This window comes from Bubalus kerabau, chromosome 11, assembly GCF_029407905.1.
Source record: "Bubalus kerabau isolate K-KA32 ecotype Philippines breed swamp buffalo chromosome 11, PCC_UOA_SB_1v2, whole genome shotgun sequence".
In the NCBI taxonomy this organism is placed as follows: Eukaryota; Metazoa; Chordata; class Mammalia; order Artiodactyla; family Bovidae; genus Bubalus; species Bubalus kerabau.
In genome coordinates, this window is record NC_073634.1 from 55,609,061 (window position 1) to 55,681,149 (window position 72,089).

A 72,089-nucleotide genomic window follows, 5' to 3' on the forward strand; every position below is an offset into this window, starting at 1 on the left:
CTTCACTGCAGGCCAATTCTTTACCAGCTGAGCCATCAGGGAAGCCCTTCAAATACTATAAGAACCTTCAAGAAGTGAGTTTCCATTTCACTCCTTCAACAGTTTTCATAATTTTGTCATATGTTTTACTTTTACAAATATTATAAACTCCACACTACATTGTTTCAATTATTTACTTATCATTTTTTCTTTAAGAATATTTAAACAAAATATTGTGTGCGTGTAGAAGAACAGATAGACTTTGGTGAGGGTAAAGGAGGAGAGTGAAAAAGCCAGCTTAAAGCTCAATATTAAAAAATAATAATAATATTAACTAAGATCATGACATCTAGTCCCATCACTTCATGGCAAATAGAAGGGTAAAATGTGTAAGCAGTGACAGATTTCCTCTTCTTTGGCTCTAAAATCACTGGAGGTGGTGACTGCAGCCATGAAATTAGAAGATGATTGTGCCTTGATAAGAAAGCTATGACAAACCTAGACAGTGTGTTAAAATTCAAAGACATCACTTTGCTGACAAAGATCCATATAGTCAAGACTATGGTCTTTCCCATAGTCATGTGCTGAGGTGAAATTTGGGCAATAAAGAAGGCAGAACTTCGAAGAATTGATGCTTTTTAACTGCAGTGCTGGAGAAGACTCTTGAGAGTCACTTGGTCAGCAAGGATATCAAACCAGTCGATCTTAAAGGAAATCAACCCTGAATACTCTTTAGAAGAAGTGATGCTGAAGCTGAAGCTCCATTACTTTGGTCACCTGATACGAACAACTGATTGATTGGAAAAGACCCTGATCCTGGGAAAGATTGAAGGCATTTGGCAAAACTAATACAATTAGGTAAAGTTTAAAAAAAAAAAAAAAAAGATTGAAGGCAGATGGAGTAGAGGGTGACAGAGGATGAGATGGTTGGATGGCATAACTGATACAGTGGACATGAACTTGGGCAAACTCTGGGAGATGGTGAAGGGACTGGGAAACCTGGTGTGCTGCAGTTCATGGGATCCCAAAGAGTCGGACATAACTTGACAACTGAACAACAAGAAAAAGAATGCATGTATGTTTTTAGCAGTATAATTTCCAGGTCACTTCACTGAGTTTCCTATCGAGAATGGCTTAGTTTCTGTCTGACTGATATCATTGAGCATTTCTTATAGTGAAAGGCTGCTGCTGCTGCTGCTGCTAAGTCGCTTCAGTCATGTCTGACTCTGTGTGACACTATAGACAGCAGTCCACCAGGCTCCCCCGTCCCTGAGATTCTCAAGGCAAGAACACTGGAGTGGGCTGTCATTTCCTTCTCCATGCGTGAAAGTGAAAAGTGTTAAGTGAAGTCCCTCAGTCGTGTCCAAGTTTTAGTGACCCCATGGACTGTAGCCCACCAGGCTCCTCCATCCATGAGATTTTCCAGGCAAGAGTACTGGAGTGGGGTGCCATTGCCTTCTCTGAGTGGAAGGCTATTAGAGGTTAAATCCTTCAACTTTTCTGAAAGAATTTTTTAATTTAAATTTATTTATTTTAATTAGAGGCTAATTACAATATTTTTTTAATTTTATTTTATTTTTAAACTTTACATAACTGTATTAGTTTTGCCAAATATACAATATTGTAAAGTATACATGGGGAACACATGTATACTTTACAACATTGTATTGATTTTGCCATGCATCAACATGAATCTGCCACAGGTGTACACGTGTTCCCAATCCTGAACACCTCTCCCACCTCCCTCCCCATAACATCCCTCTGGATCATCCCAGGGCACTAGCCCCAAGCATCCTGTATCCTGTATCGAACATGGATTGGTGATTCATTTCTTATATGATATTATACATGTTTCAATGCCATTCTCTCAAATCATCCCCCCACTCCCTCTCCCACAGAGTCCAAAAGACTGTTCTATATATCTGTGTCTCTTTTGCTGTCTCGCATACAGGGTTATCATTACCATCTTTCTAAATTCCATATATATGCGTTAGTATACTTACTTTCCATTTTGAAAAATACTTTGCTATATATAAAATTCTAAATTAACAGGTCAACCTCCTCATTGCTCACTTGAGTGGCTGTGCTGTTGTTCTTATCTTTGTTTCTGTACTACTGTGTTGGTTTACTCTGGCTAATTTTTACTTTTCTCTTTTTTGTTTGTTTAGAGGAATTTGATTATGATATACCTTGCTTTAATTTCCTTTATGTTTCTTATGCATCAAGGCTCTTGAGGTTCTTGGTACCTGGATTTATAATACTGAGGATGAAAACATACCATCTCATAATATGCCATTTCAGCATAAGACTTAATTAAGTTGAAGGCAATTGATAATAAGATTCAGAAAGCAGGGATACTAAAGTTTCCTTTATCCAACTGTTACTGAAAGCAGACATTTATGAGAAATGAAGCCTAGCATAAACCCTCTCTCCCAAAGGGAAGTTTTATGGCCATAAATATGATGGAAACTTTGCTCTGTGAAGAATCTGCAAACAAACCTCTTAAATTAACACTTACCTTCCATTGGTGTTGTTCTTGTTCAGATGCTAAGTCATGTCCAACTCTTTGAGACCCCATGGACTGTAGCATGACAGGGTCCTTTGTCCTTCACTATCTCCCAGAGTTTGCTCAAATTCATGTCCATTGATATGGTGATGCTATCTAACCATCTCATCCTCTACTGAACCTTTATCCTTTTACCTTCGATTTTTCCCAGCATCAGGGTCCTTCCCAGTGAGTCAGTTCGTTGCATCAGGTGGCCAAAGTATTGGAGCTTCATCTTCATCATCAGTCCTTTCAGTGAATATTCAAGGTTGATTTCCATTAGGATTGACTTATTTGGTTTTCTTGCAATCCAAGGGAGTCTTCTCCAGAACTACAATTTGAAATAATCAATTCTTTGGTCCTCAGCCTTCTTTTAAGTCCAGCTCTCACATCTGTACATGACTATTGGAAAAACCATAGCTTTGACTATATGGATCTTTGTTGGCAAAGTGATATTTCTGATTTCTAATATATTGTCTAGGTTTATCATAGCTTTCTTCCAAGTAGTTAGTATCTTTTTATTTCATGACTGCTGTCACAAGCACAGTGATTTTGGAGCCCAAGAAAAGAAAATCTACCACTGCTTCCAATTTTCCCCCTTCTGTTCGCCAAGAAGGGATGGGACTGGATGCCATGATCTTAGTTTTTTGAATGTTGGGTTTTAAGTCAGTTTTTTCATACTCCTTTCACCCTCATCAAAACACTCTTGCTCCTCTTCAGTTTCTGCCATTAGAGTGGTAACATCTTCATATATAAGGTTGTTGATATTTCTTCCATAAATCTTAATTCCAGCTTGTGATTCATCCTGCCTGGAGTTTGGCTTGATGTGCTCTGTTTATAAGTTAAATAAGCAAGGTTACAATATACAGCCTTGTCATACTCCTTTCCCAGTTTTGAACCAGTCCTTTGTTCCATGTCTGCTTCTAACTGTTGCCCCTTGACCTGCATATAGTTTTCTCAGGAGACAGGTAAAATGGTCTGGTATTCCCATCTCTTTAAGAATTATCCATAGTTTTCTGTGATCCACACAGTCCAATACTTTACTGTAATCAATGAAGGAGGAGTAGATGTCTTTCTGGAACTCCCTTGCTTTCTCCATGATTTGACAAATGTTGGCAAATTGATCTCTAATTCTGCTGCTGCTTCAAAATTCAGCTTATACATCTGTAAGTTCACATACTGATAAAGCTTAGCTTGAAGTATTTTGAACATAACCTTGCTAGCATGTGAAATGAGCAAAATTGTATGTCAATTAGCTCAGATTGTAAAGAATCTGCCTGAAATTCAGGAGACCCAGGTTTGATCCCTTGGTGGCATAGATCCCCTTTAGAAGGGAATGGCAACCCACTCCAGTATTCTTGCCTAGAGAATTCCATGGGCAGACCATGGGGTCACAAAATGTCAGACACAACTGAACGACTAACACTTGCATTTATACTTTAGCATTTTTGTATTGTCCTTCTTTGAGACTGGAATGAAAACTGACCTATCCCAGTACTGTTGAGTTTTCCAAACTTGCTGACACATTGAATGCAACACTTTAACAACATCATCTTCTAGGATTTGGAATAGATCAACTGGAATTCCATCACTTCCACTATCTTTGTTCACAGTATTGCTTCTTAAGTCCCACTTGACTTCACATTCCATGATGTCTGGCACCAAAGTGAGTGAACACACCATGATGGTTATCCAGGTCATTAAGATCATTTTTGTACAGTTCTTCAGTGTATTCTTGCCACTTCTTATTAATCTCTTCTGCTTGTGCTTTTTTTTTTTAATTTTATTTTATTTTTAAAGTTTACATAACTGTATTAGTTTTGCCAAATATCAAAATGAATCCACCACAGGTATACATGTGTTCCCCATCCTGAACCCTCCTCCCTCCTCCCTCCCCATTCCATCCCCCTGGGTCTGCTTGTGCTTTTTAAGTGCTTATCCTCTCTGTCCTTTATCGTGCCCATCCTTGCATGAAATATTCTCTTGATATCTCCAATTTTCTTGAAGATATCTCTAGTCTTTCCCATTATATTGTTTCCTTCTCTTTCTTTACATTGTTCATTTAAGAAGACCTTCTAATCTCTCCTTGCTATTCTCAGGAAATCTGCATTCAGTTGGGTATATATTTCCCCTTCTCCCCTGCCAAGTTTTTTTTTTATTTCTTCAGCTATATTTAAAGCCTCCTCAGACAACCACTTTGCCTTCTTACATTTCTTTTTCTTTGGGATGATTTTGTCACTGCCTCCTGTACAATGTTACAAATCTCTATCTACAGTTCTTCAGGTACTCTGTCTACCAGATAGAATTCCTTGAATTTATTTGTTGCATCCACTGCATAATTATTATAAAGGATTTGATTTAGGTCACCTACTTTCTTCAACTTAAGCCTGAAATTTATACTAAGGAGTTCATGATCTAAGCCACAGTCAGCTCCAGATCTTGTTTTTGCTTACTGTATAGAGCTTCTCTATCTTTGGCAGCAAAGAACATAATTAGTCTGATTTCATTATTGACCATCTGGTGATGTCCATGCCTTAAGTCATCTCTTGGGTTGTTGGAAATGGGTGTTTGCTATGACCCGTATGTTCTCTTCACAAAATCTGGATGCATCTTGATTTCCTACCTTTATATTCCTCTATGATTAAAAGGGGTGTCCCAGGTGGTGTTAGTGGTAAGGAACCTGCCTGTCAATGTAGGAGTCCTGGGAAACGTGGGTTCAATTGCTGGGCAAGGTAGATTCTCTTGGAGGAGGGCATGGCCAGCCACTCCAGTATCCTTGCCTGGAGAATCCCATGGACAGAGGAGCCTGGCAGGCTACTGTCCATAGCGTTGGACAGAGTCAGATGAGACTGAAGGGACTTTAGCACACACACAAGATAAAAAGAACTTTTTTTTTTTTTTTTTTTCAGCATTAGTTCCAGAAGGTTTTGTAGGTCTTCACAGAACTGGTCAACTTCAGCTTCTTTAGCATTCATAGTTGGGGCACAGATTTGGATTACTGTGATGCTGAATGCTCTGACTTGGAAATAAACCTAGATTATTCTGTCATTGTTGAGGCTGCGCTCGAGTACTGCATTTTGGACTGTTTTGTTGACTACGAGGACTACTCCATTTCTTTTACCCTTTTTTTGTCCACAGTAATAGATATAATGCTCATCTGAATTAAGTTTACCCATTCTCATCCATTTTAATTCACTGATTTCTAAAATATTGATGTTCACTCTTGACATCTTCTGCTTGTCCTCAACCAATTCAATGTGATTCATGGACCTAAAACTTAAGATTCCTACACAATATGGATCTTTACACCATAGGACTTTACTTTCACCACTAGACATCCATAACTGAGTGCAATTTCCACTTTGGCCCAGCCACTTCATTCTTTCTGGAGATATTATTAAGAGTAATCACCATCTGCTCTTCCACAATGGCATATTGGAAACCTTCAAATCTCATTTTCCAGTGTCATATCTTTTTGCATTTTCATACAGTTCATGGGGTTCTCATTGCAAACTTACTGGAGTAGTTTGTCATCCCCTCCTCTGCTGGACCATGTTTTTTTTTCAGATCTCTTCACTATGACACATCTGTCTTGGGTGGCTTTGCATGGATTGGCTTATAGCTTCATGAGTTATGAAAGCACTTTCACCACAACAAGTCTGTGATCAGTGAAAGGGTTTTCCTTCCATTCAGTTCAGTTCAGTTCAGTTGCTCAGTTGTGTCCAACTCCTTGTGACCCCATGAACTGCAGCACGCCAGCCTCCCTGTCCATCACCAACTGCCAGAGTTCACCCAAACTCATGTCCATCGAGTCGGTGATACAATCCAGCCATCTCATACTCTGTCGTCCCCTTCTCCTCCTGCCCCCAGTCCCTCCCAGCATCAGAGTCTTTTGCAATGAGTCAACTATTTGCATGATGTGGCCAAAGTATTGGAGTTTCAGCTTTAACATCAGTCCTTGCAAAGAACACCCAGGACTGATGTCCTTTAGGATGGCTGGTTGGATTTCCTTGCAGTCCAAGGGACTCTCAAGAGTCTTCTCCAACAACACAGTTCAAAAGCATCAATTCTTTGGCGCTCAGCCTTCTTCACAGTCCAACTCTCAAATCCATACATGACCACTGGAAAAACCATAGACTTGACTAGACGGACCTTTGTTGGCAGAGTAATGTTTATGCTTTTGAATATGCTATCTAGGTTGGTCATAACTTTCCTTCCCAGGAGTAAGTGTCTTTGAATTTCATGGCTGCAATCACCATATGCAGTGATTTTTGGAGCCCCCAAAAATAAAGTCTGACACTGTTTCCACAGTTTCCCAATCTATTTCCCATGAAGTGATGGGACCAGATGCCATGATCTTCGTTTTCTGAATGTGGAGCTTTAAGCCAACTTTTTCACTCTCCTCTTTCACTTTCATTAACAGGCTTTTTAGTTCCTCTTCACTTTCTGCCATAAGGGTGGTGTCATCTGCATATCTGAGATTATTGACATTCCTCCTGGCAATCTTGCTTCCAGCCTGTGCTTCTTCCAGCCCAGCATTTCTCATGATGAACTCTGCATAGAAGTTAAAAAGGCAGGGTGACAATATACAGCCTTGATGTACTCCTTTTCCTATTTGGAACCAGTCTGTTGTTCCATGTCCAGTTCTAACTGTTGCTTCCTGACCTGCATACAGGTTTCTCAAGAGGCAGGTCAGGTGGTCTGGTATCCCCATTTCTTTCAGAATTTTCCACAGTTTATTGTGGTCCACACAGTCAAAGGCTTTGGCATAGTCAATAATAGTTTTCTCTATTTATCTGCCTTCCAATAGTTTGCTTCCCTTAAAAATACAAACTCTTTTATTTTGTCATTTCTCTACAAATTTCTTGTTCTTTGTTAAAATGCTACATATGCTTGAGGGCTAACTGCCAATTTTCAGTTATGCATCACTCTTTGCCCTACATGATTAGACACCAGACACTGCACTTGATCATGAGCTCTTTTTTTTTTTTCTCTTGTTAATCTGTCTTTTTTAAGTTTTAATTTCCAGAATATGAGCTGTAGGACCTAAGAATGCAAAGAAAGAATGCTTCGCTGTCTCCCCTAGAATAATATTTATTAACTTTGAAGAAAATTAGGTATTATGTCTTCAAATATTCCTTTCTGCCTTTGCAGCTTCAGGAATGTGTATGTTTGAATATGTGATATAATTTTGTAGATTTTTAATGCCACATTTAATTTTAAAAATAGTTTTGTGTGTGTACTTTTCATTTGGATAAGATTCGTTATCATGTCTTCATTTTCACTAATGTTTTCTTCTGCAATATCTAACATACCATTAAGCCTATTAATGTAATTTTAATCTCACACACTGTAGTTTTCATCATAAAGTATTTCATTTATGCATTATATAGCTTTACCATCTCTACTTAACTATTTGTATATGTGGAATATAGTTTTAATAAATTTAATATCTTTGTTGATTCTAGCAATTGATTTAGTTCTAATTCAATTTCAGTTTTGGTTTTGCTTCTTGTTTTGGTTTATATTTTTTCCTATTTTGTTCTAAGGCAGAATGTTTGGTTGTCATATAATGTGAATCTTAACTCATTGGATTATAAATGCATTAGAAGAATAATTCTCTAATTGTTCCTGAGATTTGTACTGGGACAAACTTAAATTATGTGAAATAAATTTTATCATCAAACCTATTGGCTTGTTAGTTTGGTTCTAGAGCAGAGTTTAGTCTAGGACCAATTATCTCCCATTACTAAAGCAGGAATTTCCTTGTACTTTTCCTAATGACCTATGAACCATGATTTTTTCTAATTGTAAATAGGCATTATTCCTTGTCCTCCTCCTGTGTGATTTCTGGAAATTGTCATCCCTAATACTTTCAGGTGGTTCTTTCTCAAATTCTAATAATACATGCATTCCCTTATCAATAGTCAGCTGAATAATCAAATGGGACCTTCCTTAAAGTTCCAGATGTCTGTTTCTGTGCTACTCTCTCCTCTGGTGTTCTTTTTGTTAACAATAGTCACCTTGATTTCACCATGCAATTAGTTTATTTTCCTCATCACAAGGACTCTATCTGCCTCTACCCTTCCTGAATAGCAGCCTAGAAATTGTCTCAAGACAATGTGGTAAATCCTTAGATCTGATCTCATTTGTTTCCCATCTCTCAGAGATTACTTTTCTTTATAATCTGATGTCCAGTGTCATTGGATACCACACCTTACTTTTTGGTTACAAGAGACATAGTAAATGCCATTACTGCTTTTCTGTCTTTACCCCTGAATATTAATCAATGTAGTAATCTGGTAGGGATGGAAGTTTTTGGAATATATACTTGTACTTTCCTGGGTTAATATCCTTCATACTTCTACTTTGTATATAAGTAACAGTGGTTAATTAACTCTCATATTAAATAAACTAAAATTTTATAGTAGGCATTTCTTCTGATCATCCTAAACTGACTGCTTTCCCCTACAAAGTGATTCAAAGCGCACTCATTAGTTCAGTTCAGTTCTATCAGTGTCTGACTCTTTGCGACTCCATGGACAGCAGCATGTCAGGCTTCCCTATCACCAACTCCTGGAGCTTGCTCAAACTCATGTTCATCAAGTTGGTGATACCATCTAATCCTCTGTCATCCCCTTCTCCTACTGCCTTCAATCTTTCCAAACATCATGGTCTTTTCTAATGAGTCAGTTCTTCACATAAGGTGGCCAAAGTATTGGAGCTTCAGCATCAGTCCTTCCAATGAATATTTGACTAACTCTGAATATTAGCCCGTAGGTTTTTTTTTTTTTTTTTTTTTTCCCTCATGTATGTTTTGTTCATTTAGTTATTTTCTTTCTTTCTCCTTAACAAACATTTTTTTATTGCCTTTTATGTGTCAGGCTGTTCTACAACTAGAATAGAACTGTTCTAGTGCTTTTATTTTCAGAGATGAACAAGATCATTTGAGCTCTATTTTTGTGACACAGATAAAAGAAATTTAGCTCACCTAGACTAATTAATTTTATGAAACTATTCTGTGATAGATTCTGATATATGGTATAACAATTGCTATATTTGTTTTATGCTTCCCTACCAGAATATCATCTCCTTAAAGACAAGTGGTGTGTCATCATCTCTACTCTAAAGTTGTCCTGCATAAGAAAGGCAGGCACATAGTAGATGCTTGCTGCTGCTGCTAAGTCACTTCAGTCATATCCGACTCTGTGATGCTTAATTAAATACAATTGATTGATTTTACTTTCTGGATTTCCTGGCTTCCCTGGAAACACTACATTTTCCTAATATAATTCAGCACTGAACACACACACACACACATGCACACACACACCTCTGCCCAATTATCCACCTGGGAAAACGCATTCAGATGATAAGAAGTGATTTTCCCCAATAAGGATGAGAGAATATTCCATTGCTGGAAAACAACTTAAATATTACAATTTCAGACTTTCAATCCTGTATTTAAGATAAAATTCACTTTCAAACTATATGTAAATGATTTCACAATCAGATATTATTTGTGTGTGTATATATATATATATATATATATATATAGTAGCTAAGCTAAAATATATATATTAAAATCCTCAAAGCCAAAATAATTTTAAAGTACTATACTATTTGAGTGGTTTTGTAGATGATTTACCATTTTCATAGCTGATTTCATTAGTAATTTCCTCTTCTAATGACTATATAATTAAACCATTATGGGAAATACACAATTATGCATATTCATTGAGAATTAGTTACCACAAATAAACCATAATTAACTATAAACCCAAAACGTTTTTTAGTCTATATGGAGGTTTCTCTTATACAACTTATTTCTGTTTGTTTGAAAAAAGAGCATAGTAATAAATACTAACTTCTTGATATAATGGGTTGCATAATGAAAATCTTTTTTCTTTGTTTCTTTTTCACATTACAGTTGTTTAGTTGAAATATTTTAGTTATTCTAATTAAGTGAATATAATTGTTTCCTATTACTATTATTTTTTTTAGGGAAAACTACACACAGTCACATACAGGGCAAATAAATATTGCTTTTTTCTTAAGTGAAAATATGTTGTATTTACACACACATCTATGTATAGTTTTGTGACTGATATAATAGAGTTTAGATTCTAAATCTAAAGTATTTTCTATCACCTTACACTGTTAACCAGTATTGTTTGCAATTAACATTGCATTTCTTTGGTACCACAGAGCTTTAATTACAGTGATATACACACAATATACACATTTAATATGTAAGCTATATAATTGAATAAATAAACAGTTGGGTCATATCATCAATTTGTCAAATTGCATATGCTTATTTGCAACTAGTTTATTATTCAAACAAAAGCAAATAAACATGAGAATATCATCTCATCTCCTTAAAAATTTTTGTAAAAATGGAAAATACACATGTTTGAAAACCAGGTGTCATTTTATCAATCCATACACTAAGAATTATAAATCACATGTTTTCAGACCAGTATGTAAATGTCCTGAAAATTCTGTAATATTAACAACCTGGAAATTAGACACTGTATCTAATTTTTGTGGATTTTCTAAACTCAAAGGTAATGCAAATATGCAATATTTGAAGTTAATCTGACTTCCCTGGTGGCTCAGATGGTAAAGCATCTGTCTACAATGTGGAAGACCCAGGTTCAATCCCTGGTTTGGGAAGATCCCCTGGAGAAGGAAATGGCAATCCACTCCTGTACTATTGCTTGGAAAATCCCATGGACAGAGGAGCCTGGTAGGCTACAGCCCACGGGGTCGCAAAGAGACACAACTGAGCGACTTAGAGTAAATGATGCATATGCATGAACACACACACACACAATCAAACTCTGTATGACGATTTGAAACACTCCATGACTTCAAATATCTGAAATGCCTATCAAATTCCAATGGTGTGGCTGAGAAGGAAAGTAAGTTTAAATATTTGTGATCTTTGTATTTTTATTCAATTTATTTTAGTCAATATTTCTAGAGCATATATGTTCTTATTGGAAGAAATTGAAAAGTTAAAAAGGAAAAATATCACAAGGAAGATGAACCCTTCCAGTTACACATTTCCAAAATTATCATATTTTTCATGCATTTCATTATTCATTTAACAAATATATTATATAAGATATTTTGGCTCAAGGAAAAGTTTTCCAACAGTGAGCTAAAATAAAACCGAGCAACTCTTAATTAGAAGAATGATTTTCTCTGTTTGAACTTGGGATATTATTTCTATTACAAAATCCTGAATAAAAGCTGAGTTGGCTATCATAGACTCCTGGGTTAAAGAAGCAGTATGACTAGGAGACAGCTTGATTTCCCAAGTTTCTATGAACATTTAAGGATTAAGTGCCAGACATAGACATATTTTGTTAATATCACCATTCAGACTCACAGTTCCTTTGAGACAGGCTGATAATTAATGACTGCTAATTAGACTTTAACTGTGTCAGTTCTAGGAAGCTGCTTAGCATTATAGTCTAGGGACATAATTGATCCAGAGGAGGAGACAAAAATCTGTAGAAATATTAGTAAAATAAATTAAATTAATTTTTTTTAAAGAAGGAAAATCTTATCCTTAGGGGAATCAACTGATAAGAGCAATAGTATTTCCAGATGTGACTGGTGATAGAAGCAAGGTCCGATGCTGTAAAGAGCAATATTGCATAGGCATCTGGAATGTTAGGTCCATGAATCAAGGCAAATTGGAAGTGCTCAAACAAGAGATGGCAAGAGTGAATGTTACATTTTAGCAATCAGTGAACTAAAATGGACTGGAATGGGTGAATTTAACTCAGATGACCATTATATCTACTACTGTGGGAAGGAATCCTTTAGAAGAAATGGAGTAGCCTTTATGGTCAACAAAATAGTCCAAAATGTGGTACTTGGATATAATCCAAAAAAGACGGAATGATCTCTGTTCGTTTCTAAGGCAAACCATTCAATATCACAGTAATTCAAGCCTATGCCCTAACCAGTAATGCTGAAGAAGCTGAAGTTGAATGGTTCTATGAAGACCTACAAGACCTTTTAAAACTAACACCCAAAAAAGATGTCCTTTTAATTCTGGGGAATAGAATGCAAAAGTAGGAAGTCAAGAAACACTTGGGGTAACAGGCAAATTGGGCCTTGAAATATGGAATGAGGCAGGGCAAAGCCTAATAGAGTTTTGCCAGGAGAATGCACTGGTCATAGCAAACACCCTCTTCCAATAACACAAGAGAGACTCTACACATGGACATCACCAGATGGTCAACACTGAAATCAGATTGATTATATTCTTTGCAGCCAAAGATGGAGAAGCTCTATACAGTCAGCAAAAACAAGACCAGGAGCTGATTGTGGCTCAGATCATGAATTCCTTATTGTCAAATTCAGAGTTAATTGAAGAAAGTAGAGAAAACCATTAGACCATTCAGGTATGACCTAAATCAAATTACTTATGATTATACAGTGGAAGTGAGAAATAGATTTAAGGGACTAGTTCTGATAGATAGGGTGCCTGATGAACTATGGACGGAGGTTCATGCTATTGTACAGGAGACATGGATCAAGAACATCCCCATGGAAAAGAAATGCTAAAAAGTAAAATGGCTGTCTGAGCAGGCCTTACAAATAGCTGTGAAAAGAAGAGAAGCAAAAGCAAATGAGAAAAGGAAAGATATAAGCATCTGAATGCAGAGTTTCAAAGAAAAACAAGGAGAGATAAGAAAGCAGTCCTCAGCAATCAATGCAAAGAAATAGAGGAAAACAACAGAATGGGAAAGACTAGAGATTTCTTCATGAAAATTAGAGATACCAAGGGAGCATTTCATGCAAAGATGGGCTCAATAAAGGACATAAATAGTATGGACCTAACAGAAGGAGAAGATAATAAGAAGAGGTGGCAAGAATACACAGAAGAACTGTACAAAAAATATCCTCACGACTAAGATAATCATGATGGTTTGATGACTCACCTAGAGCCAGACATCCTGGAATGTGAAGTCAAGTGGGCCTTAGAAAGCATCACTATGGATAAAGCTAATGGAGGTGATGTAATTCCAGTTGCGCTATTTCAAATCCTGACAGATGATGCTGCGAAAGTGCTTCACTCAATATGCCAGCAAATTTGAAAAACTCAACAGTGGCCACGGGACTGAAAAAGGTCAGTTTTCATTCCAATCCCAAAGAAAGGCAATGCCAAAGAATGCTCAAACTACTGCACAGTTGCACTCATCTCACATGCTAGTGAAGTAACGCTCAAAATTCTTCAAGCCAGGCTTCTGCAATACATGAACTCTGAACTTCCATATGTTCAAACTGGTTTTAGAAAAGGCAGAGGAACCAGAAGTCAAATTGCCAACATCCGCTGGATAATGGAAAAACCAAGAGAGTTCTAGAAAAACATATATTTCTGTTTTATTGACTATGCCAAAGCCTTTGACTGTGTGGATCACAATAAACTGTGGAAAATTCTGAAAGAGATGGGAATACCAGACCACCTGATCTGCCTCTTGAGAAACCTGTATGCAGGTGAGGAAGCAACAGTTAGAACTGGACTTGGAACAACAGACTGATTCCAAATAGGAAAAGGAGTGCTTCAAGTCTGTATATTGTCACCCTGCTTATTTAACTTATATGCAGAGTACATCATGAGAAACGCTGGGCTGGAAAAAGCACAAGCTGGAATGAAAATTGCAGGGAGAAATATCAATAATCGTAGATATGCAGATGACACCACCCTTATGGCAGAAAGTGAAGAGGAACTAAAAAGCCTCTTTTTTTATTTTTTTATTTTTTTGACTCATTTACCAGTTTTATTTTTATTTTTTTTTAATTTTATTTAAAAAGCCTCTTGATGAGAGTGAAAGAGGAGAGTGAAAAAGTTGGCTTAGAACTCAATATTCAGAAAATGAAGATCATGGCATCTGGTCCCATAACTTCATGGGAAATAGATGAGGAAACTGGAAACAGTGTCAGACTTTATTTTTGGGGGCTCCAAAATCACTGCAGATGGTGATTGCAGCCATGAAATTAAAAGATGCTTACTCCTTGGAAGGAAAGTTATAACCAACCTAGATAGACTATTAAAATCAGAGACATTACTTTGCCAACAAAGGTCCATCTAGTCAAGGCTATGATTTTTCCAGTGGTCATGTATGGATATGAGGGTTGGACTATAAGGAAAGCTGAGTGCCGAAGAGTTGATGCTTTTGAACTGTGGTGTTGTGAAAACTCTTGAGGGTGCCTTGGACTGCAAGGAGATCCAACCTGTCCGTTCTAAAGGAGATCAGTCCTGGATGTTCATTGGAAGGACTGTTGCTAAAGCTGAAACTCCAGTACTTTGGCCACCTCATGCGAAGAGTTGACTCATTGGAAAATACTCTGATGCTGGGAGGGATTGGAGGCAGAAGGAGAAGGGAACAAGAGAGGATGAAACGGCTGGATGGCATCACCGACTCAATGGACATGAATTTGAGTTAACTCCAGGAGTTGTTGATGGACAGGGAGACCTGGCATGCTTCCATTCATGGGGTGGCAAAGAGTCGGACACGACTGACCCACTGAATTTAACTGAGGAGAAGGGTGTTGTTTCCCTGGTAGCTCAAATGGTAAAATATCTGCCTGCAATGTGGATTAGATCCCTGAGTTAAGGAAATCCCAATAGAAGGGAATGACTACTGGAGAATTCCGTGAACAGAGGCTACAGTCCATTGGGCTTTAAAGTGTCAGACAACAGCAAGCAAGTAGCACTTCAGTTTCAAGTAGGTGGGTGTATCAGGATTCATAATAGACACATCCTAAAACATTGAGTCTAGCAGTTGGAATCATTTACCCATGTGTGTGTTGTTATCAATAAAAAGTACAGAAAATACTGGGATTAGAGAAGCAATTCTATGACAGTCACAGAGGTAAATGGGATTATATTGAAGTGGGGGAATTAAAATGTGTAGTTAGCTATATATATATATTGATACATAGATATAAATAGAGATATCTTAAGGAAGTGATAATCAATGATTATCTACAATTATCTAGAGTAATCAACTGATTATTCTACAAAGAGGAGTAGCTCTCCAGCAGGTGAAACATATTTAAGTTTATTACAAAGAGAACTAAAACAATGTGCTTCATAAATTTGGGAATTCTTAATGAAGCCTATAATAGTTGATCTATAGGTTTTTTTTGAACACAACAGGCTAAAGATGACAAAATTGAGTCATCATGTGAAATGACTTCAATATGAAGCAATGTATTTGGGGCATTATTATTTTGGATTTTTGTCAAGTTTATTTAGGTATAATTTACATAGAGGAAAATCTACCCCATTTAGGTAGTTTGATGATATATGGCAAACATGTGCAGTTATGTAACATCCATCAAGATATAGAAGATTTTCCTAAACCTAAAAAATTCCTTTGTGTCCTTTTGTTTTCAGTTTCAAGCTCTCCAGGTGGCAGTAGTGGTAAAGACCCCATCTGCCAATGCAGAAGACATAAGATGCGGGTTCAATTCTTGGGACAAGAAGATTCCCTTAAGTAAGAAATGACAATACACTCCAGTACTCTTGCCTGGAAACTTCCATGATAGAGGAGCCTGGTGGGCTACAGTCCATGGAACCCACAAAGAGTCAGATACGACTGAGTGACTATGTTATTTTCATGTCCTGATTCCTAGAAGCTAGCAACAACGAATCTGCTTTTTATCTCCATAGTTTTACACTTTAGAAAATGTCTTATAAATGAAATTATATAGAATATAAATATTTGTGTCTGGCTTTTCAATATCTCCTAATACTTCTTTTTCTCCTCCTTAACTTTTCAAGCCCCAATCCCCAGTACAGAGAAGGAGATGTAGAAAAGAATCACCATCACTCATATGATAAAGATTTGAAGGGAAGAAAAGATTAGGCAATTATATTGACAGGTGAATGGAAATAAATTACAAAGGGAAAATTCATCTAATTGCTCTGGAAAATATATAGTCACTAAAACAATGACTAGAAACTAATTGAAATTCAATAAATACTGAAATAGAATGTAAATATGGAAGTAGCACATACAAAAGGACTTTTGGAGGTGAGTCACTCATGGCATATTGGGAAAAACTAATAGGTATTCATATTTGGAGGTTCAGGAGAATTCAGGAATAACCTCAAAGGGAGACATTTTAAGACTAGAATAAGTAACATTATTTTAAAGAAGACTTGACTAACTGAATAGTTTTTTGTTTTTTGTTTTTTCCAATTTTGACTGGGGATAAAATGAGGAAAGTGTGACTGGAAGAGTACATTAGTTAACATTTTGGATAAAAGTGCTAGAATTATGGCCAATTTTTGGCTTATCTAAGCATAAATGGAAAGTATTTGGAATGGTTCACAGAATTTAAACAGTAGTTTATGAATCTGACTTGGACACCACAGTAACTATGGGAAGTTCCATCTAGGATGCAGGTTTATTTTCAAGACACATTGGAGAACCTCTACAGGTAGAAGTGCATGTACATGAGACAGTGATCAATATCTTTTTCCAGCTTCTTTGCCAATTAGCTAGATTACTATCTGAAGTCTCCATGGCAGTTATATATGGTATGTAACCAAGTCCTGATTAAAACAATATGACATAAATAATGGCCACCATTTCCAGGTCTAGACGCTCTAAACTTCCCATGCATTTTCCCATTTATTTTCCCTATGACTAAATGATGTAGAAGCCTTCCCAGGGTAAACCTTGAAGCTCCAGATTAAAATGGATAGAGTCACAATATGGAAAGAGTTTGAATATCTAATTTATAACCCAGAGGAAAGGCAACCACAAGAATTATTCATGTTGAATAGATACATGAGAAGTTTTTTTGGTTTGTTTGTTTGTTTTTTGCATTATGCTATTCAAACCTTGTGGTTTGGCTCTTACGGAAGTCACAATTACCTTCACTAATAGAGTACTGTCCATTTAATTATAAGTCAATACCACAATTTTGCATTTTTGTTCTGAAAAATCATTCAACCAATTTTGGGGGGAAAATTGGTTTTCCAAAAATCAGGGGTGGGAGAGAGTATAATTCACATGTAAAGGATAAATTATAGTGGAGAAATTTGCAAAAGCGAGTTGACCACTTTACAGTCAGTTAAATAATTGAGTATCGAATGGTGAACTGGATTATTAAGGTAGTTACAAAATAAGAGTGGATAGAATTTATTAAGAGGGATCTTAATTTAGAAAAAAAAAGTTATTATGATTCTTCATTTTTTCACTTTTACTAGTGATAAATTTTACTTATAAAGCATAGAGATATGTGGTGGATCAAAAATTTCAAATGAAACATAAGCATCTGTTAAGACTTGAAGGTAAGATTTATTCTGGCAGAAGTTTTAAGACATAAAAATGTAACAGATGTCTATTTTAATAGTACTTTTATACAATCAATGGTTTTTGGTGCTGTGAATTTTACAAAATATACAGGATTTCTTTCTCCATGTGGCTCTCCCTTTATTCGTCATTCACTAATTCATTATTTTGTTCATTTCTTCAACATTGAAATTTGACTAAGCAATTTTCACAGTTTCGAGTGAGTGTGATGAGATAAAAAAGGATTTTAAAGGAGAAGAATACTAGTTTTTTAATTCCTGTCCTCAATTTGGGCATATCTTGTTAGTTTGGGAAGTTTGGAAAGAAATTCATTAAACAGAATAATTTTTTTTAATTTTATTTTATTTTTAAACTTTACATAATTGTATTAGTTTTGCCAAATATCAAAATGAATCTGCCACAGGTATACATGTGTTCCCCATCCTGAACCCTCCTCCCTCCTCCCTCCTGATACCATCCCTCTGGGTCGTCCCACTGCACTAGCCCCAAGCATCCAGTATCGTGCATCGAACCTGGACTGGCAACTCGTTTCATACATGATGTTTTACATGTTTCAATGCCATTCTCCCAAATCTTCCCACCCTCTCCCTCTCCCACAGAGTCCACAAGACTGTTCTATATATCATGTCTCTTTTGCTGTCTCGTACACAGGGTTACTGTTACCATATTTCTAAATTCCATATATATGCATTAGTATACTGTATTGGTGTTTTTCTTTCTGGCTTACTTCACTCTGTATAATAGGCTCCAGTTTCATCCACCTCATTAGAACTGAATCAAATGTATTCTTTTTAATGACTGAATAATACTCCATTGTGTATATGTACCACTGCTTTCTTATCCATTCATCTGCTGATGGACATCTAGGTTGCTTCCATGTCCTGGCTATTATAAACAGTGCTGCGATGAACACTGGGGTACACGTGTCTCTTTCCCTTCTGGTTTCCTCAGTGTGTATGCCCAGCAGTGGGATTGCTGGATCATAAGGCAGTTCTATTTCCAGCTTTTTAAGGAATCTCCACACTGTTCTCCATAGTGGCTGTACTAGCCTGCATTCCCACCAACAGTGTAAGAGGGTTCCCTTTTCTCCACACCCTCTCCAGCATTTATTACTTGTAGACTTTTGGATCGCAGCCATTCTGACTGGTGTGAAATGGTACCTCATAGTGGTTTTGGTTTGCATTTCTCTGATAATGAGTGATGTTGAGCATCTTTTCATGTGTTTGTTAGCTATCTGTATGTATTCTTTGGAGAAATGTCTATTTAGTTCTTTGGCCCATTGTTTGATGGGGCCATTTATTTTTCTGGAGTTGAGCTGTAGGAGTTGCTTGTATATTCTCGAGATTAGTTGTTTGTCAGTTGCTTCATTTGCTATTATCTTCTCCCATTCTGAAGGCTGTCTTTTCACCTTGCTAATAGTTTCCTTTGATGTGCAGAAGCTTTTAAGTTTAATTAGGTCCCATTTGTTTATTTTTGCTTTTATTTCCAATATTCTGGGAGGTGGGTCATAGAGGATCCTGCTGTGATGTATGTCAGAGAGTGTTTTGCCTATGTTCTCCTCTAGGAGTTTTATAGTTTCTGGTCTTACGTTTAGATCTTTAATCCATTTTGAGTTTATTTTTGTGTTTGGTGTTAGAGAGTGTTCTAGTTTCATTCTTTTACAAGTGGTTGACCAGATTTCCCAGCACCACTTGTTAAAGAGATTGTTTTTAATCCATTGTATATTCTTGCCTCCTTTGTCAAAGATAAGGTGTCCATATGTGCGTGGATTTATCTCTGGGCTTTCTATTTTGTTCCATTGATCAATATTTCTGTCTTTGTGCCAGTACCATACTGTCTTGATAACTGTGGCTTTGTAGTAGAGCCTGAAGTCAGGTAGGTTGATTCCTCCAGTTCCATTCTTCTTTCTCAAGATTGCTTTGGCTATTCGAGGTTTTTTGTATTTCCATACAAACTGTGAAATTATTTGTTCTAGCTCTGTGAAGAATACAGTTGGTAGCTTGATAGGGATTGCATTGAATCTATAAATTGCTTTGGGTAGTATACTCATTTTCACTATATTGATTCTTCCAATCCATGAACATGGTATATTTCTCCATCTGTTAGTGTCCTCTTTGATTTCTTCCACCAGTGTTTTATAGTTTTCTATATATAGGTCTTTAGATTCTTTAGGTAGATATATTCCTAAGTATTTTATTCTTTCCGTTGCAATGGTGAATTGAATTGTTTCCTTAATTTCTCTTTCTGTTTTCTCATTATTAGTGTATAGGAATGCAAGGGATTTCTGGGTGTTGATTTTATATCCTGCAACTTTACTATAGTCATTGATTAGTTCTAGTAATTTTCTGGTGGAGTCTTTAGGGTTTTCTATGTAGAGGATCATGTCATCTGCAAATAGTGAGAGTTTTACTTCTTCTTTTCCAATTTGGATTCCTTTTATTTCTTTTTCTGCTCTGATTGCTGTGGCCAAAACTTCCAAAACTATGTTGAATAGTAATGATGAAAGTGGGCACCCTTGTCTTGTTCCTGACTTGAGAGGAAATGCTTTCAATTTTTCACCATTGAGGATAATGTTTACTATGGGTTTGTCATATGTAGCTTTTATTATGTTGAGGTATGTTCCTTCTATTCCTGCTTTCTGGAGAGTTTTTATCATAAATGGATGTTGGATTTTGTCAAAGGCTTTCTCTGCATCTATTGAGATAATCATATGGTTTTTATTTTTCAATTTGCTAATGTGGTGTATTACATTGATTGATTTGTGGATATTGAAGAATAATGCTATAAATCATCAGAGTGTGAATTCTTTCCTACAAGCTACTGCACAGCTGTGAAAGTTCTAGGGCTAGAGAGAAAGGTGTTCATTTTACTTTACTTTTCACAAATTACTTTGTGAGAGCAATTGGAATCCTTAGTGTATCCAGAAACTAATTTATAAAATTCAAGAAAATGGGACTAATAAAATGTCAAAAAAGCAACTAAATGTACTCCTTATAATCATCAGAGTATACTAAATAAAAAGTCTCAAAATGTAAATCTTTCATTCAGGATTAAAAGCAAGCAAGAGTCTAAATGTATCTTTATTTACAAACATGGGAATTTGTCAATTTTTTAAAAATTCAATAAGTATTAATTAACCTTTTGCAGTTACTACTGTGGATGCAGATAAAGTTATTGCTGTTTAGTTATTCAATCATGTCCAATTCTTTGCAACCCATTGGACTGCAGCACACCAGGCTTCCCTGTCCTTTACCACCTCCTGGAGCTTGCTCAAATCCATGACCATTGAGTCGGTGATGCCATCCAACCATCTCATCCTCTGTTGTCCCCTCCTCCTCCAGCCCTCAATCTTTCCCAGAATCAGGGTCTTTTCTAATGAGTCTGCTCATCACATCAGGTGGCCAAAGTATAGGAGCTGAAGCTTCAGCATCAGTTCTTCCAATGAATATTCAGGACTGATTGCCTTTAGGATTGACTGTTTTGATCTCCTTGTAGTCTAAGGGACTCTCAAGAGTCTTCTCCAACACCATAATGCAAAAAAATATCAGTTCTTTGGTGCTCAGCTTATTCATGGTTCTGTTCTCACATCCATGCATGACTACTGGAAAAACCATAGCAGTGACTATACAGATCTTTGTTGGCAAAGTAATGTCTCTGCTTTTTAATATGCTCCTCCGTTTGTAATAGCTTTTCTTCCAAGGAGCAAGCACCTTATAATTTTATAGCTGCAGTCGCTAGCTGCAGTGATTTTGGACCCCAAGAAAATAAAGTCCTTCACTGTTTCCATTGTTTCCTCATCTATTTGCCATGAAGAGATGGGAACGGATGCCATGATTTCTGGTTTTTGAATGAATTTTAAGCCAGTTTTTCACTCTCTCCTTTCACCTTCATCAAGAGGCTCTTTAGTTTCTCTTCAATTTCTGCCATAAGGGTGGTGTCATCTGCATACCTGAGGTTATTGATATTTCTCCTGGCAATCTTGATTCCCACTTTGTGCTTCATACACCTGGTATTTCTCATGATGTACTCTATAAGTTAAGTTAGCCTATAAGTTAAGTAAGTAATAACCTATAAGTTAAGTAAGCAGAGTGACAATATACAGGTGATGTACTCTTTTCCAAATTTTGACCAGTCCTTTGTCCCATGTCCAGCTCTAACAATTGCTTCTTAGCCTGCATACAGGTTTCTCAGGAGTCAAGTAAGGTGGTCTACAATTTCTATCTCATGAAGAATTTTCCACTGTTTTTTGTGATCCACACAGTCAAAGGCTTTATAGTAGTTGATGAAGCAGAAGTAGATTTTGGGGGGTGGTGTATTCTCTTGCTTTTCCTGTGATCCATTGGATGTTGGGAATTTGATCTCTGGTTTCTCTGCCATTTCTAAATCCGGTTTGTACATCTGGAAGTTCTCAGTTCATATAACATTGAAACCTAGCATGGATATTTTGAACATTTCTTTGCAAAGGTGTAAGATGAGTGCAAAGATGTGGTAGTTTGAACATTGTATGGCATTGCCTTTCTTTGGGTTTGGAATGAAAACTGAGCATTTCCAGTCTTGTGGCTACTGGTGAAGTTTCACAAGTATAAATTCTTCAGCTCTCAGCTTTCTTTATAGTCCAGCTCTCACATCCATACATGACTACTGGAAAAACCATAGCCTTGACTAAACGGAACTTGTTGACAAAGTAATGTCTCTGCTTTTTAATATGCTGTCCAGGTTGGTCATAATTTTCCTTCCAAGGAGTAAGTGTCTTTTAATTTCATGGCTGCAATCACCATCTGCAGTGATTTTGGAGCCCCCAAAAATAAAGTGAACCACTGTTTCCCCATCTATTTGCCATGAAGTGATGGGACCGGATGTCATGATCTTAGTTTTCTGAATATTGAGCTTTAAGCCAACCTGTTCATTCTCTTCTTTCACTTTCATCAAGAGGCCCTTTAGCTCTTCTTGACTTTCTGCCATAAGGGTGGTATCATCTGCATATCTGAGGTGATTGATATTTCTCCCGGGAATCTTGATTCCAGCTTGTGCTACTTCCATCCCAGTGTTTCTCATGATGTACTCTGCATAGAAGTTAAATAAGCAGGGTGGGTGACAATATCCAGCCTTGATGTAATCCTTTTCCTATTTGGAACCAGTCTGTTGTTCCATGTCCAGTTCTAACTGTTGCTTCCTGACCTGCATACAGGTTTCTCAAGAGGCAGGTCAGGTGGTCTGGTATTCCCATCTCTTTCAGAATTTTCCACAGTTCATTGTAATCCACACAGTCAAAGGCTTTGGCATAGTCAATAAAGCAGAAGTAGATGTTTTTTTCTGGAACTCTCTTGCTTTTTTGATGATCCAGCAGATGTTGGCAATTTGATCTCTGGTTCTACTGCCTTGTCTAAATCCAGATTGAACATCAAGGAGTTCATGGTTCATGTATTGCTGATTCCTGGTTTGGAGAACTTTGAGCATTACATTTCTAGCGAGTGAGATGCGTGCAATTGTGAGGTAGTTTGAACATTCTTTGGCATTGTCTTTCTTAGGGATTGGAATGAAAACTGACCTTTTCCAGTCCTGTGGCCACTGCTGAGTTTTCCAAATTTGCTGGCATATTGAGTGAAGCACTTTCACAGCATCATCTTTCAGGATTTGAAATAGCTCAACTGGAATTCCATCACCTCCACTAGCTTTGTTCATAATCATGCTTCCTAAGGCCCAATTGACTTCACATTCCAGGATGTCTTGCTCTATGTGAGTGATCACACCATCATGATTATCTAGGTTGTGAAGATCTGTTTTGTACAGTTCTGTGTATTCTTGCCACCTCTTCTTAGTGTCTTCTGCTGCTGTTAGGTCCATACTATTTCTGTCCTTTATTGAGCCCATCTTTGCATGAAATGTTCCATTGGTATCTCTAATTTTCTTGAAGAAATCTCTAGTCTTTCCCATTCTATCGTTTTCCTCTATTTCTTTGCACTGATCGCTGAGGAAGGCTTTCTTATCTCTCCTTGCTATTCTTTGGAACTCTGCAGTCAGGTGTTTATATCTTTCCTTTTCTCCTTTGATTTTGGCTTCCCTTCTTTTCACTGCTATTTGTAAGACCTCCTTAGACAGAAATTTTGCTATTTTGCATTTCTTTTTCTTGGGGATGGTCTTGATCCCTGTTTATTATACAATGTCACGAATCTCCATTCATAGTTCATCAGGCACTCTATCAGTTCTAGTCCCTTACATCTGTTTCGCATATCCACTGTATAGTTATAAGGGATTTGATTTAGGTCATACCTGAATGGTCCAGTGGTTTCCCCCACTTTCTTCAATTTCAGTCTGTATTTGGCAATAAGGAGTTCATGATCTGAGCCACAGTCAGCTCCTGGTCTTGTTTTTGCTGACTGTATAGAGCTTCTCTATCCTTGGCTGCAAAGAATATAATCAATCTGATATTGGTGTTGGCCATCTGGTGATGTCCATGTGTAGAGTCTTCTCTTGTGTTGTTGGAAGAGGGTGTTTGCTATGACCAGTGTGTTCTCTTGGCAAAACTCTGTTAGGCTTTGCCCTGCTTCATTCTGTACTTAGGCCAAATATTCTTCTAGTACCTCTAATTTTATTGACGAAATCTTTAGTCTTGTCCATTCTATTGTTTCCTTCTGTTTCTTTGCATTTTTCACTTATAAATTGTTTCTTATCTTTCATTGCTGTTCTTTGGAACTCTGCATTCAGATGGGTATAGCTTTCCTTTTCACCCTTGCCTTTTCCTCCTCTTCTTTTCTCAGATATTTGTAACACCTCCTCAGACAACCATTTTTACTTTTTGCATTTATTTTGCTTGGGGATGGTTTTGATTACTGCCTCCTGTACAATGTCATGAATCTCCATCCATAGTTCTTCAGGGACAAGGACGTAGTTCTTCAGATCTAATCCCTTGAATCAATTTGTCACTTTTACTGTATAATGATAAGGGATTTGATTTAAGTAATATCTGAATGGCCTAGTGGTTTTCCTTACTTTCTTAAATTTATTTAATTTTTTTAAATTTTATTTTATTTTTAAACTTTACATAATTGTATTAGTTTTGCCAAATATTTAAGTCTGAATGCAATAATGAGTTCATGATCTGTGCCACAGTCAGTTCCCAGTCTTTTTTTTTTTTTTTTCCTGACTGTACAGAGCTTTTCCATCTTCAGCTGCAGGAATTATAATCAATCTGATTTTTATATTGACCATCTGGTGATGTCCATGTATAGAGCCATCTCTTGTGTTGGTGAAAGGTGTTTGCTATGACCAGTGCATTCACTTGGCAAAACTCTGTTAGTGTTTGCCATGCTACATATTGTACTCCAAGGCCAAACTTGCCTGTTACTCCCAGTATCTCTTGACTTACTTTCTTTGTACTCCAGTCCCCTATGATGAAAAAGACAATTTTTTTTTTTTTTTTTGGTGTTAGTTCTAGAAGGTCTTCATAGAACCATTCAGCTTCAGCTGCTTTGGCATTAGTGGATAGGGCATAATAGCTGTTATTTACTATAATATTGAATGGCTTGCCTTGGAAGTGAGCAGAGATCATTCTGTCATTTTTGAGACTGCACTCAAGTACTGCATGGAAATGGCAACTCCTGTATTCTTGCCTGGAGAATCCCCATGACAGAGGAACCTGGTGGGCTACAGTCCTTTGGGTAACAAATAGTCGGACACAACTTAACAACTACACACTGCATTCCAGACTCTCTTGTTGACTATGAGGGCTACTCCATTTCTTCTAAAGATTTTTGCTCGCAGTAGTAGATATAATGGTCATCTGAATTAAATTTGTCCATTCCAGTACATTTAAGTTCACTGATTTCTAAAATGATGATGTTCACTCTTGTCATCTCCTGATTGATCATTTCCAATTTACCTTGATTCACAGACCTAACATTCCAGGTTCTTATGCAGTATTGCTTTTTATAGCATTGCACTTTACTTTCACCACCAGACACATCCACAACTGGGTGTTATTTTGGCTTTGGCTCATCCTCTTCAGTCCATCTGGAGTTATTTCTCTACTCTTCTCTAGTAGCATATTGGGCACCTACTGACCTGGGGAGTTCATCTTTCAGTGTCATATCTTTTTGTCTTTTCATGGGGCTCTCAAGGCAAGACTACTGAAGTCATTTGCCATTCCTTTATCCAGTGGACCATGATTAGTTAGAACTCTCCACCATGACCTGTGCATCTGGGGTAGCCCTACATGTCATGGCTCATTGTTTCATTGAGTTAGACAAGGTTTTGATCCATGTGATCAATTTGTTTAGTTTTCTTTGATTGTGGCTTTCATTCTTTCTTCCCTCTGATTGTTGAGGATAAGAGGCTTGTGGAAGCATCTTGGTGGGAGTGACTGGCTATGGGTAAAACTGGGTCTTGCTCTGTTGGGCAAGGTCATGCTCAGTAAATCTTTAATCCAATTTTCTGCTAATGAGTGGGGCTGTAGTTCGGTCTGAGGCCGAACTATGGCAGGAGTAATGGAGGTAATGGTGACCTCCTTCATAAGGACTTATGCCAGCATGCCAGGTCTCCCAGAACTGTTGTAGTCACTGCCTCAACCCTGTGGCGGGCCATTGTTGACCCATGCCTGCTCCTTTCTCCTAAGTCCTGTTGCACACAAGGTTTTGCTTGTACCCTGGGGGTTTATTTCCCTGGAGGTTCTCAGTCGTTTTGCCAGATCCCCAGGTTAAGAAATCTATTGTGGGCCCTAGAACTTTTGCAATAGTGTGAGAACTTCTTTGGTATAATTGATCTCCAGTTTATGGGTGGTCTGCTCAGCAGCTCTATACTGGATCTAATGGACACACCCTACAAATGAATGCATGCCACAGACCATATCTTTCAGGTCTGCTGCAGCCAGAGTCCCTATCTCCACAGCAGGTTACTGCTGAACTGTGCTGCTGCAGGAGACACTCAAACACTCAAAGCCAGGTCTGCTTCAGTCTGTTGTGGAAGTCACTGACTCATTCTCTGGGTCCTGGTGTGCACAAGGTTTTCTTTGTGCCCTCTGAGCATCTCTGGCTGGTCTGAGATTTGGCTTTAAATGTGACTGTGCCCCTCCTATCATCTTGTTGGGGCTTTTCCTTTACCCTTGTATGTGGGGTAACTTTTTTTGGTGGGATCCAACATTCTCCTGTCAATGGTTGTTCAGCAACTATTTGAGATTTTGGTGTTCTTGCAGGAAAAGATGAGCGTACATCCTTTTATTCAGCCATCTTGAATCTTTGAAGTGATAAAATAATAATAAATGACAACAGAAAGAAACCCTTGCCTTTTTTAGAGATGTATTAATAGAAAGGATAGGTAATAAATAAATACAATAATAAGAACAAATAATTTAATTTCAGACTAAGAAATGCCACAGAGAAAAGTAAGGCAAAGTAGGTGACAGAATATTCTGAAGAAGGAGGAGTATAAAAAGAGTAAATTTAGAGATGGTAAGCCTAGTGTTTCTTTTGGCAAAGATGACAATATAGCATAAACAATTATGAAAGATGAGATTTGCATTAAAATTTGGAACAAAATTATTCCAAGCAGAGGGATTAGCAGAGATAGATACAGGGAGACAAGAATATCTTGGTGTGTTTTGGAAACAAACCATGAGTATGGAGCAGGATTGAAGGGCATTTAAAAGATACAGGTTTGGAAAATTTCAAGGAGGATATAGACTTCATTATGAAGATCCTGATGGGCAGGTGTTCAGCTCTTATTCTAAGTATAATGACAGAAAGTTTCCGGCTTGATGTTTTTATATCTTATGTGTTTTAAAAGACATCCCTGACTGTTGTGTGGTAGGATGTGTTATTGATAGGATGGTTTAATCAAGTGTGAAAGAAAGTGAATTAGGACGTTGTTACTGCAGGCCAGGTCTTCTCCAGATGCCCTTTTGATGTGTTCTGCTACCTTTTAGGTATAGGATTAAATATAATTCAAATATTCATTCAAGAGAGACAGAATGCTAGGAAGAATTAGGGGAAAAAACGTTAATTCCTATGTGAGGTTCTTTCCGAAATTAAGGGATAACACTCCTTTCCCCCTATTTTTTATTATTTTCTATAATATAATCTCTCATTTTGATATTTTTTTCTTTTGGAATTGAACAGAAAATGATGGCTTACTTACGCTGACATATTCATACATTTAGAATCCAAGACTCCTTAAGAAAGAATGTATTCTTGTCAGCCTAGCATAATGGTTAATAAAGTGATATTTTAAGTCAAACAGATACAAATGTAAATCATAGGTTCACCAGTTATTAACTGGGTTACCTTGATTAAGTTAATGAACGCTTCTAAGACACAGTGTTTCATATTTAAATGAAGAAAACCCTATAATCCCACTGTGGAGAGAATGTGAGACTTAAGCAGCTCTATCTAAAAGTGGAGCATTTAATGTTAAGGAGCCAAAATATAATGATTAAATATAAGCATCATAAAGGAGATAATATGGGTCCTGTTTAAAGCAGACATGATAGTACAAAGAACATATTTGAGTTTTTAACAATTTCTGTTAATTATATATCATAATTGTTATATTATGTTATTATATAAATATATATATATATATATTTATATATATGATAAATATCAAATGTAATAATTTGGCCACCTGATGAGAAAATCTGACTCATTGGAAAAGATCCTGATGCTGGGAAAGATTGAAGGCAAAAAGAGAAGAGTGCCACAGAGCGTGGGATGGTTAGATAGCATCACTGACTTACTGGACATGTATTTGAGCAAACTCCAGGAGATAGTGGACAGGGAAGCCTGACATGCTGAAGTCCATGGGGCCCAAAATTCGGACCTGACTGAGCAACTGAACTACAACAAATAATTATGTATGTCTTCCCAGGTGAAAAGTAAGAGTGAAAGTGAAGTTACTCAGTCGTGTCCGACTCTTTGTGACCCCATGGACTGTAGCCTACCAGGCTTCTCTGTCCATGGGATTTTCCAGGCAAGAATACTGTAGTGGGTTGCCATTTCCTTGGTGAAGAATCTGCCTACCAATGTAAGAAACTCAGGTGCTGAGGTTTTGATCCCTGAGTCGGGATGTTCCTCTAGAGGAGAAAATGGCAACAGTCCCTGTATTCTTGCCTGAAAAATCCTGGACAGAGGTGCCAGGAACCAGACTCCACTGTCAATGAGATTTCCCATGCAAGAATACTGGAGTGGATTGACATTCCCTTCTCCAGGGATCTTCCCAATCCAGGAATCAAACCCAGATCTCCTGCACTGCAGGCAGATTCTTTACCATCTGAGCCACCAGGGAAATATTTTAAAGTAAATAATAAATTGAGGTGCAAAATAAAATAGACTTAAGTAGAAAGATAGTTGAAATAGTGTATTATCTTCTGTGTAAATAAGTGTGTGTGTGTGTAACCTTTCCTGAAAGAGAAACATAGAGGTGATAAAACTTCTAGAAATCCATACAAAGAGCTACATTTATGGATGGGTTACAAAACGGTAGAAGAGATGGATGTGAGTGAATTATACTTTTTTAAGTATAGTTTTCTTACATAATCTTGATTTTAGAACCTTGTAAATTTTATACATTTTCCAAAAAATTAAACATATAAGGATAATAAAACACTGAAATTAAAATTAACTTAAAATAACCAAATGGAAAAGCATAATTAATCCAGAAAATTTTTCAATGCATGACATTTAATTTGAAATCATTAATGAGAAATATCTAAGGGAAAATAGCAATACAAAGAAAGCTGAACTTGTTTTAATTGACTTGCTTTTAACAGTGATGTTTATATATAGTAATACTATAACAATATGTGTTATTAAAGATAGAAAATATGTAAACACACAAACGTTTCTAGATTTCTCTCTGGGAAAATGAAATATAGATTTGGAATAAAAGCAGTTGAGAATTTTGTTAGATTTGAATTAGAAGTATCAGCCATAGTTGGTGATATATTTACAAAGTTATTCCACAGCTGCCTGCACCAGCTCATTTTAGAAACAATGGTGTCTCCACCTTCGCGATTAATGTGTTTAGTTCTCATATCTTCATTTCTAAACACTATTGCCCAGTAAAAAGAGCCAGGGTAAGTGGGGGTGAAATGAATTGGGAGATTAGGATTGACATATATACACAATTGATACTATGTATAAAATAGATAGCTACTATCTACAAAACAGATAACTAATGAGAACCTACTCTATAGCTCAGGGAAACCTACTCAGTTCTCTGCAGTGACTTAAATAGGAAGGAAATTCAAAAAAGAAGAGTTATGTGTATATGTATAGCTTATTCACTTTGCTGTACAAGAGAAGCTAACACAACATTGTAAAGCATCTATACTCCAGTAAACATTCATTTAAAAAGAGAGCCAGAGTAACAACTTTATTGGTCAGAGAAATCACAGTGGGATCCTAATATAGTTTGTTGTGTCAGAAAGTGAGAATGGGCCCAAAGACTGTAGCTGACATGCTAAAAGAACACAGCAACCAGCTCAAAAGGACTTTCACTCACAAAATTTGGAAGAACTTGAACATTAAAAAGAATAGCTATAGTAATAGATTTTAATATATTTAATCAGAATAAATCCATTGATCCATAGCAATATGTTAATAAAAGATGGGTACTTAATTAGTGATGAATGCCAGTTAATCTTCCTGAAAGGAATGAAAAAATTAGATAAAATTCAACTACTGATGCAATAGACTTCCCTGGGGGCTCAGATGGTAGAAGCGTCTGCCTACAATGGAGGAGACCTGGGTTCAATTCCTGGGTTGGGAAGATCCCCTGGAGAAGGAAATGGCAACCCACTCCAGTGTTCTTGCCTGGAGAATTCCATGGACAGAAAGCCTGGTAGGCTACAGTCCATGAGGTCGCAAAGAGTCAGAAATGACTGAGCAACTTCATTCACTGATGCAATACTTTATTCAGGCAAAGAATATTAGTGGATGCCGAAAGCATTTATAGACTATTGTTGGAAAGGAGGATAGACATCATCTGAAACATTACCTTCCCAATCGCTTATTAATTATCTTTACACAATTACCTTTAAAATGGAGAGATCTGGAGGACACCACCAACCAAGTGCTCCAGCTCAGCATCATCAATAAGGACTGATGGAAGTTAAAGGATTCTTGATGTGATAAAATGGGGCACACACAGCATCATATCTGAAGTGCTATTGACACCAACATCTAATCTAAATCTGTTCAAGAAGAAGCCACCAGATAAATGCAGAAAGTGGGATATTTTATCAAACAAGGAAAATGAACCATGTAAAATATCAGTGCCATAAAATAAGCAAAATAAAAGTGAAATGGTTGTTGTAGATTAAGTGAGACCAAAAGTATGAAAACTAAGTGCCATACACATCCTTTGACCAAATCCTAAATTGAACACAAACAGCTCTAAAGGAAATTACTTATACTTCTGGGGAATTTTATTTGAGCTCAACACTAGATAATATTGCTTAAATGTAACCTTTATTTTGTGTGATACTTTTGGGTTTTTTGGTTTTATAGGAGACTGTCACTTTTTATAGATATAAAACATCACGAATTCTACAACTTTCTTTCAAATGGTCAAAATGTCTGTGTGTGTGTATCTGAAGAGAGAGAGATAAAGATTTGAAAAAATGTAATAACTGGTGAATGATAAAATATATGAAGTTTACATGTTGTGTAATAAATGTTAGAAAAAAATTTTGGATGTAAGAGCATATACTGAAAAGGGAGGTACTTTGAAAAATTATTTTGCCTAAATTAGGAAGACTTTAAAATTAGTTGGGCCAAAGAACTAAATAGACATTTCTCCAAAGAAGACATACAGATGGCTAACAAACACATGAAAAGATGCTCAACATCACTCATTATCAGAGAAATGCAAATCAAAACCACTATGGGGTACCATTTCACACAACTCAGAATGTCTGCGATCCAAAAGTCTACAAGTAATAAATGCTGGAGAGGGTGTGGAGAAAAGGGAACCCTCTTACACTGTTGGTGGGAATGCAGGCTAGTACAGCCACTATGCAGAACAGTGTGGAGATTCCTTAAAAAGCTGGAAATAGAACTAATCTTATGATCCAGCAATCCCACTGCTGGGCATACACACTGAGGAAACCAGAAGGGAAAGAGACACGTGTACCCCAGTGTTCATCGCAGCACTGTTTATAATAGCCAGGACATGGAAGCAACCTCGATGTCCATCAGCAGATGAATGGATAAGAAAGCAGTGGTACATATACACAATGGAGTATTACTCAGCCTTTAAAAAGAATGCATTTGAATCAGTTCTAATGAGGTGGATGAAACTGGAGCCTATTATACAGAGTGAAGTAAGCCAGAAAGAAAAACACCAATACAATATACTAGCGCATATATATATATATGGAATTTAGAAAGATGGTAATAATAACCCTGTGTACGAGACAGCAAAAGAGACACTGATGTATAGAACAGTCTTTTGGACTCTGTGGGAGAGGGAGAGGGTGGGAAGATTTGGGAGAATGGCATTGAAACATGTAAAATATCATGTATGAAATGAGTTGCCAGTCCAGGTTCGATGCACAATACTGGATGCTTGGGGCTAGTGCACTGGGACTACCCAGAGGGAGGGTATGGGGAGGGAGGAGGGAGGAGGGTTCAGGATGGGGAACACATGTATACCTGTGGCAGATTCATTTTGATATTTGGCAAAACTAATACAGTAATGTAAAGTTTAAAAATAAAATAAAATTTAAAAATATAAAATAAAATAAAATTAGTTGCTACAAAATATATTTGTAAACAATAGTTAATAAATTATCTAAATGACATTGACCTATAAATTATAGGTTTCAAAATTAAGAAAGTGATATAATCTGATACAGTTCTTAAGTGGTTAAATCTGTTTGAGCTTTGTAGTGACAACTGAAGAAGATAAAGCTCTGAATTCTTGAGAAATGTATCATGTCAGGCCTAATTATTTTCACAGCCTCTTGCCTCTGGTGTCTTAAATGGAGTATTATTAATGTAAAAATACTATCAGCATTTACAAAAGTCTTTTAGAAATAGTTATGAAATATTATGCATATGAATATAACTATAAAATATGTATCAAAACAAAGTGTCTACTGTACATGACTTGTACAATGCTAAAATGATGTTGTATACATCTTTGAAGCGTATTTCTGATAAAAACAGGATCCATATACTTATTTATAATGCTATGGCTGGGTTATATTTTATAGATTTACAGTTCTTTCTGTAGTATCAGGCATTATCTAACAACAAAAATTCCCATTGATATCTTTATCTATCTTGCAAAATGCTTAGAGATGGTAGTGGTCCACTAGAGAATTTTCCCCTTATTCCCTACAGTTAACAGAATGAACTCTGTAGATATGGACTTGTCCATTAGACCTCAGTTTTGCTCATCCTTTCCAAGTCTTCATGTAAAAGATTATGGCAACTAAACTAAGTGTGAAAAACTGTTTGGAAGAAAAAAGAAAAAGTCCCAAAGGATAAACTGATAATTTGCATTTAACTTGGTTTTCAGCTAAAAATAATGCTGTGTGCTTTGAGAGATGATAGAGCATGTTTTGGAGCTAACAAAGGTGGCACTAGTGGCAAATAATATGCCTGCTAATGCAGGAGACGCAAGAGACATGGTTTCAATTCCTGAGCTGGAAAGATCCCCTGGAGGAGGAAAAGGCAATGCTCTCTGGTATTCTTGCCTGGAGAATCTCATGGACAAGAGAACCTGGCGGGCTACATTCCATGGGGTCACAAAGAGTTGGAGATGACACACACACACACACACACACACACACATCATGTTTAGGCTCTAAAATCAGAAAGTAAGGATGATGATCTTAACTCAAGTGTTATCCTCCCATTTTCAACTTTTCAGGGTTCTCATTCACAACATTATGATAGTAATATTGACTGTCTCAGGGTGGGATAATGAAATGAGATAAATTATATAAAATGAAAATGCAGAGCTATGTGATTTACCTTCTAATGTATGTTAGAATTCAGTATGATCTTTCTACAAAAGAAAACTAAATTATCGAGTTAACAATATAAACATCCCCTGCCTGCCTGCCAACTGGTTTTCTGGGTAATCTCAGCAGGTTTCTAGCTTCCTTCCATAGCTCTTATTTATCTTCTGGAACGATTTCTGGAAAGCTGAAACGAGGTAAAAAGTCTCTCTGGAGATGGATGATATGCTGTTTTTGTCCAACACATTTTTGAAACCATGTTTTTCTTCAAAATCAGCTGTAAAATGTACTTTAAAGGACTGCTTTCTGACTTCTGCAGTCCAAGATGTCTGTGGGTCTTCTATTCACTTTCTGAAAGATACCTATAACTTGCAAATAAAAGGATTATTAGGGAATTTGATATTCTAGAGAAGAAAATATCTGCTGAGGATAATTCCAGGCATGAGATTAAGGATCACTGTGCATCTTGGACTTCTCACAAACCTCTTAATTATTGTGTAATCACTTCTTTGAAAGTATAAATCAACCAAGAGTTGACCACATCTGTACTCTCTAATAATAAAGCTTTGAGAATCCACCAGCCTTCTCTGTGGAATAATCATTGCATTTCACTTAGCATAGTATTTTCAGACTGAAGTTTTCATATTTAAGCCAGTTATTTGCCTTCATGCTGTTGCAGCTTTTCAAAGGGGAGCACTGTTGCAATCCAAGCATGTCAATGACTACAAAATCCCTGAGAACATTCTCTGTGTCTGCCAATAACCCAAGAACCCAAGAACAGAAGGTCCCCAACAGAAGAAAGCAACTACAATGCTTTCGTCTAGGATTAGTTGAAAATTCTATATACTGAGAACTTTAAAGATACTCAAACTTATTTATGAGTAAAAGGAAAAATAAGCAAGTGTGTATCCCAAAGGGTGACAGTTGATATAAGTAAACTCCTTCGATAAATATACTTCATGCAGTTTATGTGAAAGTGAAAATTTCAGTCATGTATGACTCTTTGTGACCCCATGAGCTATAGCCTGCCAGGTTCCTCTGCCCATGGGATTCTCCAGGCAAGAATACTGGAGTGGGTTGCCACTTCTTTCTCCAGGGAATCTTCCTGACCCTGCAGGATCTGCAGGGTCTCTTTCATTGGAGGCAGATGCTTTACCCTCTGAGCCACCATGGAAGCCCTGGTTAGTCAATGGGAGGTTATAAAATTTAAAATTATTTGGAAATCTGTGTGTTATATAACCTATAAATCCTTTTGGTGGTGGAACACATAAAAACAAATATTTTATAACTTCTTTTGTACTCTACATAGATTTTTTTTTAATCTGTGATTTAAAGAAAGCTTTTTCATATATTGTAGATTGTGGATTTACCTGCAAGTAGTATTTAAACAGAGTATGAATCTGAATCACATTTTAGTGACCTCAGGAGGATGCGTTTCTCCATCAATCACATGTAGTAAGACAAACGCCACAAGTAAATGCTTTCTTTAAAATGGCAGCATATCCTCATTCAAGTAAAATAATAGCCAGTTAGTTGGAAAGTTAATCACTCACTTGTGTCTGACTAGTTGCAACCCTACGGACTGTAGCCCACCAGGGCCCTCTGTCTATGGGATTTCCCAGGGAAGCCTGTTGTTTTTTTCCCTATTAAAAAAATAAAAATGGTTCTACTGATTTTCCTGGGAGAATTACAGATTTTAACATGGGATAATTTGAACTTCAATAGCCAGAAAGTAAGCCACACAGGTGAGCACCTGCCCTTGATTGGTGGCTTTTTATTATTTTTTCTGAGACATAAAAGACAACTGACAGGGGGGTTAGACAGAGAGCAGTTTAGAACCTCAAATCACTCACTACAAACTTGTATGAGCCCAGACATCTAGTATACATTTTGTGGACTTCCCTGTTGGTACAGTGAATAGGAACCCATCTGCAAATGCAGGGAACATGGGTTTAGTCCTTGTTCCTGAAAGAGTCCATGTAGAGCAGGCATCTAAGCCAGTGTGCTACAACTACTGATCCGGAACCCTAGAGCCCATGAGCCACAACTACTGAAGGCTGAACACCTAGAGCCTGTGCTCTGCAACAAGAGAAGTCAACAGAGTGAAAAGCCCTCTCACTGTGAGGAAGAGTAGCCCCCTCTCACTGCAAGTAGAAAAAGCTCAAGTGCAGCAACACAGACCCAGAATGGCCAAAAACAAATAAATATCTATGCTTCAATAGTTTGAATTGAATATATTTTGTGCTTAATTAAAGCACAGCATAATTGATTGTTTGAAAATGCAGATTACCGTATGTGTTGAGGTATGCTACATACAAACTTTTTTGTTGTTGTTTTTACTTAACTAGTACCTTACTAGGCCCAAAATAATGTCCTGAGGAACCAGAAGTTGGGGGATTGGGATTAAAAAAGTTGCAAAGTATAGCACTTGCATTTATGCACCTTTTACAGAATTGGTTTAAACATATCAATCCCCACTGAAATGCACATTCCACAAAAACTCATAAAGTGATTTATAGCCAATTTGTTGATTGATGTTTTGTGTACCTAGATCAGTGCCTTCTACTCAGCAGGCCCTCAATAAAATTTAAAAAAAAATGAATAAAATATACAGGAAAATACAATTTGGTTTGTGGAACTCCTATAACATTCCTGAGGAAACTAATCAAAATGGGCAGAAGAAATCTGAAAAAGAACCGTGGAAAAATGAGGTATGAACTTACAAGATAGATAAATGGGGAGAAAGAGATTCAGAGTCAATGGCTAAAGTAAGTATATAGAAAATTTGGTGAAGAGTGGTTAAATCATACTTATGAAGTGAGGTATTTTTAAGAGTAAGGAGAATATTGAGTTTTAAATAGAAGTTGAGATATAACAAAAAGATCCTTTAGGGAAGAATATATTCTTCAATCTCAGGTCATCAGGAGCATCTGAAAACTTTGGGATGGACAGATTAAACATTGGTGCCAACCAGCTGACTGATTCTGTCAGTCCATTTAATGCAAGCTGGCTTCCTGTTGGCTAGAATCCATGGATGTGTGTCTGGATTTCATTTTTAAAAGTCAACATCAATTTGATGAGAGAAGCTTCAGAAATCATTCGTTTTCTCAATCAAACCAAGGATGTGATTCTGTTAATTCTAGAACTATGCACATACCAAGTTGCAGTGATAGCAGTTAATTGTTATTGATTGCTGTGTAACAGCATTCATGAATTCCAGAGGGTCTGGCCTTAGTAACGTATAAAGTAATCCAGCAACAGCTTCAATTGGTTTTAGATAAAAATAAAAAGTCACAGGAAGCCAATGATATCTAAGATGCTTGAGAAAATTACTGAAGCACTTCCCTTAATTAGGTTTAATTACCTCTAGAGAAAGATTTGTTGGAAATGAAACTAGAATAGGCCCAAATCTTTCATACTCTGAGCCAGTGCTTCTCAATAGAACTTTCTGATATGATGATAATCTATATATGTGCTGTTCTATGTAGTATCCATTAGACACGTGTGGGTGTTAGTCATGTCTGGCTTTTTGTGGCCCCATGGGCTATAGCCCCCCAGGTTACTCTGCCCATGGTATTTTTCAGGCAAGAATACTGAAGTGGGGTGCACTTTCCTACTCCAGGGTTTCTTCCCAACCCAGGGATCGAACTGGCATCTCCTGCACTGGCAGGCAGATTATTTTCTACTAGTGCCACCTGGGAAGCCCCCATTAGCCACATATATGTGTATTAAACATTAATTTGTGAAATGTAGTTAGTGGTAACTGAGGAAATAAGTTTCACATTTTATGTAGTTTGAATTGATTTAAATTTAAATATTCTAATTGCTAGTGCCCATCATTTTAGAAGGCACAATTTTGCCTAACCAAGAAGAGCAACAGTTTGGAAATTTTTAATCAGCTGGCTGTATCAGTCATGATAGGCTAGGTAATGCTAAATAATATTAATGATATTTTAAAAATTCCACAAGTCTATAGCAACAAATATCTATATCTCTGTTCACATTTAATTTTTCATGTCAGTGTCATGCTGGAACTCAGGCCATAAAGTAGAATCTGTCTGTAACATTGTTGGCTGTCCTTGTAAAGTAAAAGGAAAGCTTGTAAAGCAATGTGTTATACTGGTTCTTTAAGACTTGCCAGTTTTGCTAACACACTCTACTTCTATTGATGGATGATGATGATGATTAGATAGATAGATAGATAGAAAGACATATAGCAGTGAATGATATATCAAAGCATCGCATAATCTATGTTTCCCTCCAATCAATCACATGACCATTCTTGTGTTCCACTGAGGAAGAATGTATAGGTTTCCTCAGGGAATCAATGAACATAAGTGAATAGCAGTACTGGCTCTTCTGTCCATGGGATTTCCCAGGCAAGAGTACTGGAGTGGTTGGCCATTTCCTTCTCCAGGGGACCTTCCTGACACAGGGATCACACCCTGATCTCCCACATTGTAGGCAGACGCTTTTACTGTCTGAGCCACCAGGGATGTCCTTAAAAGAAGATACAAAGAGATATTTTGTTGAATTAATGAATGAGTATTTGCTAGCAAGTTCTGTGTATCTTGACTGGAACTTGATGTTGTAAAACCATCTACTCTATATGTTCATAGAGCAGTGAAATATAGCCTGGTGCAATCTTTTCTAGGGTCAACCTTCCCCAGTTCTTAGGAATAAGAGAGAGAATTACCTAATACTCTAGTTTAATCCAATCTAGTGGATTGTGGCATTTTTGTATAGTATATAAGTAATCATCCAAATGGAATGTATCTTAAATTTATTCTCTACATTTAATGGAGCATGGAATGATAGTGAGAAGGACATGCCACCCACTGCAGTATTCTTGCCTGGAGAATCCCATGGAGAGGAGCCTGGCAGGTTACAGTCCATGAGGTCACAAAGAGTCAGACATGACTGAAGGTACTTAGTATATATACATGGAGAAATAGCAGTGGTCAGATCCAGACAGATCTTAAATAGTGCACCTGGAGCCCTTGGACAAATTATCACTCCCTTTTCATTGCAAGCTCCTTGAAGACAAATTAAGGAATCTGACATGAGTGTCACCAGGCTAAAGTATGATGTTTTCAGGTCTGCATTCCTATCTAGAGGATCTAAGAGAGGACCTGTTTCTTTCCTCATTGAGGTTGTTGTCATAACTCAGTTCCTTGTAGTTATAGGACTGAAGTTCCCATCTCTTTGCTGGCCATCAACTGAGGATATGGGATTGAACTTGGCCCACTCAGATATTCCAAAACAAATTTCTTATTAAAATGTCAATTATTAACATCCTTTTATCATTCTTCTTTTTTTTTTTTCTCTAAAAAAGCTAATAATTTTACTTCAATTTCTCTTGTCTTTTGGAATTTACTATAACCCACAAAAACTCTTCTCTGAGGAAAGGCAACTACACTGATTTAAATTTATAACAGTCATGATAAGGAAATCTTTTTCACCATTTAGATTCTTCAGGGCCAAGAAGGCACTAGATTTGCTGCTGGTAGTCATTTCAGTTCAGTTCAGTTCAGTTGCTCAATTGTGTCTGACTCTGCGACCCCATGAACCGCAGCACACCAGGCCTCCCTGTCTATCACCAACGCCTGGAGTTTACCCAAACTCATGTCCATTGAGTTGGTGATGCCATCCAATCATCTCATATTCTGTTGTCCCCTTCTCTTCCTGCCTTCAATGTTTCACAACATCAGGGTCTTTTCAAGTGATTCTTTAATCTTAATTATTTTTGCCATGTATAGAGAACACATAAAATATTTTGAGAATTAAGACCTGGATACCTATGAGTGGTTGGGGAGGCATTGTTTTTCTTACCACAGTAATTTGAAAGATTTATTGCTTTTACAAAAATATACTTAATCTGCATAAATTTGATTTTGACTTAAGAAATCAATGTGGCAGTATGTTAGGCATTGCTTAAATAGTATTTTATAAATATACATATATATAACTATTTATATATACATAATATGTACATATATGGATGAAATACCAAAACTAAGGGAAACTGAGTCCTGTGGATATTAAACGAATCAACCTTCTTAGGCCCAGGTAATGACAGATTTCTTCAAGCCCCTTGACTTTCTCCCAATAACACTGTCTGCTCATTTCATGTACAGCAAACTATCTGAGTAAATATTTAAAAAAAAAGTTATTCAGTGTAGCATGAAGCATGTAATTAACATAAATGCTTATCTAACTTCATTTTAAAAAGAGATTATCTTTATAATGTTTAATATAAACATTTGAGTTTGAGTAAAACCTAGGAGTTGGTGATGGACAGGGAGGCCTGGCATGCTGCAGTCCCTGAAGTCACAAAGAGTCAGATACGACTGAGTGACTGAACTGAACTGACTCATTTCTGTATGCCAATTTGCTTTTGTTAAATCTTTTACTGAGTACAAAGCATTTTTGGTCTAGTCACAATATAATAGAAATATAGATCAAATAAGTAGTTAAAAGTAAACTAAGCTTATTATATGGGCCTTTTTTACGTTTTCTCCCTCAAAGACAATCTATATAATATGTGTCCTTTGATCAACAGCCCTCCCCAGTAAGCCCTGTGAAAGCAGTATAAGTGTTAATATTTTGTGGCTTAATATTTGCTCAAATGCATGAATGTAACATAATAAAAATTTGGTGTTTCTCTGGGGCTCAGTAAATGCTATTTCTTTTTTCCCCAAGATCTTTGAGAGAGTACATAATATCAAAATGCCCAAAAAATTATGTAATGCATATCCCAGGATGAAAAAGGAAAATTGCAGTCCATTTGTACATTCTTTGGAATTGGATTAGAGTCCTCAGAACTGAAATCACCCAGCACAGACCACAGATTCTGCCCTTAACACAAGACCAAGCTGTAAATCATGTAGTAATTTTTATTGTTGTTTGTTCTCTTGTTTGGGTGACAACTTAATATCCTACAGTAGTATTCAGCTATAAAATGGTGCACATGTCTGGTCACAGGCAGTAAAGAAAGCCCTTGTACTTTCTGATTGCTACAGGAAAATCTTTTGTGTAATTTGTAATTGAAATAAATAAATAACTATACAAACAGAGCAACTTAGGCCTTGCTGAAAAGTGAGTATAAAATCAAATTGAAAGTGAGTTTTCTTTGTCTTCCATGTTTTAAGTGATCTGCTAGATAGGTCTGAAGACAGGATACTTACTGTATGTTTTATTTATGGTCATTTTCATTTTCTTCATAGTTTCATTACAGAAGTACCAAAGCACCCATGTAATATTCCCCAACCTTCAGTTTCATTTATTAGAATGGTTCTTTGTATATGGTTTTCAATTTTAATAGTAATAGCAACTTATTTGGGGCTTCATAGGTAGCACAAGTGGTAAAGAACCCACCTGCCAATACAGGAGATGTAAGAGACGTTGGTTTGATCCCTGGGTGGGAAAGATCCCCTGAAGGAGGTCATGGCAACTCACCCCAGTATTCTTTCCTGGAGAATCCCATAGACTGAGGAGCCTGATGGACTACAATTCATGGGGTCACAAAGAGTCAGACACAACTGAAGTGACTTAGCACTCACAACATATTTGTTATCTGCCTTCTTTGAATATAATCACCAAATGCTACACAAACAATTATGCCCTCTCTAAAATGTATTTGAAATTTCAAAAAAAATTAATATAATGTACTTTAAAACTTCACCAGTAATACACAAACATACACACATGCACAGGTTTATATACAAAACTCTGATTTGTGCTTAGAGCAAGGAGATCAAAGGAACCATTAGATTCTTAAAGGAAGCTCATCTAATTCAGTCACAGGCTAGTGTCTAAAAGCTTTTTGTCTAAAAAATTCATGGATCAATATGTCTCATATTTATCTGCTATCTGTACCTGCTGCTACTATTTTATTTTAGGCCTCCTTAATCATTCTCTGTCCCCTGCATTACAAAAACTTACCAATGATTCTGTTTTTACTCGTACCCCACTAAAAACTAGTTTTCATGTGGCAACAAGAGCTAACTCTTTATAATAGATATCTGATCATACCACTCTTTCCTTACTCTAGTGACTTCTATCACCTCAAAAATAGTCCATACATAGATACGTAGTGAAGATCTTTTGATGTCCTAGATTATTTCCAGTTTGAAACTGCATTTTACTCTCATAGACTGCATGCTTCTTTGCTCATTCTGTACCTCTAGTATAAAGAATTCCTCTCCACAATTATGCACAAATTAAATAACATCTCCCTTTACTTTCTCAGTGACTAAAAACCACTTTATGTGAGCTAATAGAGTATCTTTCTCCAGTCTGTTTCTAGTGTTTTTTTTTGTTTTGTTTTGTTTTTTTCCCCAGTAAACTACAAATGACTTCTATATCTCTCCCTCATCTCTGTATTTTAAAATCTAGGAAGATAGTAAGCTTTTGCCTCTCTTATAGCATATACCAAATACTTGATATGTTCTAAGTTATATTGACCTGCTAGAGATTTAAGACATAAATCAATCATGAACCACGCATATGTGCGCGTGTGTGTGTATGTTGGGATTAAACAGAAACATAACTTAAAAATATTGTGTATCTCATAAAAATTATTTAAAAGGATGAGAAAGATTTGTATTAATTCATCTTTGAATGTTTGGTAGAAGGTAAAATTCATGAATGTAGTCCTCTATCTGATCCTGGATTTTGTTGCTGTTGGGATGTTTTTGATTATTGATTCTATCTACTTACTAGTAGATAGAATTACTTACTAGTAATCAAATTACTTACTAGTAATCAATGTGCTCAGATTTTTCATTTCATCACTGTCCAGTCTAGGTATATTGTTTCTAGAACTTTCTTCATGTTTTCAAGTGTCCAGTATGTTGGTGTATAACTGTTCATGTAAATCTCTTATGATACACTATGAAAGATGCTCAACATATTAAGTGAATTTATTTTATTGAAATATAGTTAATTTACACTGTAGTGTTAGTTTCAGGTATACAGGAAAATGATTCAGTTATACATATATTCATTCTTTTTCACATTCTTTTCCCATAGAAGTTACTACAGAATACTGAGTATAGTTCCCTGTGCTGTATAGTATGTCCTTTGGTTTCTAGTGTATATATGTTAATCCCAAACTCCTAATCTATCCTTCCTATGCATTCTCTCTCATAACAATAAATTTGTTTTCTATGCTTGTGGGTATATATCTGTTTTATATATAAGTTCATTTGTATCTTATATTCCACATGTGAGCCATATCATATAATATGTGTCTTTCTGTATCTGACTTACTTCACTTAGTATGATAATATCTAGGTCCATCTATGCTTGCAAATGGCATTATTTCATTCTTACCTATGGCTGAGTAGTATTTCACTGTATAAATATACTACATGTTCTTTATTAATTCATTTGTTGATGGACATTTAGGTTTCTTCCACGCCTTGGCTATTGTAAACAGTGCTGCAATGAACAATGGAGTGCATTTATCCTTTCAGATTATGGTTTTTCTCTATATATGTGCCCAGGAGTGGGATTGCAGGGTTGTATCACAGCTGTATTTTGCTTTTTAAGGAACACCCATACTCTTCTCTATAGTGACCATACCAATTTACATTCCTACAATGTAGGAGGGTAACAATGTAGGAGGGTAACCCCTGTCCCTACCTTTATTTATAGATTTTTTGATGATGACCAGTATAACTGGCGTTACATGATACATCATTGTAATTTTGATTTTCATTTCTCTAATAATTATTGATGCAGAGCAATATTGTTAGTGAAATTTAAAAAAAAAAAGAAAAAGTGTTAATGACATCGGTGAGAAACTTGGTGAGGCAGTGTACACTGTTGGTGAGGATATAAATTGATGCAGTCACTATAGAAAACAGTATGGAAGTTTCCCCCAGATTTAGAGCAATAATTATCATAAGATCTAGCAAGTCTGCCTCTGAGTATTCATGTGAAGAAAAAGAAAACACCAACTGGTAAAGACACATGGATCCCCTAGTAATTGCAACATTATTTACAATAAGCAGGATAATGAAACAACCTAAGTATCCACCAAAAGATGACTGGGTAAAGACATTATGTTATATATATACATACAATGGAATATTATTGAGCCATAAAATTTAATGAAATCCTGCCATTTGGGACATAATGAATGAATCTTCAGGGCATATTGCTAAGTGAAGTAAGTCCGACAGATAAAAACAAAAATCCTATGATCTGTATTATTAGTGTAATCTGAAAAATACAAAATAAAAATAGAACCACATAGATGCAAAGAACAGACTGCTAATTGCCACAGGCAGAAGGATGAGGAGTGGAAAAAACAAATGATTTTTTTTAATTTGTTTAAAGAAGATAAATTAAGAAATAATATTTTAATAAATGTAAGTTTCATGAGGGTAGTGATGTTTTACTTACTGAATTATGACCAGCACTTTGAAGAATGCCTGACACATAGTAGATGCTTAATAATGTTTATAGAAGCAATACATAGCTATCATTGCTATTTGGAAAGTCTCAGCTGATAAAGGCAAACCCATCTTGTTGAGCATGTTAAAGATTTAAAATGGTAGCAAGAGTATCCCTCTGAAGGACAATTTTCAATTTTTCATGATAAGGTTCTGCTGAGAGGTTATTTGTATTGAAGTATAGTGATGTCAGTTTTGGAATCCTATGGGACAAAACCAGCTTATGCTCAGAGGTTGATAGGTAATTAGAGTAATGGGCAATGATACTGAAAACCCTACACTAGGATATGAAGATAGTGGAGATGGAATTATATCTAGTGATGTTCATTTATATTTCTTAAAGAAGATGGGTGAAACTGAGTAACTCAATTATTGATAGGAAAGACCAGGAATAATAGAAAGAAGTTTACTATTATGTCTTTAGTGTCATGTTAGTCACTCAGTCATGTCAAATTCTTTGTGACCCCAAGGACTATAGCCCTCCAGGTGCTTCTAGTCATGGAATACTCCCAGCAAGAATACTGGAGTGGGTAACCATTGCCTTCTCCAGGAGATCTTGCTGACCCAGGGATCCTGTATTACAGGCAGATTTTTTGTCTTCTGAGCCACTAGGGAACTGTATTATGTCTTTAATATACAATATTGTAAAGTAATTAGCTTCCAATTAAAATAAATAAGTTTATATTAAAAAATAAGAATATCTAACTGTTACATTGAATACATGAATGCTACAAATAGTTCAATAAAGCATTACATACACTAAAAATAATAAAGTAGGGGGGAAAAGTAAAACAGATATATGAAAATGATAAGAATAACTAAGAAATTTTGGGAATAAAATTTTCATGAAAGTCCATGTGTGCTTGTGTTTGTGTGTTTTGGGAGGTGGGGAAGTAAGTGTGAGAATTAAGCTAACGTTGATTATGTATAGCATAAAAAATTTAATGGCTTAAAATAAGAAAGTGCGTTAAGCTAAGGAACAAATTGCTTAATATAGGTGACTGCAGGGTTGATAGTTGAGTCTTTATGGAAGAATCAGGATTTTGTCATTTTTTTCACATTATTTTTGTATTGTCCTCAGTTTAGTTCTCCTCATGTTCTTGAGATCCTAGACCAGTATTACATATAGATACTTCAGTTGTCAGTGAAATAAGATGTTAAAAAGTGCTGTTCATCTATCTTTTACAATAAAGGTGATTTCCCAAAATTGCTGCCATAGTTTACTTCTCATATCATTGAAGAGAATTTCATCACACACCCATGAGTGTGGTACCTATGGGTAAATAAGATTTACCTCTGAGCTGATATTATAGTTATCCTGCCTCAGAAATTATATTGAAACAAATGTGTGTTTGTGCAGCAAGGGATAAATGAGCAACCGATAATAATTTTAGTTAAGGATTTTCACAAATTGGTTTTTATATCCCTGATATTTCTTCATTCTAATATAGAAAAATGAAATTTTCAATAGCGCATTTTAATGCCAGTTTTCAAATGTAAGCAACTTTTTCAATCAGAAATATGGTGTAATACTGATTTGTATTAATATTCCAAGCATGTATTTAGAGGTTTTCCAGATTTACATTTTGAATTTCATTCAAAACTTTACTCATTTTATCATATGAAAGAGCAATTTTAAATTGTAAGTAGGTTGCCAACAAGAATACAACAAAGGTACAGGTGTTTCTATTAAAATACTATAAGTGTGTTTCTGAAAAATCAATTGTTTTGCAAAGTTTCACACTAAAACTATCAGAGCTTATGAGAAAAAAGTAAGAGTAGAATCATGATAATCAAAACATAAGAAACTTTATAACTGAGGTGCTAACCAACACAATATCTACAATAAAACATAATATGATGGCATAGTTACAAAATGGTATTTCTAATAAATAAATGCTACACTGAATACAAGTATGTGCATTCCTTTAAAAACAAGAGAATGGGCTGTATGAGTTGTGCCTCCTAATTAATAAATATTGGACTATTTAAAAAAAAGGCAATGTGGAGATCTTCATAATTATACTTACACTGTAAAGCAGGTGACTAACTGAGTCAAGAGGCAGGTGAAAGTGTGAAAAGATTCATTTCATTACTACGGATTCCTCCAGAGCTCACTGTATTCTGCCCTTGTATTTCCATTCAGATCTTGCTACATGTGCCACAATGGCACAACACATTTACAGGATGAAGGTAAAAATCTCATATGAACTAATAATTTGATTAAGATCTCTCTACAGTATACCAATTATACATCTATCTATTTTTCTACCTATCTATCCAATTCATATTGCTGTATATAACAATAATCTCTCTAAATATGGTTTCTCATGTGGCAAAGTGGTAAATAAGTCAATGATGTTTCAAATAGTTAAATCAGTTCCACATAATTACCAGGTAGATATATGGGAATGTGTTTTTGAACAGAAATTACTTACTTGTTGCAAATGAGTTTCTATATGCTTTAGTGTTATAAGTATAAAATTATGCCATACCATTTGATCTCAAAAATTCTGAGGACTCTTCAAGAACTAGACTAGTTGAATGAATTCATTCTTCCTGTTCTTTCATCCACTGTTAGAAACTTGCAATATGAAGTGGAGTCCGGTAAATCCTTTTTCCTTAATACATGACAGGAAAACTTTAGAAAGAAACTAAAGTTCTTGCCTTATATGACACAAAACTTTCATAATTGTTAAGCTGATTTTTTAAATTTTTTTCCAAATATCTTAGAAACCAAAAAAAGAAGGATGGCAGTTATGAGACTCTCAATGCTTTTAATTCAAGATGCTCAGGAGAAATGTAGCTTTTTTTTGGGGGGGGGGGGAGATAATATAGAGTACATGGTATGAAGCACACAAGAATATACTTGCAACACTATATATATTTTTGCAGTTGTTGTTCATAAAGCCAGAGATCCAAAATGAAAAATTAGTATCAGTTAAAATGACTTTGGATGACAACAGAAAATAATGTGCTAATGCCTGGTTTGGCCAGGGGACAAGAAAGATGTTTCTTAGCTGAATGCCAGTTAGAAATTGAAAGACTATTTACATATTTAACAATCTACTGAGCCAAAAGGTAGTTGAATCTATCTAATTTTTTTCAAAGAGAATTTATGCATGGATTTGAAGGTAAAAAGAAAATTTCCATCAAAGCGGCATAGATAAGCAATCATTGGTGCTGGAGAAAGAACATATTTTCGGAGAGAGTTGCCTTTGAATGGAATGAAAGCGTTAGAGTTTTATAGAATTCATCTATGTTCATGAAATAGAAACAGTATTTTCAGAGATAGGACATAACACATTCTCCATTAATATGTACATTTTTATAAACCTAAAAGTGTATGGTTGAAAAATTACCTTAGAGTAGCTCAATTGCAAAGGTCAAGTTCCATATTTACAAAATTTAAAATATACAAGGCTGTGTGTATGTGTGTAAGCTTTAAAAAGTATAAGAGTTCCAAATCTGTTTTGTATAAAAATGATAATTAGTTTTATATAATATTTATATTTACATTTCTTTTTCCTACAAGAGCTTTCTTTACAATATCTATATCTGTATCATTTACTATTTTCTCTTATAGCTAGTTATTTTTAATACAAAGTTTTATTAATAACTTGCTAAAATTTGTTTTTTTATTTATTTTTAAATTTTATTTAATTTAACTTTACAATATTGTATTGGTTTTGCCATATATCAAAATGAACCTGCCACAGGTATACATGTGTTCCCCATCCTGAACCCTCCTCCCTCCTCCTTCCCCATACCATCCCTCTGGGTCGTCCCAGTGCACCAGCCCCAAGCATCCAGTATTGTGCATCGAACCTGGACTGGCGACTCGTTTCATACATGATATTATACATGTTTCAATGCCATTCTCCCAAATCATCCCACCCTCTCCCTCTCCCACAGACTCCAAAAGACTGTTCGATACATCAGTGTCTCTTTTGCTGTGTCATACACAGGGTTATTGTTACCATCTTTCTAAATTCCATATATATGCGTTAGTATACTGTATTCGTGTTTTTCTTTCTGGCTTACTTTACTCTGTATAATAGGCTCCAGTTTCATCCACCTCATTAGAACTGATTCAAATGCATTCTTTTAAATGGCTGAGTAATACTCCATTGTGTATATGTACCACTGCTTTCTTATCCATTCATCTGCTGATGGGCATCTAGGTTGCTTCCATGTCCTGGCTATTATAAACAGTGCTGCGATGAACACTGGGGTACACGTGTCTCTTTCCCTTCTGGTTTCCTCAGTGTGTATGCCCAGCAGTGGGATTGCTGGATCATAAGGCAGTTCTATTTCCAGCTTTTTAAGGAATCTCCACACTGTTCTGCATAGTGGCTGTACTAGTTTGCATTCCCACTAACAGTGTAAGAGGGTTCCCTTTTCTCCACACCCTCTCCAGCATTTATTGTTTGTAGACTTTTGGATCACAGCCATTCTGACTGGCGTGAAATGGTACCCCATAGTGGTTTTGATTTGCATTTCTCTGATAATGAGTGATGTTGAGCATCTTTTCATGTGTTTGTTAGCCATCTGTATGTCTTCTTTGAAGAAATGTCTATTTAGTTCTTTGGCTCATTTTTTGATTGGGTCATTTATTTTTCTGGAGTTGAGCTGCAGGAGTTGCTTGTATATTTTTGAGATTAGTTGTTTGTCAGTTGCTTCATTTGCTATTATTCTCTCCCATTCTGAAGGCTGTCTTTTCACCTTGCTTAGAGTTTCCTTTGATGTGCAGAAGCTTTTAATTTTAATTAGGTCCCATTTGTTTATTTTTGCTTTTATTTCCAATATTCTGGGAGGTGGGTCATAGAGGATCCTGCTGTGATGTATGTCGGAGAGTGTTTTGCCTATGTTCTCCTCTAGGACTTTTATAGTTTCTGATCTTACATTTAGATCTACTTTGAATTCATCTTATATTTGTAATTTTAGACATTTTAAGTCTTTAATGTTCAGGCTTAGATTTGTGACATCCAGATATTTATTTACAGCAAATAGTCATCATATAATGCAAATGTTATTATATATCAAGGAAACAAATATTTATAAACACTTGTGGGATTTTACCTTATTGACATTGCAAAAATCCTTTATATTATAATTCCAACTTTGTATGTGAAAAACTTGGTTTAGAGGGAGAGTACCATGGGCCTTATGATTTAGAATAAGATATTTTGATTTACAGTTAAACCCTTTAATTTACAATTTGAGTAACCCGGAGCGAGTTACTTATGCTTTCTAAGTCCTAGCATAAAAACATTTTCTCATAAGGTTCGTGAAAACAAAGAATTGTAGAAATGTCTTGACACAGTGCTTGACACACACCAATGACTAAAAATGTGTATGCTATTGTTTTTATTACAATGCTTTTTACTTTTATATCATTATTTACTCTGCAGTTGCTTTACTGACATCTTTAGCATTATTATTACTATCACAGAAAGTAACAGGTTTTTGTCAAAAATCACTGTATTGTAAACAGTTTAACCACATTTTAATTGCATGTCTTTGTTTCAAAAACTGGATTTTAATTTCAGGGTTTTTTTTTTTGCATAAAATATAGGTTTTTCACTATGCTTCTGAAGTTTTAAGTGTTAGTTGCTTAGTTGTGTCCAACTCTTTGCAACCCCATGGACTGTAGCCCACCAGCTCTTCTGTCCATGGAATTCTCCATGTAAGAATACTGGAATGGGTAGCCATTCCCTTCTCCAGGGGATCTTCATAACCCAGGGATGGAACCCAAGTCTCCTGCACTGCACAGGGATTCTTTATCATCTGAGCCACCAGGGAAACCTTTGAAATGATGGACTTTTGGCAGGTGATTAGGTCATGAGTATGAGCCCTAATCATAATTAGGATTAATGCCATTATAAAAGTCACCACAGAAAGCTTGATCACCTCTTTTGCCATGTGAGGTAACAGTGAAGATAGCCTTTAAAGGGGAAGCACATCTTAAGCAGATATTGAATCTCTCAGTGCAATAATCTTGAACTTCTAAGCCTCCAGAACAGTGAGAAATAAATTTCTGTTTATCAGCCACCCAGTTCATAATATTTTGTCAAAATATTTGCCAAATCAACTAAGACAATAAGGAAGTTAATTTTCTTACTTTATCACAATGATAGTAAGTTAACACTACTACTAGCCATGAAATTAAAAGATGCTTACTCCTTGGAAGAAAAGTTATGACCAACCTAGATAGCATATTGAAAAGCAGAGACACTACTTTGTCAACAAAGGTCTGTCTAGTCAAGGCTGTGGTTTTTCCAGTGGTCATGTATGGATGTGAGAGTTGGACTGTGAAGAAAGCTGAGTGCCGAAGAATTGATGAATTTTAACTGTGGTGTTGGAGAAGACTCTTGAGAGTCCCTTGGACTGCAAGGAGATCCAACCAGTCCACTCTGAAGGAGATCAGCCCTGGGATTTCTTTGGAAGGAATGATGCTAAAGCTGAAACTCCAGTACTTTGGCCACCTCATGCAAAGAGTTGACTCATTGGAAAAGACTCTGATGCTGGGAGGGGTTGGGGGCAGGAGGAGAAGGGGACGACAGAGGATGAGATGGCTGGATGGCATCACTGACTCCATGGACGTGAGTCTGAGTGAACTCCGGGAGTTGGTGATGGACAGGGAGGCCTGGCGTGCTGCGATTCATGGGGTCGCAAAGAGTCGGACATGACTGAGTGACTAAACTGAATTGAACTGAAAGGAATTTAATTAGGTATTTTGTGTTAATGTAATTTTTCCTGTTTTTGCTTATTCTTCCCACCTACTTAATTATATACCTTATTTAACCACAGCATGTGCCTATACTATTAGAAGGAAATACAGAGAAAAAATGCTGTCTGAATGTATCCTTGGAAAAAATATTAAATATGACAACGCACTTCAGTTTAACTTCCTATTCTATTTTCCATTCTGAGAATTTTGCAGAATGTTTCTCTGAGTTTTATTCTCAATGTTTTGGTGACTTCTTTTTTTATGTCTACTGAGGAGTACTAGCACTACTATCATTCTTTTGTCACCATTCATCATCTAAACCAAGATGAACATTACATATCAGATTTGGGAAAATCAGACCTCACATTGGGAAAATCATTTTATAAAATAATTTATATAAAACATTTAAACAAATTAATTTAAATATATAAATTATTTATTGATTGTATACAGACATATAATATCCTTGAAAACCAATACAATATTGTAAAGTAATTAACCTCCAATTAAAATAAATATATTTATATTAAAAAAAGAATACTTGGTTTTTGCATAGGAAATATCAAGTAGAAGAATGTGACATGATGTAAAATCTATGAATGAAGTACCCAGTACAAGCAATTAATATCTGCTTCACTAACTGAAATTATACTACTTATGAATTTATATTCATTTTCTGTTTTCCTATCGTGTGTAATATCTAGAAGGAAAATGAAGCTCTATATGCTGATCTTTTGAATGACATCATAAAGATCAAAGAAGAGAACTATATCCAGATACATAAAGCTTTTATTGATGCAATGCCCATTTATTTAGCTAATGAGTAAAAATGGACTCGGTTTCAATCATCCTGCCATGGTTTTAGTCCACAGTGAAAAATGACCATGGTGGAGTGAGCTTTCTACAGATAAAGCTATCTTCTAGACACCAGTGGCAAAAAGAAAGAGAGGAATAAATTACTTTCTTCTAAAGTAATCCAAGTTAACACTTTAATTTTAGAAACAAAGAAATGAATATCTAAAGAAATAAATGAACTCATTCATATACAGTAACAGTTCTTTGAGTAAAAGAGGAGAAAAACATGTATCTCACCACCAAAAAGAAGTATATTTCAATGTTTTACATATATATATATGAGATAAAATAGTATAAAATACAAATATTGGAATGCAAATGAAATATAGATTTATTGCTTCATTCGTTCATGTATTGTATGCATTTACTCTCTCTTAAGAATTGTGCTGCACAATGTTTTCATGGAATATTAAGAAAAATAGTGTCTTAAAATTTAAGAAGCTTACAGAGAGTGGATGTAATAAGCATTTAAAAATAAACTATGTTAAAAAGCTAAATACTTTCAAATATTCATAAAGATTAAAATAAAATAGACATTCTGAGAGAAAATACTTAACCAGGGGCTAGGGAGCAGTGGAAAGGTAAGGTATCACCAAGAAAATTAACAATTACACAGACATCTGAAAAATACAAAGAATTGGTCAAGAAAACAAAGGAATAAATCTATCATGATATTTTAGGGAAAACACATCACAGACAAAGAAAAGAATCATTTTTTTTAAGAAATTGGACAAGAGCAAGGTGCCTGTCATCAACTGGATCTTGATGGCCAAGGGTGAGAACAGTAGATGTGGTTGGAAATACAGGCAGAGAACATATCCTGTTTGCTGGTGTATTTTTTTTTTTTTTGATTATTCACTGTATATGTTTTTTTTTTCCTTGAAATATAACTTTATTAATTTTAATTGGAGGTTAATTATTTTACAATATTGTATTGGTTTTGCCGGTATTGATCAGGCCTTCTTCTCTCCAGTTCTCACTGTGTAACAACTAGCAATATGAGGATGCTGATGATTTTGCTTGTCAAATACATATTTTCTGGTTCTATAAAATACAGATAAAAGCTATTTTCTTAGCAATGTTATTTTGAGGATTAAGTAACATGAGATATGTAGAAATGATTGAACAGTTAAAAACATCATGACTCTGCAGGATCATCATTGTAGGAAACATGACCAGCTTCAGCTTTCAATGTTGGCTAGGCTTTTGATATATATTCACAGAGATCAGTTTATTTTACCAAGATGTCATGATTTTGTTGTAAGTTCACTAGATTCTTGGATGTCACTAGAATATTTCAAAATTAAACCTAAAGCAAACAGTTTTTTTTTTTTTTTTTTTAAGTCACTGAGTTGTGTCAGACTCTTTGCAACCCCATGGACTTCTCTCAGCCCTTGGAATTCTCTATGCCAGAATACTGGAATAGGTAGTCTTTCCTTTCTCCAGGGGATCTTCCCAACCCAAGAATTGAACTGGGCTCTCCTGCATTGCAGGCAGATTCTTTACCAACTGAGCTAAGGAAATGAAATAGAATATTGATCATGATAAGAGCTAATAGATCCATGATCAGAGTGTTCTCCTCCCACTTCTTTACACAAAGAAGGGAGCCATGCAACCTATTGAGAGAAATAAATATTAATTAAGAAAGCATATTAACTGTAAGCTAAAAGGCCTTAGGAGCACAGTGGCTGGCTGGGTACCAGAGAAGATTGATTAGATTATTTGTCTATCATCCAAATGCACGTGCAAAACAAAGACTTAGCTACTCACCAGGGGAAAAAAAAAAAAAAAAGAAAGTGTTAGTTGTTCAGTCCTGTCTGGCTCTTTGTGACCCCATGAGCTGTAGTCTGCCAGGCTCCTCTGTCCATGGAATTCTCCAAGTATCCTATTCCCTTCTCCAGGGGATCTTCCCTGTCCAGGGATTGAACCTAGGTCTTCCATATTGCAGGCAGGTTCTTTACTGCCTCTGAGCTCCTCACCAAGGATCCATATCATTTGGAGGCTTCTCTGATGCCTTAATCAAGCTAGCAGCATCTGCACCTCCTTGAATCTCATCATTCATATCACTTAAGTTGCTGAAAATCTTTACAGTTTACATATTTTTCATGATGTGTAGCTCAGTGAGAGTAAGTTATTTAACAAAATTCTTTCCCTATTCTGAGTCCCAGGATACACATTATATTGTATTATACTATTATTCAATACAATATTATAATATTAGAAACAATCTAGTAATCAGAAGTAAGCTAAAACTCACAGGAAAATAAATAAGCATTATCAAAGTGTAGAATGGTGGGTAAAACCAACAACAGAACATATACTGAATACTTTGAATTAGAATTTTTAATATATTAATATTATTATCTTAATGTTTGAATATATATATATATATAGATAGATAGATAGATATACAGTATGTGAGAGAGAGAGAAAGAAAGAGAAAAGGGGTAGGAGGAGCAAGAGAAAAAAAGAGGGAGAAAGGGAGGATGGTGAATTTGACAAGTAACATCGAAATTTTAAAGTTATATTTTTCTAAAGTCATTGTGAACATCTTATGTTCTTTAGTATACTCATCCAGGGAATATCTTGTAAAACACATTTCACAGGCAGGCAAGATATTTGGCTTTTTTTTTTTTTTTTTTTCTTACCATGGTTTAATCCACTTGTGAGTTCGAAACTTAAATCCTTTTAAAGATTCAGTCCCTTTGGAAATGCTAATCTCAAAAGGATTTTTCTTTCCTTTTTTTTGGTGTAAAAGTAATCATTCATGTCTTGGCAATTATATACTGCATTCTATTTTATTTCTGTTGCATTTTTTTCACATTAATCTTATTCTCCTAATATTCTAGTTACAATCCTGTCCATTTCCAGTAACTCTGTTAACACAAAGTGAAAAAAATATTCTTAGAAAAGAAAAAATTATGCTGAAGTTTTATAAAAGCTTATTTTCCCTTCCTTTTTCTTTTTGCTTTAAAACATTGCACTCCAGTAATGCTTTTACATTTGAGGCTAAGTCTGCAGCTCAAAAATATTGATTCTTTTATCTGCAGGATGTTCTTGTCCACAGCAGGCAGCACAAATGAATGAAAATACATTTATTCTCATCCCTTTCAGAAAAGGTTTGCAATCTGTCTATGGCCTTTCATGATCAAGACACCAAGTCCTTTGGCTTAATGTTATGTAAAGCATAAGTACAGAACAGCCTCAATAAAAGATTCTACCTAAGGAAAGTGAAAGAATCAAGAGGGACTTGGAAATCTTTTGTATAATGATGCATGCCACTCAATGTTTATTAAGTGACTTCTAAAACTAAAAACTTAAAGTTTAGAGATAAAATAACCAGAAATGTGAATTCTCCATAATTTCTTGAAATATCATCCACTCTAGTGAGAAAAGAACAATTCTATGGAAAACAGTATTAGTATTTGAGAAATTCCTAAAAAGAAAATCTTAGTCTATCAAAAGACCCAGATTATGGGTCCAGTTATCAGCAATTAAATTCTCAAATGTAAAATAAAGTTCAAAATACTTACCTTACAGTACCCTCTGGCAGCCTAAGTCACTTATTCTGTGGACATATTATTTTGTTGTTTGTATTATTATGGTTCAGTTACTGGTATTCCCTATTATGTCTTCAACATTTTCATATTTCCAGGTACATTGTAATCTTTCAAACTGTGGTGCTGGGGAAGACTTGAGAGTCCCTTGGACTGTAAGGAGATCAAACCAGTAAATCACAAAGGAAACCAATCCTGAATATTCATTGGGAGGGCAGATGCTGAAGTTGAAGCTCCAATACTTTGGCCATGTGATGCAAAGAGGCTACACATTGGAAAAGACCCCGATGCGGGGAAAGATTAAAGGCAAGAGAAGGGAGCAGCAGAGGATAAGCTGGATAGGTAGCATCACCAACTCAATGGACATGAATTTGGGCAAGCTCCGGGAGATAGTGGAGGACAGAGGAGCCTGGCAGGCTGTAGTTCATGAAGTCACAAAGAATCGGACAGGACTTAGTAACTAAACAGCAACAAATAATAATAACCAAATATATAAGTATGTATGTGTATATATATATATGAATTTGTTTAATAAAATATTGCAAAGCAGTTGTAGTAACATGAGGACTTTCATGTTGTGCTTGAAGGTTACTGAGGAATCACTGTTTAACATCTAGGGGTTTTTATCAGGTGACTTCCATATTATTCCTCCAGACAACCATATTTCCTTTGTTGTTGTTGTTCAGTCACTCAGTCCTGTCCAACTCTTTGTTACCCCATGGACTCCAGTGTGCCAATATTCCCTATCCTTCACCATCTCCCAGAGCTTGCTCAAACTTATGTCCATAGAATTGGTGACCCCATCAAACTGTTTGGTAGTTAGAATAGGAAAAAGGAGTCCAGAAAGGTGATGACTAAAGACAAAAAAGGGAAAAGCCTACAAAAATAGAACAAAGGAAGATGAGAGGATCAGAGTGAGGACCTCAGGTAAGACAAACAGCACTCCTGGCTAGCCCAATCTATATAGGACAGGCCCAGGGAAAGGACGGAGAAGGTAATGGCACCCCACTCCAGCACTCTTGCCTGGAAAATCCAATGGACAGAGGAGCCTGGTAGGATGCAGTCCATGGGGTCGCTAGGAGTCGGACACAACTGAGCGACTTCACTTTCACTTTTCACTCTCATGCATTGGAGAAGGAAATGGCAACCCACTCCAGTGTTCTTGCCTGGAGAATTCCAGGGACAGGGAGTCTGGTGGGCTGCCATCTATGGGGTCGCACAGAGTCGGACACGACTGAAGCGACTCAGCAGCAGCAGCAGCAGGGAGATGAGAAAAAAACATATAAAAAGAGGGCCCAAAATTGGTCTGGGGGCTTCTCTTTGGGTCTTTTGGGTTGGCCCACCCACATGCCTCGAGTATGTATTTTCCTTTACTTTCTAAATAAAACTGAGCTGTAACATGGGGCTGTAACACCGGTCCATCCAAGGGCTGTAACACTGGTCCGTCCATTGCTTCAAATTTTTGTTGTGATGAGACAGAAATGAGGAAAGTACAAATTTCCCTGACACAAACATCTCATCCCATATTTCCTTACCTATTAAACAAAGATATTTTTCACATGTTCTACTGTTCAAGTGCAAGATGCATGAGATTATTATATATTCCTGATTTTATTTTGCCAGGTTTTTGTCTCTGTTGACCTTATGTCTATTAAACCCCAAATTCTTTAGCTAATGGCCAAGGTGTTACTTATTTATAAGAAATGAAACTACATTGAGAAAGGGCTTTCTCAATCGAATTAAATGTGAAGGTTGCACTAGCATACCAAAGCTATCATTCTTGCTAGTAATTTTTTTCTTTCATCCCTGCATTAAGATGTTTGTAGTCAGTATGTTAGGGTGTATAAAGGAAGAAAAGTAAAGGCGATCTTAGAAGAACAAGAAAAGTTAAATTATTAGGTTAGCTTTGCTTTCTCAATCTTTCTTGTTAAGACTTGTGCAGAATGTCCATTTAGAATTCAGCTAGAAATACACAGAAATTTCTATGATAATCAACCAGGCATATCTCAGGCAAGCCATGGTTTACTTATGAAGAATTCTCTCAAGTACTCAAATGGTCTGGACTAAGTAAAATTGGGTTCTCTCACAGGAAGCAAAGGTTTTTCTGAAACTGTGTGTATGTGTTTATTTCCTCAAAAACAGGGCCTCGGGATAAGATAACTTGTAAATGAATGATTTGTCTCATTTTTTTTTTTTTAAATGAAAGATAATCTATACCAAAGCACAGGAGAGAGGAAGAGCTTCTAGGACAAAAGAATTGTACCACCAATAGTGACAGTTCTTATTCCTGGAAATATTTAATGTCGGTTCAATAAGATAAGCAGAGAAGGCAATGGCAACCCACTCCAGTACTCTTGCCTGGAGAATCCCAGGAACGGGGGAGCCCAGTGGGCTGCCGTCTATGGGGTCACACAGAGTCAGACATGACTGAAGCGACTTAGCAGCAGCAGCAGCAGCAGCAGCAATAAGATAAGAACTGCAACTCACATAATTCTCTAGCCTATTTATACCCACACTTAAATAATTAAACATTATGGAGATAGAAATGCTCACCCTTAGTTTGGAAGAACAGAATTAAAGTGGATTTCCTAGAATAAGAGTAGAATCAGAATTTAATACCATTTAGTAGAATCCCTCAATTTACTTAAGAGTTTATCACTTACAAAGTTCATTTGTGCACATTATCATAAATAAATCGCCAGTAAAAATGAGGAGGTAAGTCAAAGCTATTAATCCTTTTATGAATGAGGAGGTAAAACAAAGCTCTTAATTCTTTTATGAATATAAGAAATGAACTGATTTGTCATAATCAGTTTTCAAAGATCAGAAAAATGTCATTTTCTTGACAGTCTTCCCTTAATCACTCAATTGCAAAAAACTCCATCATCCTCCAAATTTTCAGTGAAATATTATAGTTCTATACCTCACTATAAGCTTCCCAGGTGGCTCAGATGGTAAAGAAGTTGGCTGCAATGCAGGAGTCTGGATTTGATCCCTGGGTCAGGAAGATCACCTGGAGAAGGGAAAGATTACCTACTCCATTATTCTTGCCTGGAAAACTCCATGGACAGAGGAGCCTGACAGGCTATTATCCATGGAGTCGCAAAGACTGAGCTAGTAACTAACACTAACTAACTACTCTCCCTATAGACTCTAATTATTGATGAATCAGATCAGATCAGTCGCTCAGTCGTGTCCGACTCTTCGTGACCCCATGAATCGCAGGCCTTTTCATACTGTTTATGGGGTTCTCAAGGCAAGAATACTGAAGTGGTTTGCCATTCCTTTCTCCAGTGAACCACATTCTGTCAAATCTCTCCACCATGACCCGCCCATCTTGGGTTGCCGTATCTAAACACAACTGAGCGACTGAACTGAACTGAAACATATTTTGCAATTCATAAAGTAGAAGGCACTAATTTAATTAAATGTTTGTATTTACTCATTTGCTCTTCCTAACAGTAAGTATTATCTCCAATTTGTAATTAAGGAAATTACAGCTAAAATTAAAACAGAAACCTCACATTTTTATACACCCCATACTGTCTCTTTGAATAAAGAATATCATATTTACTTGTAGATTATTTAGAATGTATAGCAGAATGCTTTGAGAATACTAGATAGTAAGGAAATGCTCATCAAATGACTGAACTAAAAATAAACAGGGAGTGGCAGCAGTCTTATGGCTGCCAAGTGGCAGTTATTATTCTCCTTCCTCAGTGCCCTTAGGGAAAAAAACCTCTATATAATCTGGCTCCTTTCCTCACCTCCTCAGTGCAATTTTCTCAGGGTAACTGGAGACGCTGTGCCTTGGGCTTGAAGTCCCCAAAATTTGCATCCAATAAAACATCACTATCAAAAAACTATCAAGAAAATAAATTAGGACTTCAAAAAAAAAACAAAAACAAAAACATGTTCAAGAATAAAGATGAAAACAGGTCAACTTGACAACATAATCAAAAGCTTATCAGAAAGCAAACATAAAAGGGCCAGAAATAGACAATATTCTGTTTCCCTCAACATGCATATAGATCTTAGGCAAATAAAACATAGTTTAATATGATAGAAGACAAAATATTGAAAGAAAAGTGAATTTGTGTAAGGCAGCTAAGTTAAAGGTGAAAATTGGTCAAATAACAAAGGATTTCTGTCTAATACAAATGGCGTGAACTGCATAAAAATCTAATTTCTCTGATAAAAATGATATCATACATTTAGACATAACTGATACATTTTAAAACTAATTATTTTGCATAATTTTAAGTCTCTATTTTTCTCTGCTCTTACGAACTGTGTATCATTTAAATATATATACCCAACCTATAGATCAAAAACTATTATAGCATAATAAGGAAACAAATATTTGCCAACTTTATTAATGGAAATATTATCTCTACAAATAAAATAAGAAAAATAATTTTAAAATGTAGCAATACACTCAATCCTAAATAATATAACAAAGATATCATTATATTATTATAACTGCATCTTAAAATTCTGTATTCTATGAAGCTTAAAATACCTATTTGCATACACAACATAGTTATATGAAATATACTTGAAATATGCATACAGATTTTGGAAAAGGAGAAGCATGACTGATTAAAAAATGATGTCTGTGGAGGAATAACATAGATGAAATGCAAATTTTAAAATATTAATTTTTCTGATTATGCAAAGTTGGCAAAAGTTGTGAACAGACTCCAAAATGCAAGGAAGGGATATAGATTAAATATATTTTAAAATGATCACCTAAAATGAGATTAGTTCTAACAGTGTGAATCAAACCGGTAAGAGACCATAGAATTCATAGCTGATAGCAGCATAACTCTGGGGTCTTACAAATAACATTCAATTACCTGTCCAATCATGAACATTTTTTCTGACTTGTGCCAAAATAAACCTTTAGAAATCCCAGTAAGTTTCTCTATAAGCAGGGGTCATAGATATGCCTACCTGATTTGCTTGTTGCATAGATTTTAAATGGTATTGTGATGATGGTTTGACAGAGGTGTATGCATGTCAGATATATCAAACTGTACACTCTAAATATGAACAGTTTAGTTAATAAAGCTACTAAAAAAATGTATATAAAGGACTTAAGCAGTTATTTAACCTGTTATATAACATGAGCAATTGCTTTTTTAAAAATTTTTCCATTTTAGATTAAAAATAATATCAGTTAGTAACCAATGGGACACTGACCCATGATTTAGGTCTTGGCTTTGTGAAACACTTGGAAAACATGCTGCTAACATAAGTGACACAAGCACAGGATTGAAACTTTTTAAAAGTGTGGATACTGCCCTTTAAACCTACTGCCTTCATGATAATAAGAACTTCTTCCCTGCACCTTATGATGTGCTTCCAAAATGAAAATATATAAAGCATCATTTCAGTTCAATTCAGTTCAGTTCAGTCCCTCAGTCGTGTCCGACTCTTTGCGACCCCATGATTGCAGCACGCCAGGCCTCCTTGTACATCACCAATTCCTGGAGTTCACTCAAACTCATGTCCATCAAGTAAGTGATGCCACCCAGTCATCTCATCCCCTGTCGTCCCCTTCTCCTCCTGCCCCCAATCCCTCCCAGCATCAGAGTATTTTCCAATGAGTCAACTCTGTGCATGAGGTGGCCAAAGTACTGGAGTTTCAGCTTTAGCATCATTCCTTCCAAAGAACACCTAGGACTGATCTTCTTTAGAATGGACTGGTTGGATCTCCTTACAGTCCAAGGGACTCTCAAGAGTCTTCTCCAACACCACAGTTCAAAAGCATCAATTCTTCCGTGCTCAGCTTTCTTCACAGTCTAACTCTCACATTCATACATGACCACTGGAAAAACCATAGCCTTGACTAAACAGACCTTGGTTGGCAAAGTAATGTCTCTGCTTTTCAATATGCTATCTAGGTTGATCATAACTTTCCTTCCAAGGAGTAAGGGTCTTTTAATTTCATGGCTGAAGTCACCATCTGCAGTGACTTTGGAGCCCCAAAATATAAAGTCTGACACTGTTTCCCCATCTATTTCCCATGAAGTGATGGGACCAGATGCCATGAGCTTCGTTTTCTGAATGTTGAGCTTTAAGCCAACTTTTTAACTCTCCTCTTTCACTTTCATCAAGAGGCTTTTTAATTCCTCTTCACTTTCTGCCATAAGGGTGGTGTCATCTGCATATCTGAGGTTATTGATATTTCTCCCGGCAATCTTGTTTCCAGCTTGTGCTTCTTTTAGCCCAGCGTTTCTCATGATGTACTCTGCATATAAGTTAAATAAGCAAGGTGACAACATACAGCCTTGACGTACTTCTTTTCCTATTTGGAACCAGTCTGTTGTTCCATGTCCAGTTCTAACTGTTGCTTCCTGACATGCATACAGATTTCTCAAGAGGCAGGTCAGGTGGTCTGGTATTCCCATCTCTTTCAGGATTTTCCACAGTTTATTGTGATCTACAGTCAAAGACTTTGGCATGGTCAATAAAGCAGAAGTCGAAGATTTTCTGAAACTATCTTGCTTTTTTGATGATCCAGCAGAGGTTGGAAAGTTGATCTCTGGTTCCTCTGCCTTTTCTAAAACCAGCTTGAACATCTGGAAGTTCACGGTTCACATATTGCTGAAGCCTACTTGGAGAATTTTGAGCATTACTTTACTAACATGTGAGATGAATGCAATTGTGTGGTAGTTTGAGCATTCTTTGGCATTGCCTTTCTTTGGGATTGGAATGAAAAGTGACCTTTTCCAGTCCTGTGGCCACTGCTGAGTTTTCCAAATTTGCTGGCATATTGAGTGCAGCACTTTCACAGCATCATCTTTCAGGATTTGGAATAGCTCAACTGGAATCCATCACCTCCACTGGCTTTGTTCGTAGTGCTGCTTTCTAAGGCCCACTTGACTTCACATTCCAGGAGGTCTGGCTCTAGGTGAGTGATCACAACTTTGTGATTATCTGGGTCATTAAGCTCTGTTTTGTACAGTTTTTCTGTGTATTCTTGCCACCCCTTCTTAATATCTTCTCCTTCTGTTAGGTCCCTACCATTTCTGTCCTTTATCGAGCCCATCTTTCCACTAAATGTTCCCTTGGTATCTCTAATTTTCTTGAAGAGATCTCTAGTCTTTCCCATTCTGCTTTCCTCTATTTCTGTGCATTAATCACTGAGGAAGGCATTTTTATCTCTCCTTGCTATTCTATGGAACTCTGCATTCAGATGTTTATATCTTTCCTTTTCTCCTTTGCTTTAAGCTTCTCTTCTTTTCACAGCTATTTGTAAGGCCTCCCCAGACAGCCATTTTGCCTTTTTGCATTTCTTTTCCATGGGGATGATCTTGATCCCTGTCTCCTGTACAATGTGACGAACCTCCATCAATAGTTCATCAGGCATGAAATCTATCAGATCTAGGCCCTTAAATCTATTTCTCACTTCCACTGTATAATCATAAGGGATTTTATTTAGGTCATACCTGAATGGTCTCGTGGTTTTCCCTACTTTCTTCAATTTAAGTCTGAATTTGGTAATAAGGGGCATCCCTGGAGTCTCAGAGGTTAAAGTGTCTGCCTGCAATGTGGGAGGCCTGGGTTTGATCCCTGGGTTGGGAAGATACCCTGGAGAAGGAAATGGCAACCCACTCCAGTATTCTTGCCTGGAGAATCCCATGGACTGAGGAGCCTGGTGGGCTACAGCCCACGTGGTCGCAGAGAGTTGGACACAACTGAGCGAATTCAGTTCACTTCTTGGAAATGAGTTCATGATAAGAGTCACAGTCAGATCCTGGTCTTGTTTTTGCTGACTGTATAGAGCTTCTCCATCTTTGTCTGCAAAGAATATAATTAATCTGATTTTGGTGTTTACCATTTGGTGATGTCCATATGTAGAGTCTTCTCTTGTGTTGTTGGAAGAGGGTGTTTGCTATGACCAGTGTGTTCTTTTGGCAAAACTCTATTAGCCTTTGCCTTGCTTCACTCTATATTCCAAAGCCAAATTTTTCTGTTACCCCTGGTGTTTCGTGATTTCCTACTTTTGCATTCCAATCACCTATAATGAAAAGGACATGTTTTTTGGGTGTTAGTTCTAAAAGCATACGTGAACCCAATTTGCCAATTTTAGCCAGACCCCACTGCTAGAAAAAGAGCTCCCTGGCGGTCCAACCAGGCTAACAAAACCCAAACACCTAGCAGACTGACAAGTTGTAATACATGATTGATATTCAAAGATGCCAAATTTTTAATTGTTTTTGTATACAAGAATAGCAGGGTTCCAATAAATACTATCTGTAAGTTAAATAAATACATTATAAACTATTTTATTACTGCATATGTATACTCTCTATATTGGCACAGATGAGATTTGAATATTTTATTGATTCTGTTTGGTGATAGAAATACTGCAACTATGTAAATAACATTGCCCATGTACGTAATAATGAATAAATATAGACATAGATTCCTTGAAATGTTAAAAGATGTTTATCAGTATGACAAGACCTATAACATTTAAATAATATTTATTGTAAAAAAATCACCATTATACACATGCAAGCTATGACCACAGGATGAAAATAATATATATGTTCTTTGAATCTTCACATATAATGCCTTCAGTCATTAAATCATTTTCTTCAGCAAGATTTTTAAAGAGAACTTGGCAACACATTGTCAACTCCAGAAACAACATATCAACCATTGATTAAAACTAGTGTCTATAAAAAGTTATTATATTTAAAGCTAGAATGTTTTCATGAATGTATGCTTAACTTTCTTCCAGGTTATATATTTTCCAAAAAGTGTGGCTACATGTTGCTTCTGAATTTGTAGCATAGACTTTAGAAAAATATGTTGTTAGTAAACACTATTCATTTGTGGATCATTGACATGAAAGAGTTACCACAACTTTGCAAGTTTCCCACATTACAAACATTATCAATTAAAAAGAAAGGAATTCAATAGATAGTGAAATAATTTTCAGTCAAGACAAAGTAGTAGTAGTGTTAGTCATTCATTTATGTTTGACTATTTGTGACTCTATGGATTACAAATAATATCAAGCTCCTTGCTAAGAATTTCCAAAGCCTTTTTCTTTATAACATGTCAGTTTGCTATTACTTTTCCATGCTTTCCACATTAACTGGAGATGACCCTTAATACCTGTCACTCAAAATATCCACTGGATAGATTCTCTTCCTTGAGAAGAATTAAAGTCTTATCTAAATAGCATGTCAAGCCATTAGGATCTATTTGCAATTTCTCCTTAAATTGGCTCTAAATATTCTGTGCATTTCAATAAAAGAGAAATATTTCATTGTTGAAACTTTCTGAAGCCATCAGTTCACTTCAGTTGCTCAGTCGTGTCCAACTATTTGGGACATCATGAATTGCAGAACGCCAAGCCTCCCTGTCCATCACCAACTCCTGGAGTTCACTGAGACTCACGTCCATCGAGTCAGTGATGCCATCCAGCCATCTCATACTCTGTCGTCCCCTTCTCCTCCTGCCCCAAATCTCTCCCAGCATCAGAGTCTTTTCCAATGAGTCAACTCTGTGCATGAGGTGGCCAAAGTACTGGAGTTTCAGCTTTAGCATCATTCCTTCCAAAGAACACCTAGGACTGATCTTCTTTAGAATGGACTGGTTGGATCTCCTTACAGTCCAAGGGACTCGCAAGAATCTTCTCCAACACCACAGTTCAAAAGCATCAATTCTTCCGTGCTCAGCTTTCTTCACAGTCTAACTCTCACATTCATACATGACCACTGGAAAAACCATAGCCTTGACTAAACAGAACTTTGTTGGCAAAGTAATGTCTCTGCTTTTCAATATGCTACCTAGGTTGATCATAACTTTCCTTCCAAGGAGTAAGGGTCTTTTAATTTCATGGCTGAAGTCACCATCTGCAGTGACTTTGGAGCCCCAAAATATAAAGTCTGACACTGTTTCCACTGTTTCCCCATCTATTTCCCATGAAGTGATGGGACCAGATGCCATGAGCTTCGTTTTCTGAATGTTGAGCTTTAAGCCAACTTTTTAAATCTCCTCTTTCACTTTCATCAAGAGGCTTTTTAATTCCTCTTCACTTTCTGCCATAAGGGTGGTGTCATCTGCATATCTGAGGTTATTGATATTTCTCCCGGCAATCTTGATTCCAGCTCGTGCTTCTTCCAGCCCAGCGTTTCTCATGATGTACTCTGCATAGAAGTTAAATAAACAGGGTGACAACATACAGCCTTGACGTACTGTTTTTCCTATTTGGAACCAGTCTGTTGTTCCATGTCCAGTTCTAACTGTTGCTTGCTGACCTGCATACAGATTTCTCAAGAGGCAGGTCAGGTGGTCTGGTATTCCCATCTCTTTCAGAATTTTCCACAGTTTATTGTGATCCACACAGTCAAAGGCTTTGACATAGTCAATAAAGCAGAAGTAGATGTTTTTTTGGTTTATTTTTGGAACTCTCTTGCTTTATTCCATGATCCAGCAGACGTTGGCAATTTGATCTCTGGTTCCTCTGCCTTTTCTAAAACCAGCTTGAACATCAGGAAGTTCATGATTCACGAATTGCTGAAGCTTGGCTTGGAGAATTTTGAGCATTACTTTACTAGCATGTGAGATGAGTGCAATTGTGTGGTAGTTTGAGCATTCTTTGGCACTGCCTTTCTTTGGGATTGGAATGAAAACTGACCTTTTCCAGTCCTGTGGCCACTGCTGAGTTTTCCCAATTTGCTGGCATATTGAGTGCAGCACTTTCACAGAATCATCTTTTAGGATTTAAAATAGCGCAACTGGAATTCCATCACCTCCACTAGCTCTGTTCGTAGTGATGCTTTCTAAGGCCCACTTGACTTCACATTCCAGGATGTCTGGCTCTAGATGAGTGATCACACCATCATGATTATCTGAGTCATGAAGATCTTTTTTGTACAGTTCTTCTGTGTATTCTTGTCACCTCTTAATATCTTCTGCTTCTGTTAGGTCCATACCATTTCTGTCCTTTATTGAGCCCATCTTTGCATGAAATGTTCGCTTGGTAACTCTAATTTTCTTGAAGAGATCTCTAGTCTTTCCCATTCTGTGGTTTTCCTCTGTTTCTTTGCATTGATCACTGAGGAAATCTTTCTTATCTCTTCTAGTTATTCTTTGGAATTCTGCATTCAGATGCTTATATCTTTCCTTTTCTCCTTTGCTTTTCACTTCTCTTCTTTTCACAGTTATTTGTAAGGCCTCCTCAGACAGCCATTTTGCTTTTTTGCATTTCTTTTTCATGGGGATGTTCTTGATCCCTGTCTCCTGTACAATGTCACGGACCTCATTCCATAGTTCATCAGGCACTCTATCTATCAGATCTAGTCCCTTAAATCTATTTCTCACTTCTACTGTATAATCATAAGGGATTTGATTTAGGTCATACCTGAATGGTCTCGTGGTTTTCCCTACTTTCTTCAATTTAAGTCTGAATTTGGCAATAAGGAGTTCATGGTCTGAGCCACAGTCAGCTCCTGGTCTTGTTTTTGCTGACTGTATAGAGCTTCTCCATCTTTGGCTGCAAAGTATATAATCAATCTGATTTTGGTGTTGACCATCTGGTGATGTCCATGTGTAGAGTCTTTTGTGTTGTTGGAAGAGGGTGTTTGCCATGACCAGTGCATTTTCTTGGCAAAACTCTATTAGTCTTTGCCCTGCTTCATTCTGTATCCCAAGGCCAAATTTGCCTGTTACTCCAGGTGTTTCTTGACTTCCTACTTTTGCATTCCAGTCCCCTAGAATGAAAAGGACATCTTTTTGTGGTGTTAGTTCTAAAAGGTCTTGCACGTCTTCATAGAACCATTCAACTTCAGCTTCTTCAGCATTACTGGTTGGGGCATAGACTTGGATTACTGTGATATTGAATGTTTTGCCTTGGAAACGAACAGAGATCATTCTGTCATTTTTGAGATTGCATCCAAGTACTGCATTTCGGACTCTTTTGTTGACCATGATGGCTACTCCATTTCTTCTGAGGGATTCCTGCCCACAGTAGTAGATATAATGGTCATTTGAGTTAAATTCACTCATTCCAGTCAATTTTAGTTCACTGATTCCTAGAATGTCAACATTCACTCTTGCCATCTCTTGTTTGACCACTTCCAATTTGGCTTGATTCATGGACCTGATATTCCAGGTTCCTATGCAATATTGCTCTTTACAGCATCGGACCTTGCTTCTATCACCGGTCACATCCACAGCTGGGTATTCTTTTTTCTTTGGCTCCATCCCTTCATTCTTTTTGAAGTTATTTCTCCACTGATCTCCAGTAGCATATTGGGCACCTACTGACCTGGGGAGTTCCTCTTTCAGTATCCTATCATTTTGCCTTTTCATACTGTTCATGGGGTTCTCAAGGCAAGAATACTGAAGTGGTTTGCCATTCCCTTCTCCAGTGGACCACATTCTGTCAGATCTCTCCACCATGACCTACCCATCTTGGGTTGCCCCACGGGAATGGTTTAGTTTCACTGAGTTATACAAGGCTGCGGTCCTAGTGTGATTAGATTGCCTAGTTTGTTGTGAGTATGGTTTCAGTGTGTCTGCCCTCTGATGCCCTCTTGCAACACCTACCATCTTACTTGGGTTTCTCTTACCTTGGACACGTGGCGTGTCTCTTCATGGCTGCTCCAGCAAAGTGTAGCTGATGCTCTTTTTCTTGGACCAGGTGTATCTCCTCACTGCTGCCCTTTCTGACTTTCAACGTTGAATAGCTCCTCTATGCACTCCTGTGCCCGCGCAGCTACCACTCCTTAGACGTGGGGTTGATCCTCCCTGCCACCGCCCCTGGCCTCAGATGTGGGGGTGTGGGGTAGCTCCTTCTGACCGCTGCCCCTGACCTCAGAAGCAGGGTAGCTCCTCTTGGCTACCGCCCCTGACCTCGGACGTGGGGTAAGTCCTCTTGGCCGCCGCCCTTTGGGCATGGGGTCCTCCCGGTTTCTGCCCCTGACCTCGGACGTGGGGTACCTCCTCTCCGCAGCACTTAGTGTGCTGGTCGCAGCCGCCACCGCGCTGAGTGTGCTGGTTTGTGAAGCCATAGAGATGATTATTTAACTAAAGTAATTGTCAGTAATTTCATCAGAAGCAATTCTTTGTAATATTAGAAACATCAAGAAATTCACATTTACCTATTTTGGAAGTTCCAGTATATGAAAGCTTAGCCTGTTTATTTTTTTCCGCAAAGAAATTCACCACACTATCAGTAATTATGAGTGAGTTGCTATGATGTATGCATATGGAACATTTTCAGATTGGGATCTTTTTTTCAGGTTTCTTTGATAAGGTTAAGGTTTTTTCATATAATAGCTCTTATTTATGATTCTAAAATTCAAATAACCATTTATTTAAAATCTGAAAACAACTTTTCTACTCCCTCATGAAAACTTGACTGTAAGTTGGAAAAAGGGCCAAGACATTTGTCATTTTTTTCTCCTACTTTTGGTTTCAGAGACACATACTATTTATATCAAAGCCCTTTTGGGGGACATAACAATTTACTAACTTAATGGAGCTCATATAACATAATTGCACTAAAATCTTTTATGAAATATTCTATTTTACCTCTATATAAATCTTCTTAGCTGACTATTCTAGAATAAGCAGTGAATAACACCATGAGTTCTGAAGAATGAAAGTATCAAGAAAAGATAAACTGAATTCTACATATGCCATTTACTTTTCAGACATTTTAAAGAAAATAGACTTTTAAATTCTGGTTTCATGGAATAGGTATTGAGACTCAAGTGTTTATTTTTTCCCAAAATGAACATATTTTTATTCATAGTGTGTTACTGCTCTCCACAGCCATACCCTCAGTGTTCGCAAATTGCCCCAAGTAGGTTACTGGTTTCCCTGACACCTTCCTGCCTTTTTATTGGGGAGGGGGCATTTTTCCTCATTCCATTTCATAAGCATGGATACACAAGAGAAAGCTAAAATAAAGAGAGGATAAGAAGGGATTGGCAAAAAGACATGTAAAGTCCCCACACAGCAGATAAAAAATAATTTCTATTTGACAGGGCATGATATATAGGAGCAATTCAGAAAATCTGCTATCCAATTGTCAAAAACAATTTATTTTGAGACTTAGTAAACTTTGCTTTGCTTTTAGACAAGAAAACTCCAACAGAATAAAGAGTAAAGCTTAGCGAAGCTAGTAGCTCCTTCCACAGGAGGGTTTACTGTTAGCAAACCAGACTGTGCCACCTATAATTTCCGTGACCATTTAAACACATTGTTCTTCAAAGTGAACAAATTCATCCTCATCTATAATTAATAATTGTTTGTTATACCTCCAGGCTTTTTTTGTTTGCTTGTTTTAACTCATTAACGTCACACTTGTTATTCTAGCCCACAAATGATCTTAATGAACTTTTGTGACACTTTTGTTTGTTAACAGAAGATTTAGTATTTAATTAGTCTCAATTAATTGAATATACCTCAAGTTTTTTGCACAGACTATCAACAACAGAGCCAACACTCAAAGCCATTTTAGAAACCAGTCCTTCTTGTTTTATTCCCTGTGCTTATTTACTCTTGGTTGCAGGTTCCTTATATGATACATTTTTTTGGTGCCATCTGAAGACATCTATAAATATATCTAGATAATATGTGCAGGCTCCTTTAGAAGTATCTTGATCAGCTAGACATTTACTTTGTGTACAGAAAATATGCACTCACATCCTAGACGACTAATCATCTTGTCTTTTTTCATTAAACAACTTTAAAGTGAAAACACCTGACTTTTCTCTTTTTACCAGAGATTTGTACTGTGAACTTCAATGGAGATCATGCTTTTGAATTGTAAATTATTTTAAAAAGTTATTGAGAAGTTTTTTTTAAAGAAACTACAATATTAATTTTATGAAGAAGTTACATAGAAACCCTAATTTCTAATGTCCAGCCTTTCTCCCAGGCCATGAATATAAAGAGGTGAGTAAAGACAATATTATAAAATTATCTTATATCATTTTAGAATGGAGTTAGTTTCAAAATCCAGAACATTTATAAGATAAATTCTTTAACTCTTGTGTTTCAATCCTGGTTTCTGTATTTTCAGGCTTGCAAAGCCAAGAAAGTTACTCAATTTAAGTGTCTCCCTCTGTATAATAATAATTATAATACTAATTGTACAGTGAGGATTAAGTGAGATGGTATATGGGAACATTGTCTTGTCATCAGTGAAATACTTCCCATATATGAGAGAGGATGTGATGTTTATGGTAGACACAGGGGATATCTTTAATAGATAAATCAAGAGGTTGCGTGATAATAAAGAACTATCTGTGGATGGGATACCTACACAGAGGGAATACCATTGTGCTCAGCAGAAAGGCATATGTCATCAAATATCCTTTCTCTTTAGATATTTCTGTAAGATAAGCAATATTGGTTGCCAGGCAGAAAAAAACCCCACCATCATGTATGGTTTTATTTACCTGTGCACCAAGTGAAGCTTTTTTTTTCTTTCTTTCTTTAATTTTTTCAGTAAGTCTAAGTGTTCAAAATTGGAAAGGAAGTACATCAAGGCTGCTTATATAACTTATATGCAGATAACATAATGCGACATGCCAGGGTGGATGTATCACACACTAGAATCGAGATTGCCAGGAGAACTATCATGCAGTTGACGCCAATTTAATGGCACAAAATGAAGAGGAACTAAAGAGCTTCTTGATCAGGGTAAAAGAGCAGAGTGAAAAAGCTGGCTTAAAACTCAGCATTCAAAAAATGGTAATCATGGCTTCCAATACCATCATTTCACAGCAAACAAATTGGGAAAAAGTGAAAACCATTGCAGATTTTGTTTTCTTGTACTCCAAAATCATTGCGGACTGCGACTGCAGCCATGAAATTAAAAGATGCTTGCTCCTTGGAATAAAAGCTATGAGACACTAATAGATGGAGAAATATACCGTGTTCATGGATCGGAAGAATCAATATAGTGAAAATGAGTATACTACCCAAAGCAATCTGTAGATTCAATGCAATCCCTATCAAACTACCAACCGTATTTTTCACAAAGCTAGAACAAATAATCTTACAATTTGTATGAAAATACAAAAGCTATGAGAAACCTAGACAGCATATTAAACAGCAGAGACATGACTTTGCTGAAAGGTCCTCACAATCAAGCTGTGTTTTTTTCCAATAGTCATGTACAGATGTGAGAATTGGACCATAAGGAAGGCTGAACACTGAAGAATTGATACTTTTGAATTGTGGTGCTGGAGAAGATTCTTGAGAGTCCCTTGGACTGCAAGGACATCAAACCAGTGAATCCTAAAGGAAATCAACTCTGAATATTCATTGGAAGGAATGATGCTACAGCTAAAGAGCCAATACTTTGGCCACCTGATTTGAATAGCTGACTCATTAGAAAAAATCCTGATGCTGGGAAAGAGTGAGGCCAGGAAACTTGTTCCATGTATTCCTAATGTCTTGCTGCTAAGTCACTTCAGTCGTGTCCGAGTCTGTGCAACCCCATAAATGGCAGCCCACCAGGCTCCCCCGTCCCTGGGATTCTCCAGGCAAGAACACTGGAGTGGGTTGCCATTTCCTTCTCCAATGCATGAAAGTGAAAAGTGAAAGTGAAGTTGCTCAGTCGTGTCCAGCCCTCAGCGACCCCATGG